General features: G+C 33.8%; 1 pseudogene; it reads right to left on the bottom strand.

Annotated features, from left to right (window-relative positions):
- Positions 1-34,120: 34,120 nt before the first annotated feature.
- On the bottom strand, positions 34,121-50,107 carry LOC149555748 (uncharacterized; annotated as a pseudogene).
- Between the last annotated feature and the right edge of the window lie 21,982 nt (positions 50,108-72,089).

Genomic DNA, 72,089 nt, shown 5'->3' with positions numbered 1-72,089 from the left:
AAAATCAATAAACATTACAAGGGATATCCATATAAATGTAAAATATTGAGCAAGTTGCTAGTCATATGCGTTAATAAGCAAATAAATATGTGAACCTGATTCCCAATTACAAATTGTGCATTAAGTCATAATTTCTATGCCCTTTATAGATAATTTTACCTAGTCTCTTACTTTCATTTGGCTGCCATTTATGGCCTCTTTTCACGGCCTTGGAAGGCACATTTGTTTTGGATACCTCATGAATCAAAACTCCTTGAACGTATTCTCTCTTGACAACAGATTGCACAGAAAAAATTTTGGGATCACAAGTTCTGACAACCATGTCATTATCATCAAATTCCTCACTACTTGAGCTTCTTATCCCATCAAAGGAAAAGGTTCTTACTATTCTAGATTCAAGGGTTTTTGAGGATGTTGTTTCGGAGCTAGGGGCATAAGAAGTATTCAAATAAACCTCAAAATTAGACATAGAAGAGCTTCTCTCCTTCCAACAAGATTGCTCATCAATGGAGAGATCATCATGCTGATCCACATTGGAAGGAGAGGATTCCAAAAGGTGGCATAGCCTAGTCTGATTGCCACATGTAGGATAAAATTTACCTTTCCCATCTATGGGCCCCTTACTCTAGGTCTGCATATAACAACTCCCATCTGCCCATTTGTAGACTCCATGGCCATGCTTCAACCCATCAAGCCATTGCCCATCATATTTATCCCCATTGGTCTAACTCATAATCCCCATTTGATCATGGGTTTCCACCATATCTTCTAACTTATCATAAAAGGCAACAAGGTTAAGCCTGCTAAGGTTGGAATGAAAATCTAGCTTCTCTTTTTCTTCCTTGAAAATCACTTCTTTGAAGGCATCATAGTATACAATCTTCATCCTCACACATCTGTTTCTATAATCTCTTAGTCTTGCCATGTGTCCCTCTTCCTCCAATTTCACCATTTCTACCTTTAGCTTATTGATGTTCTCCATGAGCTTTTCCTCCACCTCCCCTGTTGCTCTCAAGCAAAGATTGGCCTGGTAAGAAATAAAAAGAGCAATTCTTAGTACATATTAATTTAACAAACAAATTGTGCATCACAAAGCTTTTCATAGTTAAACTCAGTTTCATATGTACCAATTTACTATGGACTGATGTTTTCTACTTATGTATAAATATATTCAAACTATAAGACAATTATTAGGATTCAATTATATAATTTTTGAATCCAATCTATTGATTCATTTACATGAATAAATGATTGGCTGTATATAAAAATCTATGACTTTTTAGTTGAATTTATGAACAAATTTCTCATGAGTAGCTGTATACAAGAATCTCTCTCATGAGAATGATGGTAGTAGATGGATGCAATAAAAAGACAAATAAAGAGGAAGGTAATAAATGGACAAGTTATTATTGATCACTTAAGTGGGTTCTTATCATTGATTACTTATGACAAATAGACCAACAAATTTAACTAAAAAACTACACAATTAAATTCTAGTTCTAGAAGTATCATAATTTAACTTGCTGTGAAAAAATTTCAAAACTTTACATACTAAACAAATAAAAGTAGTTTTCATTTTAGAAATTATAAAAAATAAATTAAAATATAGATCAAAGTCTAAATGCTAAATCTGCCATTCACTCTTGCAGGTTACATCATGGATCCAATTATAGGCTTCCAAACCTGATTGCTAAGTAATCTGCAGTTCTCTTCAGCTGGCTGAATTAACAATTTAACACTAAATTCTATTCTTCTAGACCCAATTCTGCTCTTCTATCGAATCAAGCAAGTGAAAACTAAAATCTATTTAGGAAATTACATTATGAGTACAATGAAGGATAACAAAGTTCTTAAAAAACCAAGCAAGATGACAAATTAGACGACATTTTGAAACTGGCCTCCATCTTTGCTTTTTTGGCTTACAAATAATTAAAAAGTAAGATGAATAATGTCAAGAAGCTTAATTGAATTCCAAGCCCAAGAGCATCTAGTTGGACTTCCATGGCAGAAGAAGGTGCACCTTGTGATAAGGGAAGCATAGAAAGCCCTTCCAAGTTAACACTACTTGTGTCAGCATGGAAGACTACATCATACCCAGTGCGATTTGAAATATTAGCCTGATCTTGGGTAGTAAACAGGGAATTCAATAAGAATGGTTGCAAACACAGAATTCAAGAAATGAATTTCATTGATATGTGTAGCATTTTAACTAATGATAAAAAACTCTATAAAATTACCAGGAGTAAAGGAACTTCCTCGATAAGAAGCTCTACTCCAAGATCCCCTTGAGCCACCATAGCCTAAAGAAGAGGAAGGAAGAGACAACTGTTAGAATCCTAAACAACATACAAATACCATAAAAAAATCAATACATGCATAACTTGAATGAGTGTGGCTAAAAATGAAGGTGGCTATGACCATTCGCATGCAAGCAGTGTGTAAATGCTTGTCATAAATAAACTAAATGAAAGAAATCATTCAATAATGTCCAAGGGACCACGAGTATATAAATATAAAAAAACCTCCAAGGAAGTACTTTCATAAAACTGTAAGCTTATACAACTGCATATTGCAGGTAGTAGCAGATAGAAGAAAAGGGAATAGAAACACAGGAACAAGGATCCAAGAAATTTTTTATTTTGGAGAATCAAATGGAGCACTAGCATTCAAGATGGATGCTTTTGTAGGACATAGATTAGGACAAAGAAATACAACTTATATTCACCACTATAGGTCACTTGCACAATATTTGGGTGCTCCAACCTTGTATGGCCATAAAAAATGGACACTTGCATTAAAGAATGGTGCCCTTCCCTCTGCAAATCTCAAAACTAGACACATGTACTAAAGAATGGAGATCCTACAGACCGAGAACACAAACTATTTTGCAGTAACACTACTCCATGACAATTCTACACTCTGACACTGGTGTCTGGACAAATAGTGGAGCCCTGAATACTAAGAGATGCATGATCGTTCACAGTTTAATTAGATTGACATATAAACTACTATATGGACTCTAGACATCTAGAAAGCTAAATATTTACCTAAACAGGGACAAAAGACAAGGGTGTTGTTGTTTGGGAGACTGTCTTGGTCAATCCTCTAGGTGTTATCTTTCAACCTCAATTGAGCTGATTGAATATTTGGGTGTGTGAGATATGCTAGAGACTAGCCAAATACTGTTAAGTGGTGTTTATGAGAGATAAAACAACAAATCTTGGATACCAAGTTCAAAAGAAGGTAAAAATTAACAAAACAATAAGATCATTGTTTCTTAGCTGTTGAAATCTAACTTGTAAGACAATGTTTCTTAGCTTTTAAAACCCAGCTTGTATCCTATGTATTCAAAATCTGGCATCTCATACCCAAAAAAAAGGTGACAAGATGGAATCAAAGCTAGAATGAACCTAAAGCTAACCCTAAATTCTTCTCAAAGTAGCATTGGCAAAAATTATGGCAAATAGAAGATCTTTTCCCATGCATGGTATGACAGTTGCACAAAAATACCCATAGCCCTTGCATGCCACAACATCTCTATTAGGAATTGGAAAAGCGCATTTCCTCTCGTAGAAAAATGTTTCTTGACAGTTCACAACTTCTAAGACCTTTTTTGTGAAGCTAAAAGATGGAGAGGACAAAGATAAAAAAGGCATAATTTATGAGATTGAACTAATGTCAAATTTATGAATTACAACAGTAGAATCTGAAGAGAATGTCATGTTTAAATACATACACTAAAATTTCATAAGCATAAGATATGAACAAGTCTTGCATGGGAATGTACCTAGTACAATCAATTATGAGAAGTTGTGATGACATAAAAATGCCCATTAAAAGCAAATAGTCTCAGAATGAGGAAGATGTCAAGATTTTCACAGTTGAGAGTTATGCCATTTTAACCAACTTATGTCGCATTTAGAAAAATCTCCGAAGGCTATATGGCCTCACAGATTTTACTCACACAGGAAAAAAATCACATTAATTTATTTCATGTGAAAATTATAGCATAAAGAATATATCTATCCCTCCTTTCAAAGTGTCAATTTAGATATTACTATCCATGTTTAAGTTTTGCTCTCTCGTTTCTTTATAGAACCATCTTGAGCTCTATGAGGAAACTACAATCTGAAAACTCAATTGATATGAATCAGTCAGGTAGCTAAATGATGGTCTCATTCTAGTTAACTTCACTGAATGATAGAGAATCAAAAAAATTGATTTAAAAACATCTTTACTGAAGCTCATAGTCCTTGCCAACAATTTAAATAAGATTATAACATATTCACAAGTAAAGCTTTTATATTTTGTATTTTACATCAAAGGCATACAAAAACCATCAAAAACCAACAATGGAAAAGCACCGACATCCAAACAAATACATGCATGACTAAATAGTAAACAAAGCAGCATGTGCATTTAACTTTCTATATAATGCTTGACAAGCATGACTTCACATAATTTATTAACCCCATTCAAAGCAATATCACCAATCATAAAATAAAAACTTATCCAACTAAAACAGGAAGACTATACTTACCCGATCCGATGCAGAAAGAATTGAATGAAGATTTGGTATTGAATCATCACTTTCAATCTTCACAGTCACATGGATATCCACACCAAAACATTCACATAATTACAAATACAAATGCATTGATATTTTATCACATTTTAAATTCTGATTTAAAATATAAATTAAGGGAACATGCTATATCAAGCCCAATACTGTATGCAAAGGATTATATTACATTGGAAAGTTAAAATTTTGCTTCAAAGGTTTACTTTTAAGGTAATCTTTCAACTCATGCACCACCTTAGCATCTTTAACAAAGGAAACAACATAATAGCTTATGCCATTCTCAACTCCAAATTTAATATCATCCGAATCTTTATCTGTGAAAAAAAAATACAAGAAATAGATTTTATCAAATACCAAATTAAGCTATCTCAGATGCTGTGTTGGTCAAAACAACTCATCACATATACAAGTAACAACAAAATACAAATATTACACATATTTCAAGATTGATAAACATATCATTCAATTATATTCAATGTAACTTCAATCAATCAATATTAGGTACAAAAAAGGGAAATCACAATGAAATCAAAGTCCTTAAGAAAGAAGCAGATTGAGATGTACATGTCAATAAGCAACAAAAATCTAATCTGCTATGCATGCCTGAGAGTTGATAAAATGGTCTTAACCTGTAATGGAAGGTAGGGTAGCACTTTTTCCATGCACATTTAAGTGTCATCATGATTTAAGCTCTCCTCCATCAATTACTTCACAAATTGTAGAATTTTATGTTTTTGACTTCACTTGTAGTGACATCATCCTGCCCAGAGAAATTCGAATAATGATAAGAAATAGAAAGCTATGAAAATGTTGCGAATGACATTAGTAACTCTATTATTTTCAGCTAATAAATGAATTTTCAAGCTAGCACAAGAGAATGTACCATCAACAAGTAGTGTGTCTCCTTTCTCCATGGCATTCATAAAATCATCATAATTCATGCTTACACAATCTTCAGAGCCCACTCGTCTTTTGATTGTGAAAGTAAACTCTTGGCCCTTTGTGAGCATGATAGGTTGTGGTAGATCTCCACTTTTGACTTCAGGGCCCTACAATAAAATGATCTTTTAATTTATTGTTTGAGCAAAGGACTAACTCAAAAGACATATCAAAAAGGGGGTTATCTGATAAATTGCACCTAAAACACAAAAAATGACTATTAATAATGTAGATGTATTTTAATTTAGGATGAAAAAAAAGTGAAACAGATTTCAAATCTACATCTTTTCTGATTGGCTAACAGTGTTGCAATATGAAAATAACCCACATTATGATGTTTTCAAACTGTTAGTTCCAGCAACAACCTATATATAATAAAGGAGTTTCAACACCTATGCAACTCTAGATGAAAGCAAATCTTGTATGATCTTAAAGATTTCATGCATATTGATAATAATAAGCTTAGATATCATTTATAAAATAAACTCTCAGACATTAGTAGTAGAAAATGCTTCCTATTTAAATTACCTGCCAACAAAATAAGCATCTCACATTGCAGATTAAAGCCCATAAATAGTTATAGCAAATGCATAGAAATAGATATGAGCCTAGATCAAGATAGCTCAAGTCCATACAAAATGTCTCAATGATTGAGTTTATATATATAGTTATCTTATTTTAGGGCACCAAAATGGGTTTTATCCCATCACACAAGTAAATGATCTATTAAAATATCCTAGATTTGTAATTAGAAAGCTTTTCTTTGAACAAAATGCCACAATCAAATTGTGAACTAGATAATTGTGGAAGGACACACAGGCAATTACTTCCCACAAATACTATGATAAGAAAAGATAATGCTCATGTTGGTCTGATTTTTTGTGTATCAAATTTTCTTTGAATCATAAAAAAAATTAGATGAGAATCCTCTGGTAAGTCATAGGATTTTAGGTTTTTGTTGAGTGTATTTGGATACCTTTGAAAGTATATGAAAAACCCTAGGTTTGGCTTTTAAAATTTACCCTGGCGCGAATTCTTTTTGAAAAAAGGGGCGAAGAATGGATATTCTTCTCCCGCCTATTTGGAAGTCGTGGTTGAGTCTTATGAAAAAGGTTTTTAGTCCTACCGTCAGATCCGATTTGAATCCATGGTTGTTGCATACTCGCTATGACAAGATGCTCATATGTTACGCATAGTGAGATAGCGATCAACGAAAAATTACCTGTGATATTGAAAAGTGGAATCCGATGCCGTAAAATGTGTTCACGGGATGATCTTATGACCATGTGATACATCCCAGACCTGTCAGTTTCAAGAAGGAATGCATGTGGGAAAAAACTTGCAAGTGGTGTCACTAGAGTTCAAAAATATCCGATGATTCGCCAAGTCGCTAATGGGAAATACTTGCGATTTTCCGATGTTGATATAGTGAATGCCCATATACTGGCTAAATAGCCTGTGACGTTACCTCCCTTACTTCCATCAGCTCCTACAAAATGTACTGCCCTGTACGATTTTGGGTTGTGTCCTTTTAAATAGGTCTGGGGCAGTATAAGGGTGGGGAAAAATATTTATGGGGCCCTAAGCCCACGTGGTTGGAAGTTGGAAGTTTGTGGTCGTGGGCAGTTAGTGTTAAGGGTTTGGGGTTATAGTGTAAGTTCTAGTTTTAGTATAAGTTAGTTTATATATATATATATATATATATATATATATATATATATATATATATATATATATATATATATATATATATATATATATATATATATATATATATATATATATATATATATTTATATTTATATTTATATATATGTATTTTTTTGTTAGTTTTGATTATGTTTTTATTTATATATATATAATTTAATTAATATGTGTCTTTTAAAAAATAGTTTAGAATTAAGTTAGTTTGTTTTTATTTAAAATTATTTAAATTAATATTAAATTAAGATTAGTTTTAAATTTAAATTAGTATTAGGTTAGTTTAATTTTAAGTTAGTATAAATTTAATTCAATTTTTAGTTCTTAATTAAATTTATTGTTTGTGATAATTAATTTAGTTTTAGTTTAAAGATAGATTAGTTATTTAAAATAAGTTTAAAATTTAGATTTTAATTGTTAGGTAGTTTAATTTAAATGTTTTAAAACATTGAAAATTTATTGTTTGAAAGTTAAGTTGGAAGTGTTAATGTCTTAATTTTTATTTTTACTTTTTATTAATTTTAGTATTATGAGTTGTTAATGAGTAGTATCAAATTTTTTAGGATTGTATCTTATAGACCAAATTCAACATATAATTATCTCTTCTTACACAATAATAATTTTACTTATCTATTTACCTTTATAATATATTTTGACAATTATATAAATATTATTAATTCTTATTTTCAATTAAATTTTATCAAGAAAAACTAATAATTAATATAGTGAAGTTGTAAACTTGTAATAAATTAAATTTTAAATAGGAAATTTTTGAAATAAATTTTCTAAAATTTAATTGATATAAACTCTTGGAGAACTACTATGCTAAATCTATGTGAATAATTTTTTTAATAAAAAATGATATCATATTTAGCTGAAACTTTAATAAACTTATTTTATACTCTAATTATTAAATTTAATTATTTTTTATTATTTTAAAAATAAATTTATATAATAAACTTTCCTATCTAAAATCTGATACTACTCATTAACAACTTATAATACTAAAATTGTTGCCAAATATCCTAATTTCCTATTTAAAATTTAATTTATTACAAGTTTACTACTAATGTTTGCAAGAGAAAGACTGCAAATTAGAATCCTAAGCAAAAGTTCATGGGTCACTACCACAAATGCAACAAACAAGGACATCAGGCATATGAATGCAAAACTAAGACCTTGAGCACACAAAGCTTTGAAGGATACTCCTATAACTATCAGAAGTATGGAGATAGAGCATATGAGTGCAGATCCAAGCCTAAGTGGTCATCAAACAAATAGACAAAGGTAAATCACAATGGAAAATCTTATAATTAGGATTACAATACTAGGTATAGTTGTCACTACTATCAAGAGTATGGACATGTTCCTAAGAATTGCATAAGAACTCACTTTAGAAGTGACTACAAAAAATAGTTGAGTCAAATACATGTTTTAGTTGGTTGAAGACTGGTCATATAAGTAAGAATTGCCCAACAAGGTCAAAAGTGCCAAGCAGTGATTCAACAAAGGCAAAGAAAAGGCAAATGTTGAGAATGTCAAAAATGAAATGAAAAATACATGGAAGAGAAAGGAAGATTACAACACATCAAGTTCTGATGGGATCTCTTCACCCAATGGGTTAGTTGATGACACTACCTCCAACTAAGAAATCAAGAGGTATGCATGGGACTGATATTTAAATAATATATCATAATTATTTCCAAGGACTTAGTTTTGAAAAGATTATATTTTCATGAAGAAAGATGAAAAGTTTTCTTTAGAATCTTGAAGAAATCTTCTAGTTTTTCAATTTTCATGTTACTGTCAAGCATGAAAATTTTCACTTAAGTTGTCGAGTGGAATCTAGTTGATACTGAGCTATGATGAAAACCAAGAGTGCACAATGCAAGTTTGGATCAATACTTGTATGTATATTTTTCTATGAGTAGACCACATTTCCTTCCTTTGGAAAAGTTTCATGGAAGACAAACAAATCCATTGTAGTACAAATAGGAGAATTCATTGAGAAAATGTGAGAGAGCTTTGAGTCTATTATGACTATCTATTTTGAGGACTTTAAGTAATCAATGAAACAAAGACACAAGATACCAGTGTCATTTCAATGAGGTTTGCTTTCTAGTTGATACTAATTTCACAAATGTACAAGTTGTAGCTCTAAGGGTTAATGGTTGAGATCACTAGGATATGAAGTCAATGTGGATGAGGCATCTATAGTAATTGCATCCTTTCTTGCAAAAGAAGAAGTAGATAATAAGGCTACTAACTTTGTAAATTGTGATGTTGCCAAATCAAAGATAACTATGGATCTAAAGACAACATTAGTGATAAGGAAGAAGAACAAGATTGTCAAGAAATTGAAAGAAAAATATGGTGAAGGGGCAAAGGAAGATGATGAAGATGATAATGATGATGAAGAAGAAGATGTACCAGCCCAAGCACCATTGGCCCTAACACAAGGTCAGGGAGAAGATCAAGGAGAAGAGGAAGTCGAGCTTGAAGAAGGTGTCAAAGGAGAAGTTAGTGAAGAACCTATAGCCATAGAGAAGAAAAGAAAAGATAAAGCCTTAGTAGTCAATAGTTAAAGAAGGTTGTAAAACCTAAGCATGTAGTTCTAGCTACACAAACTAGCACAAGACCTACTACTAAGAAAGCTCAAGAAGTAGCCAAGAAAAAACAAAACAAAGCTAGGAAAGCTATACAAGTTGATGTGTCTGAGAAGAGACAACGGAGAAAGTAAATTGCTCCAACTAAATAATATGAAGAGAGGATAGAATTTGATTGTAATAGCCAATTTAAATTGGTAAGTCACAGTCCTTCTGATTTAGATTATCTATGTGAAAATATAAAGAATAATGTAGATTTGAGTGGATTTTCACATATTAGATTTGATAGACTTGGAAAGCTAGAAATGGATAAAGTAGAAGAGTCAGTATATGCCATGATGGTAACATTTAAGATGACTCTAATTGAGATTTCAAACTCTCTACCAAATACTTTATATGATAGAGTTGAGAAAAGATGGAAATATAGTCTTACAATAGAAAGGAATATTAGAGAGACTACACTAGTAAGAGTGATGCCAGATTTAGGTACAGCTAAGATGATTAAAGCCATAAAGAAGTATGCAGGGAGATTTTCTCCTAAGTATCATGAATTTTATATTCTCCAAACTAAAATTGAAGACGATGTTCAGAAATGTACCCAAATTTGGAAGGTAATATATGGGTTGACAACATCTAAGGTAATTGAGGAGAAACCTATTAAGGTAGGTGAAGATAAATACGAGCAAGAATTAATTGAGGTTACTAAAGTTGATACTAAGAATGATGAACATATGGAAGGCACTGAAGAATGGGAACAAAAATAGGCAATAACTGAAGATGAGTAGCAACTAGAATAGAGTATATCGGTTATACAAATGTTGAGTGCCAATCCACTACATGTGACAAAAATAGACACTAAAATCATATAGATCAAGGATGTTTCTAACACTATGACTCAATACATTAATTCACTAATAGAGGAGGACATGAAGAAGATACTACTAGACACCACCACCAAGGAAAACTTATGTAGTCACCCTATATTGGTGAGCGTAGATGAACTTAAGGAGGCAGAGAAGACATTTATAGAGGTGGAAACTCGAGACATCAAAAACCCCTCAATTTACTATGATGCAACCTACATTACCCATTGTAGTGTATCAAAGGAAAGAAACAACCACCATGGCTAACATCAACAAATTGGTACAAAATTTGTTAGTACCAAAAGTTTCTACTCAAGCATGGGATGGAACACACGTTCAAACAAGACAGGTAGATACTCATCTACCTACAACACAAGTTCAAGATGCAATTGAAATTGAAAAGAAAGAAGAGGAAAGATGGAAGATTCAAACTTGACTACATAGCCTTGTTGGAAGATTGGAAAGATTTTTGGAATATTGGTTTGATGATAATATGTAACACTCATGACTGAGTTTGTCATTGATGTCAATATAGCATGTTTGATGTCTTATGTGGTATCTGACACAAGAACAATGGAAAGATCAATTTGATATGCTTGACTAGTTGAATATAAAAACCACTCATGGTTATGAGAGATACATTTGAGTATCTAGCATATTTAGTTAACATCGGAAGTAGAAAGGCTAAGTTATGTAAGCTTTGGTAATGTTTGTTCTTAGATAGAGTTTACAGAGGCATGTTTGGGTAAACTTGTTATATCTCTTAGCAGATTTGATATATTGAGGATCAAGGTTGAGGACTTGGAGAAGACATGTTAAGGATGGCATGGCTAAGGTCACTTGTAATAATATTATGTGTTCAAAAAGTTATTCAAGTTGCAAGGTGGAAGATTTGTGTTATCGCTAAGTGTAACATGCTCTTAATGTGGTCCTATAATAATTAATTGAGAAGGATTAACAACCAACTCAAGGAATTTTTTAATGGACGTGGTATAAAGGAAGGATATTTTCCTTTATCATGGCATGGATATATGTGAATTATGAATGTTTGGAAAGTAGCAGAGAGTATGAAATGTGAAGTTGAGCAAAGCAGTGATGAAGTAAAGGAAACTTCATTGCCAAGGTTTTTCTGAGTGATCCAAGGTTTGGTATTTGGATTTGAGATTTATGACCTGGTCTACAAGGTCTAATAGTAATTGGTCTTGTTGATAGGATAGAGGAAAGAACAAGCAGGGAAGATAAATAATAGTAAATTACTTGTTTGAGCAATGAGCTCTTCTCATAGTTGAAATTGCATGTTTTGGCAATGGGATCTTCTTGTATACATTGTACCACAACTCCTGACATGGTTATCACAACTCCTAATAGGGTTGGAATCTCCTAACAAGGATTCAAAGTCTCCTAACAGGGATTGATTTTACTAAATGTTGTAACAGACTCCTAACAGGGTCTATAATCTAACAAGGAATATTTATATTAGTACATCATCTTGTGGGCATCATTCCCACTGGGGTTTTCCCTCTAATCAAGGGTTTCCCTAGTCAACATATCTACTGTATTTTTTTATGTGAATCTTTCTATCGTTGCTATTTACTTTGGTTGAATGGTTAAGTTTTTTTAAAGAAGATAAGTGTTTTAATTATTGGATAACTAATTCACCACCCCCACCCCCCCCCCCCCCCCCCCCCCCCTCAATTATCTTGGTGGACTATTGTTTCTAATAAGCCTTAGGAGAAATTGTCAATAAAAACACTGGTTACCTTACCAGCAACTACTACTCTTCCAAGTCAAGCACTTCATAAGTCGAGTATAGAAGCGACACCATTATAATCACCAAGGTCTAGTACATCCAAGGTAGGTGAGGTTACATCATTTATTGATGTCAACTTGGATGAAGTGATTGTCCTACCAAAGATTGACTTTGCAACAATCACAATTGAACACATGGGCATACTACAAGATGCACTTGCAAGGAAAATGCATTAAGAGCTACTCAGAAGGGAGCATAGGTAGAAGCAACATTGCAAGACATCAAGAATATATTTATTGATGTATTCAGCCTGCCAGCACCTGAAGAAGACAAGCCTATCATGGAATAGTTGGTATTCATTGTAGAAAACATCAATGATGCAGACCTAGATTCAAATGTCAAACTACTTGAATGGTCTAAGAGAAAATTTCAAGGAAAGGTAAATGATAAGGTATCAAGTTCTATTACACTTTTAGTCTTGATTGAGTTAGCAACCAAGACTAAAAGTGTAAATAAAATCTTAGAGAATATTTTCGTACTTTACACCAATTTGTGTGATACAAATTTGTTCACACAAGAAGTATAGTGTCATATTGACAATTTGGAGGCAAAAATGAAGCTAATAGGTATTACTCTACCCAATTCTCTAGCTCAGAGTTAGAAGCACTTCAAGAATTTGATGAATTCCAAAGGTCAATTGGTTGACCTACATGCTCAAGAAGAAAATATTTGGGCCACACTGATTAGCATCCAATTTATGTTGACCTCACACATGGAAATACTTCATAAGGAGCTAGCCTTTGTAGAGACACTAATGCAAAAAGATCCCCATCTTTCTATACTAGAAGGCTTAGTTTATCTTGTTGCCAATTTGGCCATCCAAATCAAATCATTGGAGGTAGGTTGTGATAATTGGGATGTAGCTTTGAAGCTAATACTTGAGATCCATAAATATTTTTTGGATAAACACACTATTTAGGTATAACCCTTTGACATAAGTGTCAAAAAGGGGGAGTAATAAGATAGGAGGAGAAATAAGAAAGGGGAGCATAATAAGTTTTTTAGTGACATTGACTCCAAGTGATGAATAGATACAGTTTTGGGGGAGACAAAATAAAGGGGGAGTCAAAGACAAAAAAAAGGTATAGCATATGCATATTTACTTAGCAATAGTATCGATTCAAGATTCAAGATACAATAATCAACTCAAGGGGATTTATAAGATTTTGAGGTATGATAGTAAAGTCAAGTTTTGCAAAATTTTGAAATTTTGAAATTTTGTATTATACCGAGTAAAGATGGTGATTATCTAAGTTATGCTTATAAGTTAAAGATATTCATGCATGAAAAAGTGTTTTTTCCACTCATGTCAAAGGGGGAGATTGTTAATCTCAAATTGGTTTTGACATATGAGTGTTTATACACTTAAGTCGTTTACAAGATTAGTTCATGTCGAACAAGTAATACATTTGGAGGATAACATGTCAGATAGTGCATATCAAGTGAGATTCTTAGTGTAAGTGAGATTCTTATTGTATGTTGAGTAAACAGTTGGTGCCAATCCATTCAAGTGTTGAGTAGATTGATGATGTCAAGTGATTCAAGAGTTGAGTAATCAAGGGATGTTGAGTATTCAGATGTTGAGTTCTGGCATTGAAGTTGTAGTTGATGTTGAGCATCAGGGACTTCTAGTGTCGAGTTATATAGTTTTGAAATAGTTGTTTCTAATGGCACAAACTCCTATGTAAATTATTTTGGAACCAACTTAAGGATATATTTTGAGATCCTAGATGATAACAATGAATCTTGATTGATTATCCCAATGCAATACACACAACCAATTAGAAAAAAGAGAAGATTAAGCAATAGGTGAATCACAATCGTTGATTCATACCTAACCCTAAGTCACCAAGATCTTCATAAGGAGGATAAACCCTAATATAGAATGTAACTAAGGAGATGAGTAGAGAGAGAATTTTGTGCATGCAAAGAGAGAATCAAGGTGTGACTAAGGAATTGTGATCTAGAGACATGAATTATAGAATATGTTAGAGGAGAACATAGTAAAGGAGCTAGAGGATAGAAGAGATACATCTAATCAAAGAAGGATCAAGAATACATGCAAAGAGGTGATCTAACATCAAGTAGTAGAGTGCTAACAAAGGATCATTGTTGAGACATTTTAATAGGTGAATCATTTAAATCTCTTAATAGAGTAGTCCTAAAATATTGAGATAAATACTTGAATAGGGTGCTTACTTCATTTTAAGTTGAAGTCCTCTTAGTAGGCACACTTCTAATAAGGTTGTGAAATCCTTTAATAGGATAAGACATAATAGGCTTTGTAAGCCTTTAACAAGGCATACCTTTAACAAGGTAGATCATATTTCATTATCTAAAATTGTAACATTCATTGGATATACTTTATAAATGTAGTAGTGAAGATGTATGGGTGTCATCCCCACCCCAGTTTTACTTTCTCATTAGAGGGTTTTTGGGTAATCATATCTTCTATCATATGTGTGAATGTTTATTTACTTTCAAGCTATGAATAGTTATGCTTAATTTGGTATTTTAGTTTACATGCATAGATTGTGAGATGGATGTGTAGTGAATGATTTTAAGGATGAAGTTTTCAAATATTTTATGGGACTTAGTATTATCATATATTTATTGACAAACTTTCCTGTAGTAAGTCAATTTCATCAAACACAAAATAAAAAAAGTAATGATTCACTTGACCCTGTGTCACATGAATTCTGGGAAGGTTGGCATCAGGTTGGGATTGTAGGGACGTTAACTGGATTAATGTTATTTGTATGGGAGATGCATAAGTAAAGTAAAATGTAGTAAATAAAAGATTTGGCTTAAATATTGTTATTTTTTAAAGGATATAAGGGTTAATGGCTAGTGGATAGGGAATTAGTGGTAACATTAGATAAGGGGTGGTAGGAAGTAAAGCAAGATGTAAGGGATAGTTATAGTATAGTTTAGGAATGGTTAGTAGAAAATGTTAGGAGTAAGGAACCGTATATCAGATTGCTAATAGAGATTATTTTAATTGATTTAATATTCAAATACTATAACAAAATAAATTAAACTAAGATAATATACATGTTTATATATATAATAAATATATATAATTAATCAATTTACAAAAAAAATAAAACATGCAAATTATAGCATTTATAACTATTCACATAAAAAAAAATGAGTAGCTCAAATTAATATAAAGATTAATTAAAAATCATTTTTATCATTACAATACTAATTATTGCATATTCTCATTATTTAATTGAATTAATTTGATCATAGATGCTAAATATTTATTATAATTTATAAAAAAATTGAAACTAAAACATGCAACATTACAAAGAGAATGGACTAAATTAATACACAAATCTGCACACTTATTTTGATTCATCAAAACTCGCCATATCGCTAGCCGGATTGTTGGTTTTTATGCTGGTAGCGATATAGCAACCCACCTAAAAGTCATAGACACAACAAGGCCTAAGACATGTGATGTCATGTAGAGATTAGAATATATATATATATATGTGCTAGCATGTTGAGCCAGCTTAGTGGCATCAATATCATGGACCCACTTCCTATGTACTAGGTACGAAGATTTTTTATCATGAGATCGATCCAGGATCAAAGGGTGGCATTGACTCGCTATGAAGAAGTGCTCAAAAGTTAAGTATAGCGAGTTAGTGAGTGTGACCCACCACTATTGAAGTAAAACTGATGTCCACAAGATCAAGTCTGGATCGACGATGCTTGTTGACTCGCTATAAAGAGATATGTGAAAATTAGGTATAGCGAGTTAACAAGCAATGGACCCACCATCATGTTCTTAAAGGTTGTTTCAATTGTCTACCACACAATTTATAGTAAGATCAGTGATCATCGCTAGCTTGCTGTGGAAAGGTGCTCGAGAATTATGTATAACGAGTTAGCGAGTTGATGACATGTGTTCGTAGTCATCCATGGGCCCAATTTGAAGTGCTATCCTTGAAGGAAAGGTACAGGTGGAGGTGTTTTATTGGCTTCATTGACAATGTGTTAAGAAGAAAGCTGAGTCAGCTTAGTTGTCATACCTAGATCGTAGGATTTTTCAAGGATCAACGGCACAAGTTTAAAAAAGAAAGTACGGTGACACTCTATTTTTCTATTCGGTGCATTTATGATAAGTAAAACCTTCACATGTGGAAGAAATAGAGTATAACATAGAGATTTTCATTAATTCCAGTCCCACGTGAATAGAGATTGCAAATTTTTTGAGCACAAGAGCTTGATTGATTGTGTTGTGTTAAGCTTGGTAAAGACGTGAAACTATTCTTCTGTCGTTCAAGAGAAATTTTAGAAGTTCAGAGAAGAACAAGTTCAGCAAGTCAAGTAAGTACTCATATTATAACTTCTATGGCATTCCAATTCTCTCAATACTATCAAAATGCCTCCTAAGAAAACATTCTCTGGGAAAATTAATTATATGGATAGGAATGTCCACGATGATTTATTAGAATTACTCCAGAATCTGTTGTACAACCTACACAAGTTAAAAAGTTAATTTCGTTAAACCCTAGGCTTAAAATTGGTGATGGCCTATATGACAAGGGGAACTGGGTTAGGGATGCAACAACTACTCAAACTGGCCTTATCTTGTTTAAAAAGTGGTTTTCAAAAAGAAAGTTGTTTGCCCCGCATGCTAATGTTTGGAATTTTGATTTGGGAAAGTTAGTAGTCCCAAGTGTTTTCATGGATTATGATTTGCTTGAAGCCATTGCTAATAATTATGATCAAGCCATTAGGGTTGTAAGAAGAAAGGATGGTGTGCCTCTAGTCTCGATTACTCCTAAAGAAATTAGAGAGGTTTTTTACTTGGAACCATTATCAGACTACAATATGCAAATCAAACTGCTAAAATTAGAGAATGAATATAAAGAAAAGAAGGATGTAATTAGGGGAGGTGCACTAAGGGAACATATTGGTACAATAGGAACTTTTCCAGTAATTACTGCAGCCTCTAGAGAGCCTTTTAAGAAGAGTCTTTTCACTTCCCGGGCTCTAGAGATATACAAGACCTTATGCCGAGTTTTCGGTGAAGATGAGCAAGAATTTATGCCCATTGGTTTCATGTACATGATGGCTTAGATTGCTTCCTTTGGTGTAGATGTTATTTTTGATTTTTCTTCCTTTTTGGCTGAAGAAATTCACATTGGTTTAGTTGGGATTGTGAAGGGTAAGGTGGAAAAACTTTTGGTAACTACTCTCTATTAATGCATATATTTTTGTTCAAAGGAGTGACATATTTTGGTAATGAGATGGAACTAAATAGAGAGGAGAATGCGGAAATACTGCCAGTCCAGTTGTGGAGTGTAGATATAACCTGGGATGCAAGTAATGCTAGTTTTGTTAGATTTGATAGATATTTTGCTACTAAATTGAGATGCCTCATATTGAGTGACAATCCCAGAATTCATAGGGTACTAATGAGTTTCATCAGGCCTATGGATAACCCCCATGACTTGAAAGTTTCACATAATTGGGGAGATATCATCCCTTACTCTGTTTCTACTGTTTTCAGAATATATGGTTTTAAAGGGAGTCCTCATGTTTTTTTCTTACCAAGTACCTTTGAAGGTCGGAGTGGTTGAAGTTTTTTGACAATTAGGGGGAGTGGAAGAAATGTTTTTGTTGAAAAGGAAATTAGGGTCAATTTTCCCTACCTGCACAGTGGCTCATCAGTTTGTGATTACAAAAGGGGGATGGATCTTTTTGCATAAAATTTTGGATCAGTATATGATGGCTGTCTCTCATCCCCATTTTTGTAATTCTGAGGGATTTTTCAATCAGATGTTGAGGCATAGAATCAAGTTGGGACCGGTCAAGCACAATTCTTATTATCTAGAGGATATTATAAGGAATGAATTCTCATTGCAGGAGCAGTAAACTAAAAAGGAATAATGGAGAGTTTATTCTTGGGTTTTAGAATTCATTCATTATTTTGATAATAAATATGATCCTTTGGATAATGCTATTACAGAGGCTGAGAAAATAATTAAGCTCATGAATACCTTCCCTGAAATAATGGAGGTCATGAATGAAAAGAAATAATTTATTATTGATTCATATCCTGATAAGGCCAGAGAGGTCATGAGGAGGTTGGCTTTCACTCCAAATGTGAGAACTGATCAAATAATTGTACAAAAGAGGCATGGATATACTATAATTTAGAATAAAAGGGTTCCTATAGACAAGGGCAAACAAATAATAGGATCTACCAGTATAGCCCAAGAGGAGAGACTTGAAGAGCCTAGTCCTAAGAGGAAAAATGTAATGACAGAAGAAAGGCCTCAAGATGAGGAATATTCACCCACCCAGTCCCCTTTGAGGATTGGGGAAGAGCAGCTCACTGGTGAACAGGTTGAACAAATGGGATCACAGGGAGATATTTTTATTACTCAAGCAGAATTAGATGAGGGTAACCCTCCAGAACTTCCTCTCCCAAGTTTGGATCTAACAATAGCTGATTATAGAGGCAGGGAGTTGGACCCTATATTAGAGTAGGCAAGTCATCAATTTTTGATTGATGACAGTTTTGTGAAATCAAGGGTTTTTCAGTAGTTTGCATGGTGGACAAACATGAACGTTTTTGAGGAGAAATGTAAAAAGATGAATACAGAGCATCCAAAAATGGATGAAACTTCCATGCAAAACCAAATTAAAGAAGAAATGATGAAGGAATTGCAAAATATAAGCCCTAAGGAGGGGAGGAAAATGATAAAAGAATCTAACATTTTATTATTGTCCAATTGGGATATTGCAAATGCATTAATTTTTAATTTTGTTTCAAGTAGATTGGAGTTGCAAGACCCAAATAGAAGAGAATTCCAAGGCACTTCATTCATTGAAGATCAAGCTGCATTGGTCAGATGGTCGTTGAGAAAGGGATCTAGAGCGACACCATCACAATCAGATGAGTCTGGGTAGATGGGAAATATACTTGTAAGAAGGGTTGCTGACACTTCACATGTACAGGCAGCATATTAGAATGTGGATTCTTCTAAGTTTGTGTTGGCCATTGCTAAGAAGGAGGAACGGGTTATGTATGAGTTAAAAAATAAATACGAAACACTTCTTGAGGCCTATAATAGGGAGGTAGAAAGGAGAATTGAACCTGAAAACAAGGCAATGGGGAAATCCACAAGGCCAAGAATAACATACCCCGTCCACCAGTGGAAACTTTTAAATCCACCCCCCTTGTAGAGATACCAGACACACCTCAAAGGCTTGAATATTATACAGCTGAGGAATTTGAATTAGAGAAGAGAAAACGATGGGCCTTACATGTAGAGTTAAATATGCAGTATGAGGATAAGCTTAGAAAGGCTCTAATGTATTTAGTGGACAAAATTGAGTGGCCCTTATTCTTTGATCATTGGTAAAAGTAATAGATATATGGGAGGAATTGAAAACTCATGATGATACCCTGAACCCTATTGTTAATAAATGGGGAAGAAGGGAAGAGGAAATCACCCTTCTATGTTATTCAGTTATAAAGTCTTCCAATTACCATGTTGAAAAATTGTATGATATTGCTAATGACCTGTTAGATTTTGATAATAGGAGAGTTGCTCTACAACTGAAAATTGTTTCTTATTTAAATAAATACAAGAATAAAAAATTTGATCTATTTCCTTGTGCCTTGGATAGAAAGAAGAAATTGAAAAATAAGGAAGAGTGGAGTAAAGAATTGGATGACCTTTTCTGCACAAGGATAAATAAAGTTATTAATGAAAAGGGGCATGCCTGGTGGGCCACCACGACAGAGGAATTGGTTAAAGTCCAATTATTTTTTTATTCTTTGAAGCAAGAATTTGTTGATTTTGAAAAGGAGGCTGGTTATATTTAAAAAAAGAAAAATGATATCCTACAGTTTAGCTAGCCAGATGATATACAATTTGACACTTGGATGGAAAATCTTATGTTGGACAAGCAGTTAGAGGAGGACAGTTCAGATGATGATGAGAAACAAGAAGGCGAGGTGCAAGTTATTGACACCTCTGCACTAGAACTAAAAGAAGAAGAAGGGGAAAAGGTAATAATGCCTGCTCAGGGTGAAAGCAGTGAGAACCCATAGGAGAAAACTAATTTGGAGGTATCACAAGATCATCCTTCTTTGGCCAGCTTGGTAGCCACGTATTCTAAGGAGCCTGAATAATGAGAGACAAATCAAAAGTTGATGATTCACAACAGAAACTAGAATGCGCCTACCTGAATGAATATTTGATATGTCAGGTATTTTGTTGTGATTTTTTTTGTCTTTTTTATGATGCTTTGTTCCTTAGACACTTGTCAGATCATAATTGCCCTTTTCTTGTTGCAATTCATGCTATATAAATGAGTTTTCAAGGCATTGTGATGGTCTAAGACTTGTGCAATTTTTTATTTCTTTCAAGAAGAGTACATATTTAGTCGGTCTAATAGTATGCAGAGGTTTTGAGTTTTCTTCCATTGTACTTTCTCATAAGCAAATTGAAATGATAGAAATGGCAATCTATTCTGGGCATTCAATTGGTTTTCTATCAGTTATTGTATTAGTCATTTGAAAAGGATAATACAAAGGGGTATTTACACTATATCTGTGTCATCAATTTCTATCTCACGTTTATGGTTTTGTTTACTTTGAAGTCATTTAAATAAGGTTTATTTGGCTGAATGCAGTCTGGATGGGTTGTATGCTGGTTTTATTGTTGCTTTTAATTCAAGCAATTATATAAATGCTTCAATAAATTAGTAGGGTTTATGAATTCATAAAAGGGATATTGCATAAGAATGGAGATGGGTGATTGCAGTTGATTGATTCTTATACAAGTTATTTGAATTAGATCTCTCACCAATAGTTAATTTCTTGCCCAATGGATAAGGCACTGGTCCTATAAATCAAAAGTAAACAAGGATGAATTCTGCTGCTACATATCATATCATCTTACAAAATCAGAATTATTTTCAATCCTATTCAACACTTATAAATGCTGGTCTCAACTCATTTATATCTAATTCCTAAGTCTTAGGTAGCTGCTATTTCCAGGAATATTTGTAAATTTTAGGAGAATTATGACCAGATCTACTGATAAGGGATGTGTATAAGTTTGAGAGCATTGAAGAATTGAAGTGAGCTATTTATGTATGTGAGGGTAACAGATGAGAATCAGAATGAAACTAAGATAATTTCATACACAGTTGCATTAGAATTATCCCTAGGTATACCCGCCTTGGTTTAGCAGAGCCAGAAGAGTAGGAAACCATCATTTGGTTTTGTTGAAGTTGGGTTATAGTGATTCATTCATATAGTTGATATTGAGAATTGGCTAATATCTAGATTGTGTGAGTCATTTCGTTGTGATATTAAGCATTTTGTTGCTTGATAGTTTCAGCAGTTTGAAACACCAACAGCTCACACACTACTTGAGATCTGAAATAGAACGAGCTTTAGCAATACATATATATGTATGTATGTATGTATGTATGTATGTATGTATGTATGTATGGATCTTTTGGCACTGTTACTAAACCCGTTTACCTTCTAGGTAAGAACATAAGTTTGTTTCAATATACAAACCTTCAAAAGGAATTTCATATCAGAAAAAAAAAGTAACAAGAAATAAATTAAATTGTAGTGAACTAGGAATAATATAACACATAATGAATACTAAACCTCAATTGAACAAAAGACTATACAGTGGCTTCAATAAAACTAATGCTACACCTAAACCATCACTTGTAGCAAGCTACTTGAAGATATGTAGTACAAACCATCCCAGAGAACAACCTCTAATTTTAAAAAACTTTTGCTTTTACTGGGTGAAGTTTTACTTTTTGCCTTGGCAAAGTCAACCAGGTCTTCAAACAGCTTATCTTCAGGTCTAACTTGTTTGCTAGAAGTTAAAGATTGTTGTGGATATGCATCATTGTAAGTTCCATCATGAATGGAGATGAAAGCCAATTTGCCTGACTAGATTCTTATAATGAATATATGAGAGCACTTCAATTTCATTTTTGAATTCTACTACACCGTGCACTTGTAGAGATCCTTTCTTGTTCCTCTTTGTGCCCACCACTTAGCCCACATTATTGAGTGTCCTATACAAGAAAGTCTTATAGAAAGCAATTTACCCAAGATTCTTGGAGTTGTTCCACTATAAGATATGATAAAATCACAAACTAATTGCCTATTATTTAAGAAAATGAGAAACACTATAAGACACTTTGTAGTGTTGTAATAATAGCCAAATCACCAAAGTAGGCATGCTTTTTGGATCATATTCTCTCTCAGACACAGATGTAACATGCATTTTGGTTGTAGGTGATTTCTAGGAGTTTGGGATTCACTATCAATTCCAACACCTTCGACTAAATTTTTTGAACAAGTCGAAAGTTGTTCCACTATAATGATTAATAATAAACTTTATCATTGTTCCAGTCAAAAGTTTATCATTAGCAAAAATGGTAGATAATTTTGTTCATGGTCTCAAGGAAAACAAAGACTGCTTGACAATAACAAGAAACAACATAGATGACTTAGAAATAGTCTATCACAATGAAAGACATATTTTTCCCATCATAACACTAGCAGTGCTCTACTGTCTCATTTTTGGTAATAGAGACACCCCCCAAACATGAAGGATTCACCCCCCAAACATCTTCAAACATGAAATGATCCACTGTCTATTAGACTGGTGTCTAATCCAGGCTAAACCTCCATAAGCAATTACAATCCAACACTGCACTTACACCAAGTTTTCCCACTCTCCTGCATTTGGTTAATATAGTAAAAATAAATTATCACAACCTCATTGTCTCTCACCAATAATAGTGACTACAGGTGGTAGGAGAGAATCTACATTGGAAACTTCAAAATAGGTATAGTTGACTATGCCTAACCAGTCACTGGTTTGAATGCACCAATCTATTATTACTTACTCAACCCACAATGAAAATTAAAAGAATGCGTGGACAAGATAACAAAAATAATGAAATTTTTTCACATTAAATATTAGTCAAAATGCATTTGATACATCATAGGAACTCACTGTTCCACGGGATAGATACTGAATTGCGGAGAACATGATTATTTTATTGATTAAATTTTTTTCACAGTGCCTTGTCTCACCACCCCAACTCTACTTATCCCCCAAACACTTAATAAATCCCTTCTAAATAACCAAACAATAGTAAACAACCACTACTGTCTAACTATCTAACTGTTACCAGTTAGTTATAAACTAAAATTTGTTGTCTAAGTTGACACAAAGTGTCAACTTCGACAACTTACAATCATATATGCCTTTAATATATTTCACTAACCTTTTCAAAGGTTTTATAACTTCACTAACCCTTCCAAAGACACCTAAAACCCTTACGAGATGTACTAGGCCTAAAGACACCTAAAACCCTTACAAGCTTTTCTTTGCAATTTTTCTACATTTGATACTTTTCTTATAGATGGACATGTCTATCACAAACATCCGACATGTCTATCCTTAGACTTCATGGCAAAAACCCTACAAACAACACCAAAAAAATAAGGACATGAACCATCCAAACATCTCTAATAGCTTGTGGATATCCCAAAGATGCATAAGTGCATGACTTGTGAAAACCAAAAAGATAAGACTAACTTGTATAACAAGCGAATAACCAAAATGATTTTATGTCTGTGTTATCTTTGACAATGATAATGATATTTGGATTCAAGTATGAGGAAATTTGTGACAATCAATTCATTAAATATCATTTGAATACAAAGAAGATTTTAAGAGATTCAAGAGCATAATTATAAGCCAAATTTGTGGAAGACCTAAATCAGACCTAAGTGAACAAATATGTGAAGGATTATTTTGAATATGATGAGCAGATCTAAGGAAGAATTTTTATGGAGGTATATTCCAAGTTTAGAGCATTTATTGAAAAACACTATTTCAAATCTTGGTGGATTATTCATAAGTACAAGGCAGATTTGTTGAAGACCTTGAAGGAGATCTAAGGAAAATCTACCTACATTATAAACACTTTGCATTTCAAAGGTCAGTTCCTTCTGCATTGCAAAATTTGAGGTTGGTGTCTGTTGCTAATTGAGTCTACACATTTGTTTGAAGTTATATACATACATACATATATGTGTGTGTGTGTGTGTACATACACACACAATTCACCTAAAGGATTTCCATGCTAAATAGTATATGCATCTTATATTCTTTTGTTAGATATCAACTATGTGAATGCTTTCTACATTTCTTTTAGTTGACTAAGTATATATAATAAAATATGTAAGTTTCTATGCCAAAATAACTCCAATGTGGACAAATATCTAATAATTGGGATTTAAACCAAGCAAGAACTATATGTTTGAGGAACCAAAAGATGACTAAAATGAGACTATTACAAGCAAAAAAACTTCAATCTCATTAAAGAGAATTGGGTTATGTGTTTGAAGACTTAACAAATTTGAGCTTCACTTGGTTTCAAGAATACTATAATATTCTCTACTTAACAGGGCCAACCACGTGAAGGTGGAAGCTCATTTGGCCTCACCCCCCTCCCCCTGACACCAATCTAAAGTACCCATTATCATTTAATTACATACTTCATTCATTCATTCATCCATTTATGAACTATAACATTCAATCAATACAATCACATAACATTCATTAATATGATATAAAATTCATTAATACACAATACTAATCAAAACTTCATTAACACATAACAATATTCACTAACATAAAACAAAGTTCTTTCATTATCCAACAAGGTTTATCAAAGAAGATTTTTAAAACATCATTTCTTTTTTTTGTTTTTCTGAGCTCTCTTAAGAAAAGCACTCGTAGGAGCATCCATATCTGTTTCATTCTCCTCCTCTTCTGGCATGTGTAATGTCAAATTATGATGGATCCTTCTTTTTGGAGGAGCAGGAGGTTGTTGCACTAAAGGGGACTCTATTGCAAGAACAAGTGAATGCGATAAATTGGCATACTCTTTTTCTTTTTCTAACTGTTACAAGTTTGTAATTAAGTACAAGTACAAAATAAAATGCATTTTTCTTACCTGACAATGCCACATCATCTACATGAACATTTTGATCTGCCACCACATCAACATGTTGAACACTTGGAACATGGTCCATTGCTTCAGCATGATGTTCAACATGCTCTGAAATATTCAAAAAAAGGATACACGTCAAATTCCAATTGAAGATGTCAAATTGTATTTATAATTGCATAATTAATTTCCAATAGAAAATTAATACCTCCACCAATATATTGCACATCATGACCTTCGTCAGGAGTAGGTTCTGTGGTAGGATATGAAGGCTACAGTAAATTGTTATGCACATTGTTATGTAGTTAATTTACGTTTAAAACTAATACCAAAAAAATCTTCTCAACTATTTAATTTCATTTAATTTTTATCTGACCAATTTACCTGTGAGATATCATTTGGTGCACTGGATTGTTGGGCAAGGCTTACAGATTATTCACGTAGGTGTGCAACCACAACTTTATAGCCTTCCTTCAAGGCAATTTTTCTATCTTCATCTGTGACCTCCACATTGAAATCACTGCCCTATATTTTTTGCTTGATAACATCAGTTTTCCATGTATGGTTTCATTAAACAAAACTGTTTGCAACATTATATTAAAAAAAATATACAAAATTCATTGCTCTACTTACAACTTGAGATTGCAAATTCATATAGCCACCAGAGCCAAGTTTGTGTTGGCCAACCTTTTCTATTCTCAGTTTTGTAGCCACGGATGTGTTCTACAATCTATGAACAATTTCAAACATCATAGATTATATATTTACAAATATCAATAATTAGTGCATGATTACAATATACTTAATACTATAATGACATACCTCTTTTTGCCCTGTGCTGCTTCATTATCTCTATCTTCACATAGCCTTTTCTCCTTTGCATCTTTTATTATTTCATTCCACTCCATCGATGGAATCATAGGAGGACAGTCGTACTTTGGGTTACCCTTAAGAGCCCTTCTATATTTATCCCTCACAGTCTTTATATGCTTTGCTGCTCTTTTCAGAAGTAGGCCAGTGTCAAATATGTTTTTCCCAAATTTCTCCTCAATGGATGCAATCAGCTGATTTTTTAATTCCACCTTTCTAAAAAAAAATAGATTGTTAGATTAATAACTTTAATATATTACAATAAATACAAGAAAACAAAAATTATGTAGCAATGATATGAAGCTACATACCTTTTACGTATGGTGGGTCCAAATGGTCTCAATGTCATATGAAAAAGATGTTCAAAGAAAGCACTATTACCTACAAAAGCATAAAGGATTTATCAGTCCAAAATGAGTAATGTAAAAGTAAATTAAATTTACACTTTAAATAATATCAATTTTAAAGCACTTGGAAGCTTTCGTTCTCTTAATGGAAACATAGTTTTCTTATTTAGCAACAATGTCCCTCCATACGAACCAGTACTGATCACACAAATTGCTCCAAGAAATGGATCAGCTTTAGTAGTACTGCTCTTTGTTGCTCTATCAACTAAAACATCATACAATTAAATGAAAATTTTAGTACTACTCTCTATTGGTCTACCTCCCTACCTATGTCCATGTCTCTCTATGTGTGGTTCTATATATATGTATGTATGTCTGTATGCATGGTGTGTGTATGCATGTGTTTGTGTGTATGCAAGCTTCTGTAGACATCATTTAAGCACTAATATGCTACTTCATTGTTAATCAACTTGTAGAAATACATTACAAAATATAACACATTACAAAATATAGCAAAACAAGGTTTTACCAATTCTACTGGGCATAGACGATGATGTTTGCATAGTCCTTGTTGCCGACAATGCAACAGACAATAGTGGACCACCAACTGAAGGAGGAGTCCGCACTTCATCATGAGCTCAAGAATAGAATATTGTTAGCAAAGACATTTTCAATAGATAAATATCAAATGGGATACTAGCCAGAAACATCCACACAAAAAAAGGTAAGTGTTATAATGTTCATCAAAACAAACAAAGTGTTACTTACACGGAGGTACTGTACAACAATCTTGACCATGTTCACCATGTGACCTTGCAACTGGCACATATGTGTATACAAGAACACATAAAATCAGATATCATGATCCATAAGATATTATAAAAGATTAATATCTATTGAACTTCTATTATTGCTTACTTTCAAAGATTGGATTCTGCGGTCCAATTCTATTCTCAGTGCCTCTTTCTCCTCACTTCCGTCACCCTTGATGATAATTCTAAAAATCTCATTAGTGTATCTTTGTGTAATTTGTTGGGTGATGAATACAAGGTTAGTACTAAGGCCAATTTCATGTAGATATGATGCTCGTATTTCAGATTGCATTTGATCAGCGATCATTGTAGCTTTTTCCTATCATTTGTGACATCAAATATTCATATACTTTTATCAAAATAACTCCAAAGCCATAAAGAAAAGAATATAATAATATCACATTTATTTCTATATCAACATTAAAATTTAAAATAATTAATGTTTACCTCTATTGAAGGTGTCTGAGATGTTGCATCCATATCGCCCTATGAAAAAAATTAGTAAGTCTTAGAAATCAATGGCAAAATTAAAGTAATAGACTTACGCAAATAAATATTAATAATAAAGTACATTGTATATGTAAATCATTTGTCTTAAGTTAAAAATTTAGCGTAACTAATGTTTATATTTAAAAAAATATTTGACATGTTCTACTTAATGTTTATACGTGCACATATGGTTTGGAAAGAAATATTTGGTCATGCAAGACCCTATCATAGTTGACATTGATCGTATCTGAAGAGTTCATTGATCATCATGATCTTCATCCATGTCATCATCATCATCATCATCATCATCATCATCGAACTTGTCACTTTGATCGTCGTCATCACCACCACCATCTTCATCACCATCATCATCCTCTTGATCACTATCATCATCATGACCATCATCTCCATGATCATCACCATCTTCATCACCATGATCATGATTTTCATCAACATCATCATCATCATTATCACCATTATTGTTAGCATGACCAAAATCATCACCATCTTCCTCTTCTTCATCACTAGGTAATTGTCGTTCCTGATAATCATCTACTTCCTCTTGTGCTTCTTCAATATCTTCTTCTTCGATCACATTATACTTTCCTGGCCTTCCTCTTGGGTCATGTCTAATAAAAAATGACCAACTTGGTTTTTCTGGAACACCAAAGTAAAACACTTGCTCGCATTGACTTGGAAGAACATAGGGCTCATCTCTGACTGGCTCAAATGACCTTGTATTAATCATATTAAATCCACTGTCATGTTCAATAACAGTCCTATTGGGATCATTTCAATTTAGTCGTAACCTAAACCATTTGAGGACAAATAGAACTATTTTGAATGAATCAAAGTCACACTCAAGTATATCATCCAAAATGCCATAGTATCAATTTTCAGATTGTTGAGGATGTATGTCAGTTCTAGATGAAATATTGGTGACTACAAAGACAACACTTATCCCGGAATCACATGTTTTCTTCGGTTCGTCTAAATTTTTTGTGCAAAATTTATAGCCATGGTAGTACATAGCTTTGTGGTGTTTGACCTGAAATTATTCAAACATGTCAACAATCTTCTCATTGATCTGTGCATTGATATTAAACTTATGTCTCATGATTAGTAATCTTATGCATACCTTTGTATCTCTTAAGACATATATTAGATCAAGTACCGTTGGCATAACATTGGGATCTCCATTACAATGAGCTTCTTTAACCAACAATGCAACACCATCCCATCTTAATGAGTGACCATTTTCTTGAGACTATTCAATCCACACTGTCATCCAATCAAGATTGTTTGCAATGTACAAGTGTAGTGCATCCCACTCACGACCAACTATAAAGAAGACAATTATACAAGTTAGAAACAACTTATATATATTGATGATGGATAAGAATTGTTAAATTACAAAAAAAACTTATAATTACTTGTCACCCTCCTCAATTTACCTTTCCCCATCAGGTACTCCCTTTTGAATTTGTCATTACATTTGGGATCCCAAATGCAATGAATACCTGCTATAAATTTTGGAAGATATTCACTGATATACACCATGGTCTGGTATATCATATATCCCTCTATCATAGAACCCTCATGATGTGCTCTTTGTCGAACCAAGTCCTTCATATATTTCAAGTGCCTCTCAACCATCCACATTGATCTAGCTTGTACAGGTCCACACAATTCAATCTCCTCAACTTGATGTATGAGGTAGTGTTCTTGAGCATTGAAAAACGTTGGAGGTAAACACTTTTTCATTTCACACATAAGCTATGGAATTTTTCTCTTTCAATATTATATATATTTTTTTTTATCAATTTCTTTAGATGATAACCACCTAAACGAGATTCAACACACAAAAACACATAGAGGAGATTTCAAATAAAATTATACAATAGATTTCAAATAAAAAGCTACAAATCTAAGAAAAAACACTCTTCTAACCTCATGTATTTTCCAAGATCATATATAACTTGTTTAATACTGTTGTCAAACTGTTATGGAAGGGATAGAGGTAGGACGAACTACAATCATTAAAAAATGATCATTTCAATATATTATTAAATAATGCAACTGGTACTACATTCAATCTTACAAATATACTGTAAATAGAAAATATGACTTATCTTGAGGAAGGTATGCCAATCATGTGTCTTCAACCCTAGCCCAAAATCACCTTTCTTTGATAGAAGAGTGCTTATATTTGCAGCAAATCCTGTTGGATTTTTTTTTATTTTTTTATGACTTCTTTTAATCCATCACTTTGTTGCTTCGTTAATAACCAAGGAAAGACACATGTATTTATGCAGTCTTCATTCCTATTTGATTCAATGAAAACTTTTAGTGCATGATTAGATTCATGAATGTCAGTACAAATTTTAGAAATTTGTTCTCTATCATGCCTTCCATCCAACATTTTCCATAGTGTCTCTGTTACATTCTTTCTAATATGCATAGCATCAAACAAATGCACGATTGAAAAATCCTTGTATTATGGTAACCTACTAAATTGAGTAGGATAAATTTTCATTCCTCTAGGAAGTTGGTCATTGATGCCTTGATGACCTTCACAAGCATCTGTTATAGCATTAATAAATATAAGACAATATCAAAATATAAATTCTAAACTTCGGACAACCAATTGGACATTACCTCGATGATTTAGTCGATCGTATTCTAACTTCCATAAATGAGGTGTCATTCTTTGTGGCCTTGATGATGTCTCTTCTTTCCCATTGAAAAGATGTTTTTTGGCAATTCGATACTTATGATTATGGTAGAGAAAGTGTCTAAACTCATCAAACACCTACTTTCCTAAACTTCTCGAATGACAACATTTCATCTTCGGACCACAAACTAGACATGCAAATTTTTCTTCTGTCTGAAGACCTAAAAGATCATGTATAATTGGATCACGTACAATGATCATGTGCAACTTAAGCATTCGATATTAATGCATAACCACTATAACATACCAAAAATATGTAATCTTAACAATATAACATACCGCAAAAATGAGTTAGCCCAGGGGCATCATGTATTGTCCATACAAGTATTGCATGGAATTGAAATTGTCGATGTCCTATTGGTCTAGAGATGTCATACATAGTGATTCCATTCCATAACTTCAATAACTCATCAATTAGGGGCTCAATATACACGTTCATATCTTTAACTTGGTATTTACCTAGCAATTGAATGAACATAAACATTACGTAATTATTATAACCATTTTCATGCACTATTTAAAAATTAATTTAGATAACTATAAAATAAAAAAATACCTGGCACAATCATTGACAACATTATGTGCTCCCTCTTTATGGACATCCAAGGAGGAATGTTATTGTTAATAACAAAAATAGGCCATACTGAGTAAACAGATCTCATATCTCCATATGGATTGACACCGTCTGCCGCCAATGAAAGTTTCAAATTACGAGGTTCTTCTTTAAAGTGTGACCATGTTTCTTCTATCTCTTTAAATGTAGAACCATCGGCAGGCATTCGCATAATGTCATCCTGACTTCTATTGCGTGCATGGTAATCCATAAATTGTGCCAGGCTAGTGCACCTGAATAACCGTTCAAGACGTGGAATAATTGGAATGTACCAAAGAACCTTGCGAGACACTTTTTTTATTTATTTGATCTGACCGATATCTACTAACATGGCAATCAGGGCATTCTGTTGCAAATTCATGTTGTTTATGATATAGAATGTGATCATTGGGACAAGCATGTATTGTCTAATACTTCATTCCAATCTGATCCATAATGTTAGATAATTCTCGCTATGAACAAGGCAAAATGTTTGATGGTGGTAACAAAAACTCACTAATCAATCTATAACAACAAATATGCATTATTAATATAATGAATAGTAATTGTATGCTAACATTGAAGGTGACAAAAATGACATACCTTAGCATATGTGACATTGCTACAGTGGATATACTATTCATAACCTTTAAGTTCACCAACAACACTATAGCTGACAATAGAGTTGTTTGGGAGCCTTCATATAAGGGCTCGTGTGCCTTCTCAAGTAAAGGTATATCAAGACCATCTTTATCATTATTTTTGGATTCGCTAGTACCATCATTGTGAGCCTCTTCATCACTTGCCTCAATACGATCTTCTTCAATCATGTCCTCTGGCACATTATCATCTTCTTCCATGGGAGTGTTATCCTCAGCTTGGATATTCACACCTCCATGTTCCTCCAGTAGGAAATCCACATTCAGCAATGGATGAAAATCGTGGCCCCTTTCAACATGACCATATTGCCTACAATGACTCTAGGTTTTTGTGATTAGAATTCTTCAATTCTTTAAGCCCTTACACTTTTTGCAAGGACAATAACATTTATCAGGTTTTCTTTGAAACTAAGCCCACAATGCAGCCATTGTCTCATTATTTTGTTATGGGTTCATATTGTCAGGCATGGTCTTTCTTCACAGAAAAATATACCTAAAAATAAATTGGACATGTTGTGATTAATGTTTATATCTGCACATATGGTTTTTGTTAATTAATGTTTTCAAATGTAACTAAAATGATTTCAAACATATCAAAAAGAACTTTCACAGGCTCTTATTACATCAACTATTCTAACATGGTCATGTTGGTTATCTTGAGACCTTAATGTCTTCTCATACCTTCAACCTCGACCTTAATGCTCCTGCATCATTCTCCCAAGGATCAAGGAAAGTTGGATCATCATGGAATTGAGTAGGCAAACCTTCTAGGAAGTTGCAATACTTCAACCTTGTAAGTGTCACATCAATGCAATGGGTACTAAACAAACAATTTAAGTTGATGAGAAATAGTTGTTATGAATTCAAATTGTAAGCATCAGCTCAATGCATTGGGTATTAAACAAACAATTCAAGTTGATGAGTATGGGTTTTTATGAACCACAACTCATGAAATATGCATTAAGTCCATACCTGTTGTTTACAATGAGTATGGGTTTTTTTTTTTAAGAACATACCTATTGTTTACAGTCAGGAAGTTTCTATATCCTCTAAGAAATTTATTATGTCAAATCAACGTACCCAACATCTAGCAAATAAATGTGCAGTACAATTTGTGTGCTATTCACATTAAATTTTACAAAAATGATCCCTCAATTGAGGAAAAAGTATCTTTTAATGAGTACATCAGATATGTTGGTTTGAATTTTTGCGAATCAAATTTTCTTAGGATCATAAAAAAAATCAAATGAGATGTTTTTGATAAGTCATAGGGCTTTAGGTTTTCGCATAGTATATTTCGATACCTTTGAAAAATCTGTGAAAAGCCTTAGGTTTGTCCTTTTAAGTTTTTCCTGGCGCAAAATTTTTTTAAAAAAAAGAAAAAACAAACAACAAGGAGCGAATATTCTTTTTTGCCTGCTTGATTGCCATTGTTAAGTCTTTTGAAAAGGTGGTTTTAATCTTGCCGTCTGACCTGATTTGAATCTAGGGTTGTCGCATGTTGGCTATGGCAAGATGCTCGTATGTTATGCATAGCAGGGTAGCGACCATCAGAGAATTATGTGTGATACTAAAAAGTGGAGTCTGGTGCCATGAAATGTGTTGGTGGCAAGATCTATTGACCATGTACTATGTCCCAGACTAGTTAGTTTCAAGAAGAAAGGCACGTGGAAATATTTGCAAGTGGTTTCATCAGAGTTTAATTTTATCTGGCAATTTGCCAAGTCGCTAACTAAAAACAATTACGACTTGCTGGTGACAATATAGCGAATGCCCAAATTTTCCAAAGATAGTGTCTTTTTGAGATTAGAAGTAATTTTGAGGATCCCGAGGAAGATATGCTACACGTTTCACTTTTGTCCCTTTGCAGGTTATTGTCTTTTGTAGTTTCTTTTTTCGAGCATTGTTTTTAAAGTGCTTGCCAGAACTCACCATATTGCTAGCCAAATTTGTGGTTTTTACGCCGATAGTGATGTAACGATTGCTCAAAAAATGGTAATGTAACTGAAAAATCCTTAAAGGTGGGCCCCGAATGAGTGATGTGATAAGGCTGAGTTGTGCAGATCAAATTACATGGTGACGTCCTGTTGAAATATCTTTGAGCTGAAAAACTTTGATTCGTCGGAGCTTGCCATGTTGCTAGCTAGATTGTTGTTTTTTTTGCTGGTAGCGACATAGCGACCCACCTGAAAGTCATAAACACAGCAAGGCTCAAGAAATGTGATTTCATCAAGAGATTTAAATATATATATATATATATATATATATATGTACCAGTGTGTTGAGCCATCTCAACGATAGTGGTATCATGGACCCACTTCTCGTGTATAAAGTACAAATATTTTTTATCATGAGATCGAGCTAGGATCAAAGGCCATCGTTAGCTCCCTATGAAGAAGTGCTAGGAAGTTATGTATAGTGAGTTGGCTAGTAAATTGCTGACCACAAGATCAAATCTAGATCAACGACACTCATTAACTCGCTATGAGGAGATGTGCAATAAATAAGTATAGCAAGTTAATGAGCAAGGGACCCACCATTGTGTTCTTAAAGGCTGTTTCAATTATCTGCCACATGATTAAAGTAAGATCAGTGGTTATCACTAGCTTGCTGTGGAAAGGTGCTCAAGAGTTATGTATAACAAGTTAGTGAGTTGATGACACATGTTCGTGGTCATCTATGGGCCTAGTTTCAAGCACTAGTCTTGAAAGAAAGGTATAGATGGAGGTATTTCATTGGTTTGAATGCCAATGTGTTAAGAAGAAAGCTGAGTCAGCCTAGTTGTCATTCCCAGGTAGTAGGATTTTTCATGAATCAACGGTGCATGTTTAAAAAGGAAATGCGACACAAATTTGTTTTTCTATCCTACGCATTTATTATAAATGAAAGCTTTGCGTGTGGAAAAAATAGAGTCTAATACATGAGATTTTCATTAATTCCAATCCCACGCGAACAAAGATTGCAAATTTTTTCAACACAAGAGCCTATTGATTTTGTCGTGTTAAGCTTGGTAAGAGCGTGAAAACTATTCCTTAGTTGTTCAAGATCAATTACAAAGGTTCAGAGAAGAAAACATTTAGCAAATCAAGTAAGTACTCATACTATAATCTCTGTGGCATTCCAGTTCTCTCAATACTGTCAAAATGCCTCTAAAGAAACCATTTTCTGGGCAAATTAACTATATGGATAGGAATGTCCATGATGATTTATTAGAATTACTCCCAGAGTCTTCCGTAGAGCCTACACAAGTTAAAAATTTGATTTCCTTAAACCCTAGGCTTAAAATTGTGGATAGCCTATATGACAAGGGGAATTGGGTAAGGGATGCAAGAACTACTCAAACTAGTCTTATCCTGTTTAAAAAGTGGTTTTCAAAAAGGAAGTTGTTTGCCCCACATGCTAATGTCTTGAATTTTGATTTGGGAAAGTTAGTAGTCCCAAGTGTTTTCATGGATTATGATTTGCTTGAAGCCATTTCTAAGAATTATGACCAAGCCACTAGGGTTGTAAGAAGAAAGGATGGTGTGCCTCTGGTCTCGATTACTCCTAAAAAAATTAGAGAGGTTTTTCACCTGGAACCCTTATCAGATTACCATGTGCAAATAAATCTACTAGAATTAGAGAATGAATATAAAGCAAAGAAGGATGTAATCAGGGGAGGTGCATTGAGGGAACATATTGGTACAATAGGAACTTTGCTAGTAATTACTGCAGCCTCTAGAGAGCCTTTTAAGAAGAGTCTTTTTACTTCTCGAGCTGTAGAGATATACAAGATCTTATGCCAAGTTTTTGGTGAAGATGAGCAAGAACTTATGCCCATTGGTTTCATGTACATGATGGTTTAGATTGCTTCCTTCGGTGTAGATGTTATTTTTGATTTTGCTACCTTTTTGGCTGAAGAAATTCACATTGGTTTAGTTGGGATTGCGAAGGGCAAGGTGGAAAAAACTTTCGGTCACTACTCTCTATTAATGCATATGTTTTTGTTAAAAGGAGTGACATATTTTGGTAATGAGATGGAACTAAATAGAGAGGAGAATGGGGAAATACTACCAGTCTAGTTGTGTAGTGCAGATATGACTTGGGATGCAAGTAATTCTAGTTTTGTCAGATTTGATAGATATTTTGCTTCTAGGTTGAGGTGCCTTATATTGAGTGACAATCCCAGAATCCCTAAAGCACTAATGAGTCTCATTAGGCCTATGGATAACCCCCATGACTTGAAAATTTCACATAATTGAGGAGATATCATCCCTTACTCTGTTTCTACTATTTTTAGAATATATGGTTTTAAAGGGAGTCCTCATGTTTTTCCTTACCAAGTACCTTTGAAGGTAGGAGTGGTTGAAGTTTTGTGGCAATTAGGGGGAGTTGAAGAAATGTTTTTTTTGAAAAGGCAATTAGGGTCAATTTTCCCTACCTGCACAGTGGCCCATCAGTTTGTGATTACAAAAGGGGGATGGCTCTTTTTGCATAAAATTTTGGAGCAGTATATGATGGCTGTCTCTCATCCCTATTTTTGTGATTCTGAGAGATTTTTCAATCAGATGTTGAGGCATAGAATCAAGTTGGGACTGGTCAAGCATGATTCTTATTAACCAGAGGACATTATAAGGAATGAATTCTCATTGTAGGAGAAAGAAATTAAAAAGGAAAAGTGGAGAGTTTATTCTCGGGTCTTAGAATTCATTCATTGTTTTGATAATAAATATGATCCTTTAGATAATGTTGTTACAGAGGCTGATAAAATAAGTAAATTCATGAATACCTTCCCTGAAATAATGGAAGTCATGAATGAAAAGAAACAAATTTTTATTGATTCCTATCTTGATAAGGACAGAGAAGTCATAAGGAGATTGGCTTTCACCCAAAATGTGGGAGCTGGTAAAATAATTGTACAAAAGAGGCCTGGGTATACTATAATTTAGAATAAAAGGGTTCCTATAGATAAGGGCAAAAAAATAAAAGGATTCACTAGTATAGCCCAAGAGGAGAGACTTGATGAGCCTAGTCCTAAGAGGCAGAAGGTAATAATAGAAGAAAGGCCTCAAGTTGAGGAGTATTCACCCACTCAGTCCCCTCTGAGGATTGGAGAAGAACATCTCGCTACTGAATAGATCGAACAAATGGGATCACAGGGAGGTATTTTTTTTACTCAAGTAGAATTAGATGAGGGTAACCCTCCAGAACATTCCCTCGCAAGTTTGGATCTAACTATAGTAGATTATAGTGGCAAGGAATTGGACCTTGTGTTAGAGTAGACAAGTCATAAATTTTTGACTGATGATAGTTTTGTTAAATCTAGGACTTTTCAGCAGTTTGCATGGAGGGAAAACATGAACATTTTTTAGGAGAAATGTAAAAAGATGAAAACAGAGCATCCAAAAATGGAAGAAACTTCCATTCAGAACCAAACTAAAGAAGAAATGATAAAAGAATTGCAAAATATAAGCCCTGAGGAAGGGAGGGAAATGGTCAAGGCATTTAACATTTTATTGTTGCCAAATTGGGATATTGCTAATGCTTTAGTTTTTAGTTCTATTTCAAATAAATTGACTTTGCAAGACTAGAATAAAGACAACTTTCAAGGCACTGCATTCATTGAAGATCAAGCTGCATTGGTTAGTTGGTCACTGAGAAGAGGATCCAAAGCCACATCATTGTAGTCAGATGACTCTGACTTGATGGGAAGCTTAATTGTGAGAAGAGTTGATGATACCTCACATGTGCAGGCAGCATCTTGGAATGTAGAATCTTCCAAGTTTCTTTTGGATACTGCAAAGAAGGAGGAGCATGCCATGTCTGAGTTATAGGGTAAATATGAAACACTTCTTGAGGCCTATAATAGGGAGGTAAAAAGGAGAATTGAACTTGAAAAAAAGCTAATGGGGAAGTCCACAAGGCTAAGAATAACATACCCTCATCCTCTAGTAGAACCTTTTAAATCCACCCCCCTTGTAGAACTACTAGACACACCTCAAAGGCTAGAATATTATACAGCTGAGGATTTTGAAGAAGAAAAAAATAAGCTATGGGCTTTAGATGTAGAGTTAAATACACAATATGAGGATAAGCTTAGAAAGGCCCTAACGTATTTGGTAGATAAGATTGAATGGCCCTTGTTTTTTGATCAGTTGGCAAGAGTAATAAGTATATGGGAGCAACTAAAAACCAATGATAAAATCCTCAAGCCTATTGTCAACAAGTGGGGAAAAAGGGAAAAGGAAATCACCCTTTTATGTTATTCAGTTATAAGGTCTTCAAATGACCATATTGAAAAATTATATGATATTGCTAATGACTTGACAGATTTTGATAACAAGAGAGTTGCTTTGCAATTGAAAATTGTTTCTTATTTGAATAAATACAAGAATAAAAAATTTGATCTATTTCCTTGTGCTTTGGATAGAAAGAACCAATTGAAAAAGAAGGATGAATGGAGTAAAGAATTGGATGACCTTTTCTGCATAAGGATAAATAAAGTTGTTAATGAAAAGGGGCATGCCTGGTGGGCCACCACAACAAAGGAATTGGTTAAAGTTCAGTTATTTTTTGATTCTTTCAAGAAAGAATTTGTTGGTTTTGAAAAGGAGGCTGATTATATATTAAAGAAACAAGATGATATCTTGCGGTTCAGCAGGCCCGATGACATACAGTTTAACACATGAATGGTAGATATTCCTTCGGACCAGCAGTTGGAGGAAGGCAGTTCAGATAATGATAGGGAACATGAAGATGAGGTGCAGGTCATTGACACATCAGCACTAGAATTGAAGGAAGAAGAAAGTAAAAAGGAAATAGTGCCTGCTCAAGGTGAAAGCACTGAAAACCCATAGGAACAAATTGATCTACAGGCATCACAAGAACACCCCTCATTGGCTAGCCTGGTAGCCATGTATTCTGAGGATCGAGAACAATGAGAGACAAAACAAAAGTTGATAAGTACAACAGTAACAGGAACGGGCCTACGTAAAAGAATATTTGATACACCTAGCATTCTGTTGTGACCTTTTTGTCTTTTGTGTAATGTTTTGTTCCTTGGACACCTCTCAATCACATTTTCCCTTTTCTTGTTGCAACTCATATCTATATAAATGAGTTTTCAAGGCATTGTGATGGTCTGAGACTTGTGTAATTTTTTGTTTTCTTTCAAGAAGAGTACATATACAGTTGGTCCAATAGTATGCAGGGGTTTTGAATTTGCTCCCATTGTACTTTCTGATAAGAAAATCGAAATGATAGAAATGGAAATCTATTCTTGGCATTCAACAGGTTTTCTATTGGTTATTGTATTAGTCATATGAAAAGGATAATACAACATGGTATTTACACGACATCAGTGTGCTAAAAGGAAGTATTATGTGTATGATCAAGATTTGTATGCTATTGTTAAAGCCTTGAAGAAGTGGAGACATTATTTGATTCCTAAGGAGTTTATGGGGTAGATTGATCATAAAGATTTATAGTATTTGGGAAGTTAATATAAGTTGAATCAAAGACATCTGAAGTGGGTTGAATACTTGCAGTTTTTTACACTTGTGATCAAGCATAGGAGTGGAGTTACTAATCGAGTTGCTAATGCATTGAGCATAAGATGTTCTTTGATGATTGAGATGAAGGTTGAAGTTATTGGTTTTGATGAAATGAAGGAATTTTTTGATACTACCCCTATTTTTCTAAGGTGTGGAGAGAGTGCAGAGCACCAAATCTATCAAATCAAATAAGTAAGTATGGTGAGTATTTCATTCAAGAAAGTATATTGTTCAAAGATAATTAGTTGTGTATACCAAGAAGTCCTATGAGAGTTAATTTGATTAACAAAAAACATTGTGTTGGTTTGGATGGACATTTTGGAATTGATAAGACATTGAGTTTTCTTTTACTTAAGGATAAGTTATATCAACAAAATATGTATAATGATGTTTAGAATTTTGTAAGGATTTGTGGAATTTATCAAATTGCAAAAGGAGTAAGTTAGAATACTATTTTTTATATACCTATTTTTCTTCTTGAGAAAGCTTGGAGTGACATTAGTATGAATTTTGTTCTTATATTACTGAAGATAGCAAGAGGGTATGATTCCATATTTGTTGTTTTGGATAGATTTTCTAAGATGGAAAATTTCATACCATGTAAGAAGACATGAGATGTTGTGCATATTGCTAAGATTTTCTTCAAAGATATTGTTAGATTGCATGGATTCCCAAAAAGTGTTATTTCTAATAGAGACTGTAAGTTTGTTAGTTACTTTTGGAGGACTTTGTGGAAGAAGATGGGTACTAAGTTGAGATTTAGTTCTACATTCCATCTATAGATAGATGGAAAGAAAAAGGTTGTAAATAGAAGCTTGGGCAATTTTTTGAGATTTTTATTTGGAGATAAGCCAAGTGATTGGGATATTGTATTGGCACAAGATGAGTTTGCATATAATAATTTTGTGAATAGGAGTACAGAAGAAACATGTTTTGAGATTGTTATTAGAATGTAACCTAGAGGTATATTAGATTTGAGGGATGTTGCTAGTGAAGAGAAGAGGAAAGGAGAAGAATTTTCTGATTTTATGAAGTCTTTTCATGAAGAAGTGAAGTTGAACTTGGAAAAAAGTAATCAAAAGTATATAGTGAATGTTGATAAGTCTAAGAGATATCATGTTTTTGAAGTTGGTGATGAGGTGATGATTCATTTTGTTAAGGTTGTAGCTTCTATCAGATTGATTTGATGGTAAAACATCTTTAAGATAAATATCCTATATATTTTATATGTAATGTAATATATTTTTTATATAATATACATTATATATTATTATATAATAATATAATAACATATTAAATATATTCTTAAAGATGAGTTATACATATAGTTATTTATATTATTAATATAATGATGATTAACTATAGAGACATGTCTCCTCCTCTCATATTTATATGAGATCTAAATCTGCATTTTGAAATCATTAATAACATTGGCAATGTTATTACATTTATAGAAAATGATCCATGTTACTCAACATGGTATCAAAGCCTAACTATAAATGCAAGAAAATAAAATAATACCTTGAATGTTCTAAGCATCCTTTCTAGACTTCCCATCGAACTCACAAGTGTGTGAACTCAAGGATGCTTAGGAGTGCTTCACTACAAACTACCTTAAAGGATGTTTAGTGCAATATTATATATGAAGAACAAACCCATTTTTTTCAATACAGAGCTCTAGTAAATGGATGGACAATGAACCACTTTCTTGTTCCTCTAAGAAGAGGGTTCCTTTAATACATTTTTTAATGAATGATATTGGATCTCTAAAATTGAGGTCCACAAAGGTCTATCTCCAACATTTACAAAGAGTATTGTGGTAGCATTGGTGTGTTGCAACTTGACATTATGTATCATAATGTGGGTTAGAAATAAATGAATACTCATACCAAATGAATCCCAATGGAAGATTGACACCAAATGGATTGTAGTGAAAGACTCTCACCTAATGATCGTGATGGGCTGTGAAATGAATAAGGGTTTAACATATATATATATATATATATATATATATATATATATATATATATATATATATATATATATATATTGGTTCTCTGCTAATCACACACACTGGTAGCAAATGTAGATTAACAATATGTAGAGTGGAAAGCAATAAGAATCACTTTAAAAACTCTACAAATTTTCTCTATTCTATATAAACCAAGATGATGCCTCTACATAAAGATTATCATGCTCTCTGATTGAATACGATGCAGAAAATCTTTATTTCATGCACTCCTATCACTCATTTAGATGATGTATTAGTTCCTCCTATATTATGAGAGACATATAAGGATGAATCACTTTACTCTCTGGCTAGTTATAAAATAAGTGACATGTCATCATTAATCTTTTTAGTAAAGACAAGGGGAGGCCTTCTAACTATAATAATTGATATTGATGGTGAAAATCAAGGCACATTAAGGCACTTGGATTGGACCCATTTAAGGGTTTGGTGTTATATTCACATCATGTACATCATTCAAGTTTGCATGTTTGACTAGTCCTTATCACCTAGAATATAAGCATTCGGGCATATAAATTAAAAAAAGGTAGACCATTCTAAAAGTGACCTAAGTGTATATATGTTAGTAGAAAAGTACACTAGGCGTTTAACCAGGTGGTGTGGCCATACATGAGAAGGAAATAAGTTAGATACATTAAAGGTAGGTTGGTATAAATGCATAATTTATTGCTAATGATCATTCCCATTCCTTATTTCTATTTAAATTTTTGCTAATGTCACGTGTGGGAGTATATATATTAACATATATATCTTGTGTTTAATATATTCTATATATTAATGAAAATGGAATATATGCATGTATATATTCAAAGTATATATTCTTATTTAAGTTTTTGGAAAGATCTTTATTATGGTAGAAATAGATAATAGTGAGAGGTGGGGTGGTGAATCAATATTTTACAAACTTTTGCGCACTACGAGATATTGTTAATTACTTTCTAACTTGAATATGGAAGTAAACCATTAATTTTTGAATAGTAAATATAAACATGCACATAGAGAACTCATAACACCATTATTTGTTAACTAGGGAAACCCTGGCCAAGGGAAAACCCTAGTGGGGACGGTACCCACTAGATGATTCACTAAAAAATAGGATCCTATTAAGGGTATTGACCCTATTAGGAGTCTATGAAGTACATATATTATTTCAAGTCCTTGATAGAGGACTAGGCCTTGTTAGAAGCCTCAACCCTATTAGGAGTTGCTACAACCTTTTTAGGAGTTGGTATAGCTATTACACAGAAGAATATCTCACTGCCCTAGTTAACATGCAATTATACAATTCAATTCCTTCACAAAATAGGTATACATACAATACCTTCTTGGCTAATATAACTCAAAATTGCTCTGATCTTACATCAGATTTCACATCACATAAAACTTGCAAATATTTCTCATAATAGTTTGCATGTCACATCTAATCACACAAGTTCCTCCTTCTCTGCGCAAGATAAGATCTTTACTTATACCTTTCACATTAACAAAACTCTACATTGGCAACCTTCATGTCTTCACATGTTTGATGTAATATAAAATAACTTATGGAATAATATCCACATAGTCAGCTCAACATAACTTAGTAATTATTTTGTAACCAAAATAATTCCTTAAGTCATACAACTTTGTTTACTGCTATGCTATGTTTTGCACTATTAAATACCCACACTTTTAATCTTACTATAACTTGTGTCGTATTGTTCATACACATCTATGCAATGGAACACATCATCATGATAGTTTCATGAACCTTTCCTCAACTACACATAAGATAACTCTCAATGCACCATCCATACTCTTAAGATCTATTCTTTGAATTGCTGCAAACTATTTAATACTTAAACAATTTCTATCTTTAAATACATAAATGAAATGTTGAATGTATGTTTCCATAAATGAAAACCATCAAGACATATAGCTGACCATATTTTCAATAATCTCCTCCTTTGGCATCGATGGAAACATTTGGGAAAAATTTTCTAAGTCCCAAAATGATATCATAAATAACAAAAACAAATAAAAGTAACTATACAAAAATTGCCTTCAGAACATAACAATTTTAGCTCTCTCTCTCTCTCTCTCTCTCTCTCTCTCTCTCTCTCTCTCTCTCTCTCTCTCTCTCTCTCTCTCTCTCTCTCTCTCTCTCCTATAATAAAAAACATTGGTTAGATAGTCCTGTGGCTACTTATTTGGCTTTCTCCTCCTATTCAGTTTATAAATCTACCAATCATATTCATCCTACGTCTATGGATAAATGTTAGAAAACTTTAGTAGCTTTGGATTAAAGGTATATCCTATCGTTAAATTCATTGAAAATATATAAATGATGGAGCTATACCTCTTAATTTAGAGGATAGTTATCAATCAATGATAACTGATCCAACTATTAGTGTATTTTGTCTTTCGTAGTTGGTCATGTTGAGTTCTCTTTTATTTTTTTATCCAAAGGACAAATCTGTTTACTAACAGGATGCAAGCATGAAGCTCAAAGAATGATAAATGTAAGTGGATGCTATGCAAAGGTGTAATCTAAGTCATGCCAAGCACTCCTAAGGTTATAAGTCTCTATATTTTCAAGGTTTCAAGTATTTTGGACCAAAGTTTACAATGTTTTGACAATGTTGAAATTTTTTGACAAGTGTTTGAATAGTATCCAAGGCGTAAATTTGCAAGTTTTTCTTTATCTTGATTAATATTTTACACACACACAAGGCACAATAAGACAAGAATAGTTTTACATCACAACCTAGGATTTAAGACTGTATATTCCATTGAATTTCCACTTGAACCGAAGTTCATCCATGCTTATCTAGAGTGGACAACTTAGAATCTTGGCACCATAGGCTCTCCCTTATAGTGAACTCACTTCTTGGGGCTACCAAGATTTGGTTCCTAAGGGGCATTACTTCCCTAGGGATTATTGTCTCTACTAAGGATGTGAGAATATGGGATGTCTTCATGGGCATTAGTGACCCCTTGAGCTAGTGGGTAGAAAGGATTTTGGTCTCTAAAACAAGGTATTTAGTGTGGTCATTTCATTTGAAAAGTGAATGATAAACTTCCTCAGAAGGTCTCTAAGCCCTAAGAACTAGGGTTTGATACACCACACAGATATTGGAGGAGAGCTATCACACAACAATACCATTGACATGAAATTAATTGTATCAAGTCTATTATAGTGGTTGGAATGTTGAAACCTAGTTTTGGCCCATCACCACTTCAAGGTCACTCCCTGGGGCTCACCAAGTGATGAGTCTTGTGTCCAAGATAGGCCTCTCTATAGAAATTGCACAAATTTCTCTTGCACCCAAGATCTATGAATAACGAGGGGAGATGATATGTCCATGCAACTCCTAGGGTTCTAAACAATGCATAAACACCAAGTAGTATAGAAAGTTAATTTTGGTGAACCAAATAAAGTGTTATCTAATCTACAAAAACCATGCATAGAGTTTGAACAAGCACACAAGTCTTCAACAACACCCTACAAACAAGCATTAGTAGTTTTTCAATGAATGTGTTCTCCCAATGATTGCCACATATTGTAAATAGACCATCAGTAACAAAAAGTCATCTACTCTAGGTTCTAACATGAAATTGAAACCCTAGATGTGAATTTTGATCAAAATAGGTGCTTTCTGTGAACCAAATGAGCTCTGATAGAGAAGATTACACCCCAAAAGACCAAAATGACTCAAGATGCCCCCAATTATGCTTAGATAATGAATATTACATCCATGGTGTAGTTGGGGTCCTAAAGTGTGCAGTTGGTAGTTTTTAGGCATAGTTGGGAGAGTGGAAGTAGACTATGGGGAAATGGTGTCAAATAAATACCTAGAAACTTAAATCTTGAAGCCTACCTAATTCATCAATTTTTTTCTCCAGTTTATGGGTTTTTTTTACTTTGAAGTCATTTAAGTAAGGTTTATTTGGCTAAATGCAGTCTGGATGGGTTGTATGTTGGTTTTATTGTTGCTTTTAATTCAAGCAATTATATAAATGCTTCAGTAAATCAGTAGGGTTTATGAGTTCATAAAAGGGATATTGCATAAGAATGGAGATGGGTGATTGTAGTTGATTAATTCTTATACAAGTCATATGAATTAGATCTCCCACCAATAGTCAATTTCTTGCCCAATGGATAAGGCACTGGTCCTGTAAATTAGAAGTAAACAAGGATGAATTCTACTGCTGCATATCAAGTCATCTTGTAAAATCAAAATTATTTCAATCTTGTTCAAGAATTATAAATGCTGGCCTCAACTCATTTATATCTAATTCCTCACTCTTAGGTAGCTGTTATTTCTAGGAATATTTGTAAATTTTAGGAGAATTATGACCAGATCTGCTGATAAGGGATGTGTATAAGTTTGAGAGCATTGAAGAATTGAAGTGATCTGTGTATGTATGTGAAGGTAACATATGAGAATCAGAATGAAACTAAGATAATTTCAGACACATTTGCATTAGAATTATCCCTAGGTATACCTGCCTTGGTTTAGTAGAGCCAAAAGAGTAGGAAACCATCATTTGGTTTTGTTGAAGTTGGGTTAATGTGATTCATTCATATAGTTGATATTGGGAATCGGCTAATCCCTAGATTGTGTGAGTCATTTCACTATGATATTAAACATTTTTTTCGCTTGATAGTTTCAGCAGTTTGAAACACCAACAAGATACACACTACTCCTAATCATTCAAAGAACAAGCATGAGGGAAAAAATGAATAATTATTTATAGCAGGACTATCTATGAGAGAATATAACACAACTTCAAGAGTATGAGCTATGTCTTTAGCTAGAGATGATAAAGAAAATTACTTCTTTTCTTCTTCTTTTTTCTCCCACACAAGCATGCCCATCTACACGTCATCTACTAGAATCACTACATTACATTTTCTATTTTGGAGAAACAGTTCCTTAAAATGGTACTTCTAGATTGCACCAGGAAAGCTTGTATAACTTATAACAATGCATCTCGTATAGTTTCCTCATAGTATTTACATTGCTAGGGCTCCAAACTCTACAATGAAGTTCTTTTGAAAACTTGCAAGCTAAGCTTCCTTTCTTCTTTAAATAAAGTAGTGAAAAAGACTCCTAACTCAACAAGGTCATATTGTGGATGCAAGCCATACAAAAAGATGAAAATAAACTATTGGAATGAAGAGGAAAGGTATACAGATACAGATGTTCTACAATATATCAATCCTCCCAAAGATTGAGTTCTTGTTTAATGTCTTGCAAAGGAATCTACAGTAAAATGGCCACAAACCTGTGTGAATGGGTCTAGATCAAATTTTGTCAGAGGTAATGTTGCTAATTTGAGTGGAAAAGCAAATGGGAGCAGCTATGGCATATTACATTCTTTGTTTCTGATCCACAATTTTCCAGCACTAAGACATCGCAAGATTCCCTGCATGCAAAAAAATACAAAAAATGAATAGTGCATTATATTAGAAATATAAATTTTCCACAGCTTTATCCTTGCACTTAAATATATGCTAACCTTGAACCTAAACATCATCTATAAAACAACTTTGTGACCTGAAAGAATTAATAGTGGCTCTATTTTTTAAATTGCGATGAGTAGAAGAGAAAGATAAAATGTAAAAGTATTGAATAGCTTTGGAATCCACCTCTGCAACTTTCTGATAGATAACAAACTTGGAATGATATCTAATGACCAGATTCTTACCTCCTTTCTCCTCTCCTATTGACCCTGCACCAAACTCCCACCCATTGCACTCACAATGTGCCCCAAAACAAAATTAACACTGCCGTGACCTTTTTTCTTATGTTTTGAATGTCAAAATTTAAACAATTTTACCATAGTCAAAATTTGGTCAAAATTTTGACCATATCGAGCCCATTTTTTCAAAAAAAATGAATTTAACAACCCAAATAGGCCTTTGGTCGAAAATTTTGGTCGAAAATGGGGGCCTAATGTACTAGTGAATTGTCCTCCTATTGGTATAATCCCTGATAGGTTATTATAGGAAACATCAAAGTCACTTAAGGATGTGAGAAGTTGCAACTCAGTAGGAATAGGTCCTGATAGTTTATTTTGTGAAAGATCAAGTGATTCTAATAATACCATACCTCCAATAGATTTAGGAATCTCCCCACTAAAATAATTTCTGGAAATGTTGAGGATAACCAAACCTTTGAGACTTCCAATATGCTGAGGAATGTTGCCTAATAGATTATTGTTGGAGAGGTCGAGACATTTTACCAGTCTCAAAAAGGTCACAAACTCCATATCTTGACCTTTATTCTTAATTGTCACTTCATCAATATAAGAAAAATCACCATCATAGATAGATCTTGAATCTTCAAATCCTTGTTCAAGGATTTCTATGTTTTCTGTCTAATTTTCCATTGCGTCTAATTTCAAAAATTCATCTTGGATAGCCCTTGAAAAGTTATTGCTTGACAAGTCCAAGATTTGAAGATTTTGTAATTTTGTCAATTCTAATGGAATTTCACCCTTAAAATTATTATTTTTTAAAATCAAGATCTAAAGATTATGCAACCTTTCAACCCAATTTGAAATGTTCCCTTGCAAACGATTGTTTCTCAAATCAAGAATTCTAAGACTTTGACATTCTCCAAGTGATGGTGGAACCTTCCCTTCAAATGCATTATCCCCTAATTTCAATACCACAAGATTATTCATTATGTGACATATATCTGGTATTGTCCCTTTTAAATTATTCTTCTCTAGATTTAATATTGACAAGGCACAGTAGTTTAGACTTTGGGGAATCTTACCACTTACGGAATCTTACCACTTAACCTATTGCTTGACAAGTCTAAAATAGTCAAACTCTTATATTCAAAAATTGTATTTGAAATAGAGCCACTAAGGTTATTTTTGGCAAGTAAAAGAAAAGAAACATATACATACAAAGGGATTGATCCATCAAGTAAGTTATTGGACAGATCTATATAGAGAAGACTTGATATGTCCCAAAGCCAATTTGGAATAAAACCTCTTAAGAAAGTTGTTTGACAAATCTAAATGTGTAATGTCGTATTGAGTTGAAATAAACTCAGGGAAATTTCCTCTGATATTACATTGGCCTAGAGCTAAATTGGAAAGCTGAAATTTGGGGATGATGGATGGGTCGACTTTGATAGTCAGCTTATTGTTTGAGAATAATTCGGGGCAATTATTCAAAATAAAAAACGAGGAAGTTCCTTGTTGTTGGACAAATAAAGGTACGACAATTTGGATAACTTAGCAAAGGAAGTGGGGATTGGACCACTAAAACTGTTGCTCCATAGAGAGAGCATGGTCAGGGCTGAGAGATTGCCTAAATCAGATGGAATGCTGCCGTTTATTTTATTTGAATAAGATCGAGAAGCTGCAACTTGAAGAGGCCACACAAAGAGGCCCGTGGCTATACAGCCATGAAAATGCACTTCCTTTACATTGCTTTTTCTAACTTTTTAAAAAATTAACTAAGTCCTCTCCTTCGTATGGAAGTGCATTTTCATGGCTGTATAGACATTGCCCACAAAGAGGAGGAAAGGGAACCATCCAAATTGTTGAAGGAAAGATCGAGATACTGCAACTTGGAGAGACCACACAAAGAGGAGCTAAGGGAACCATCCAAATTGTTGAAGGAAAGATCAAGATGCAACGAAGGAAGAGGTCCAGCAAAGGCAGGGATGTTACCTCTTAATGAGTTGCTTGAAAGGTCCAACCGTTGAAGCCGTGAGAGATTCGCAAAGGAGGGAGGAATTTCTCCCGATATTCCACAGCGGGACATTTGAATAGTGGTGAGATTAGTGAGAGAGGCGATGCTCTGCAAAAAGGTATCCCTCGCCATAGTGAGATTAGTGTAGGAGAGGGCCAAGTGCTCCAACCCTCTCAAATGTGTAATCTAGTCACTGGAATTGCTGCTTTGGAAATCTTGATTCCCGGAGAGGTCGAGGAATCTCAGAGATGTTACTGAGCAGTGAGCTCTCTTGGAATGACATCGAGATCATTCTCACCCAGGTCCAAGTGTTCCAATCGCTGCAATTCACTCAATTCTGTCAGAATTTAGCTGATAAATCCACAATCAAACAAACTCAGATACTTGATTCTCCTCAGCTGTCCAAGCTGTGGAGGGATGGAAAGAGTGTAGAAGCCATTGCGAGAGAGGTCCAGGTACTCCAAATGCAGCAGTTGGAATAGACCCCTTCGAATCTCACTCCAAAAATAGCCGTGTCCATTGTTCAGATCCAAGGTGATGATGTGTCCAGTGCGTGGGTGGCAGCCGACTCCTTCCCAGGCGCAGCAGTTCAACCCTCTCCACGATTCCAGCGGAGCAGCTTCTCCAATTTCTTTAGAAGGAGTAAGATTAAGTCCTGGCTTGAAATCCAAGAGATGTTGAAATAAATTAATTATGTCAGGCTTGGTCGGCACAGACCAAAGAACTCTTCAAAAACACGCATGCAAAATGTGCAGCCGCCTACCACCGTCCATAGCCACCTACAGCCATTCATGTTGACTACACATTAATATATGCAAATCCAGAAACATCTGTACATTTATTATTTGGCTATAAATATAATGAGTTGGGCCTGTGATCAGCAGAGCCCATTTTCTGGGTTTCTCCTTTGGTTTCTTTCCTCTGGTTTCTTTTTCTTCTGTGTTCTGTTTTTAATATATTTTCATGGTATCAGAGCTGATGGTTGACGAGCCAAAGAAATGATTGCTGTTTACTGGAGTTTTGAACAATCTATTCTGATGAAATGTGAAGTGTTTTATGATTTGTTGTACATCTAATTCCAGGCACTTATGCTGTTTGCAGAGTAGAAATGAGAATACTATTAGAATGCTGCCCAAAACATTGGTACATTGACACTCAAAGGAGAATGCAAATCAAATCTCTTATGTAAGGGAGCGCTGGTGGAGAATTTTAAAGACTCTTGCCGCCAATCACGAGGGTGGCTGGAAAAGAAAGGTTTGTGTTGCTGCAAGATAAATATGAGGAAGCTAAAGAAGTGTTAAAGACAAGCATTTTCTATGAAAAGATTACAAGCATTTTCTATGAAAAGATTATTGTGGCTAGTGTATTGTTAAGTGTTGCAAGAAGATCATATCTATGAAAGATGTATTCATATGAGCTAAGATTGCTAAAGAGTGCAAAGGTGAAAAGAATAAAATGAAAATGAGAGAAGCCATGAAAAGAAGGAAGCCAAAGTTGAAGTGTGTTTGAGTTAGTGCTGTGTGACGCTATCATTCATAGATTAGAAGCATGTGGAGCATCTCTGTGCAAGCGGGAGTGCCAGAGAATGCATACACAAGGCATGGAAGATATTGATCATGGAAATGTTTTTTATGTCTTTGTGTTTAAGTACGTGTGTTTGATGTTATAGAATAGTTATTGAACTTAGTTGTGGTTGCAGTAAGTGAAAGTAGGTTGGATTGGTGGTGAGCTAGTTGTCATGATTCAAAAAAATTCTAAGGTTTGTGTGTGTGCTGATTGGATAAAAGTATTGGGATTGGAAGTGAGGATTTGTTTGTCTAATTGTGAAGGATATGATGTTCTTGATAGTGGTCATATAATAGAAGTTGATTGCATTGATATCCCCCAATCAAGTGATGAAAATTGAATTAGTAATGATTGTTAATGGGCTATGTGAATGTATGGGGTGCATTATCGGTTGTGCCCGACACCCTAAAGGTTTTTGGTTTGACATATTGATGAACCATGTATGTGAAAAGGATTCCTATAGAACTGGCGAGTACAGCGGTTGGGTACCCATGTATCTCGGTAGATGGATTTCTTTTTATATGGACTCAATAATTAGTTTGATGCAAAAGAGAAAGGCCCAGAGTGATGATAGTTTCCCCATAGTTATGATTCATGGTCATTAAAACCAGTGAGTGCTTGGTTTGTGGTAATCCAAAACCACTTGAGTGTTTGAAGTTTGTGGTGATCTTAAAACCACTTGTGTGATGTTTGAGAAGTTTGTGGTGAACTTAAAACCACTTTGATATTGCATCGGTTATGGGTAATCTGTACAAAACCTAGAGTGATTATGATGGGAGAAACAAGAAGAGTGAAAGCATTTGATAATTGATTGTAAATGGGTACCTAACAAGGCTTAAGGCCAGGACCCATCGTTTCTAGATTATGGGGGGATACTTGAAATCTTTTGATAATTAATTTAGGGAGGATGTTGAAATAAATAAATTATGTCAGGCTTGGTTGGCACAGACCAAAGAACTCTCCAAAAACACGCATGCAAAATGTGCAACTGCCTACCACCATCCATAGCCACCTACAGCCATTCATGTTGACTACACATTAATATATGCAAATTCAGAAAAATTTGTACATTTATTATTTGGCTATAAATATAATGAGTTGGGCCTGTGATCAGCAGAGCCCATTTTTTGGGTTTCTCCTTTGGTTTCTTTCCTCTGGTTTCTTTTCCTTCTGTATTCTATTTTTAATATATTTTCAAGAGAGAGATTCTCTCCTCTTCCAAACAGGCAGAGTAGGTGATAATGGGGAACAACAGGAACACCGCCCAAATGCCCAAAGCCATTTTCATCCCTCACTTTGTGAATCTCGAATGCTTCTGTGAGATGAGATTGGAAGGCGAGGCAGATTTAAAGGGAGAAGTGCACTGGAAAATTCAACGGAGAGTAGTTAGAGAAGATGTTAAGGAGTTAAATCTATTTGAAGCCACGTGCACGACATCAAGTGAGGTCAAGCACGACAATGGCCCACTGGTAGAAGAAATCTGTGGAAGAGATATAAAGATTTGTAGAAAACAGCGAACGGAGAAGGAGAGATGAAATTAATATTTGTCCAATCAAGCATAGCAATGGCCCATTATGGTACAAATCTGTGGAAGAGAGAAAAAGATTGGTAGAAAAAAGTGAACGTAGAAAAATTAATATCTGGTCAGTCAAGCTTTAAGAAAGGAAGCATCATAGAGATTTCTATGTATTTTTAAATTTACATATTACTAGGAGAGAAGCTTCATGAGGTAAGTAGAAAGTTCTAGAGTATGCATTAAATGTATTCTTATCATTGAATAAAAAAACATTATTCTAGCATCCTCCCTTAATTTCTACCACTAATGGATCTACATGTTGGAGAAATTAATCAAATAAGACATGGGTCTCGACATTAAGTCTTCTTAGGTACCCATTTACAACATAATATTTTGGTTCCCCTTATCACTATCACTTTGTTCCTTTTGTCATTATACTTTGGGTTTTTTAACTGGTTCACCCATAACCATTTGGGATTTTCCAAATAATACAATATCTTTTTTATTTAAGTTTTTCACCCAAGCAAGTAGTTTTGGATTACCACAAACCATTCAAAGGCTTGGCACAAATATCATCTCAATAATGGGGAAACTATCTTTAGGATTTTCTCCTTTACGAAATCTCATTCTTCGTGGATTTCTTACTAAACAATGATTCTGATTTGTTCAAACCATTTGTACTCTTTGAGAATTCACACTTTGATGGATTTTTATTATTTCTCACACTTGAACATTTGTACTTAAACAAATCTTTGATTATATCAACCATCTTTTGCTAACTTGATCCATAACTCCATCCAAAGTCCATTTTAAAGCACTTCTCCATAGAAATATTTTTACACTCTCTATTCCAACACATCTTTTCACTATGACTCTTTAAGTCACAAACATTACATGGATGAAGATCCCAACACTTGTCTTTTGTGCGTCCTTTCCTACTACAATTTGAACATTGCATGTATTTTTTACTTTGAACAAGTTTGCTTAAACTAATGACATCATTTCTTTCAACTGTCGCATATCCTATTCCTTCATATTTTGGTCTCATTGTTGGTAGAATAGGTTCTATGATTCCTTGTTCAATTTTTTCCAATCCTTTCCCTTTGTAATCCATTTTCTTCATGATATTCCAACCAAAATTCTTATCATCAAAACTGTTAGTATTTGATGCCACATTTTCATACTGCTTACATTCTTTATCACAATTAATTTCAATAGAATTATACTTTTCTAATGGTGAATTCAAGTCATATGTACTACATGAAACATCATATAATAATTTTGTCTTCACATGTGTATTTCTTTCAATAACTGATTGTCATGTCCCTTGTGTCAAACCTTTAGAATTTTCAACTTCACTCCTCAATTATGTTGTTGAACTATGATGGAGTGAAAATTTCATCTTTTGTCTGTAATGTGTGCTTGTGAGGGATATTGATGTTTGACCCGTCTCCACCCACCATCTGAATTAATGCAACTTGCACCTGTCTTTGGTTCAATTACTACCTTGTTCACTTGTTCCACTCTCGTTACACATTAATAGCTTAGTAAAACTGATGCAGAGATGTTTAACTGGACATTGACGTCGGTCCTTTGGTGATGTACATAGCTTGATGCTCTTAGATATACCACTGATTATCCATCTGTAATAGGATTGGCCTTTTGTACAGGCTATTTTCTTGACCTATTCTTCTAATCTCCACTTCCTCCTTTCCCTCCATCTTGTTGCCCTTCCATTTATTTATTTCCTTCTTTTACCCCTGTTGAAGGGTCATGATTATTCATTTAGGTGCTTTATATTAGATCTATTCTAATATTAATTGAATTTAGAATTATATTTTAACTATAACATATAAATATTTATATTATTATATTTAGGATAAATTTTGTAGATGTATTCCTAAATATACATATACTTCACTTTATTGTCCAATGATAGCTCATTATATTATATTATTATTTTTATATATATTTCAATTTTATATAAGAAAAAATACATCATATTTTAAATAATTATGGTTTATAATAATGATTTTACATTAGAAATCTTCATGGACTAATTTTCGATTTACATATTGGATATTTATATATTATTGTAAAATATATATTTATATGATAATATTCAATATATTTTAAATTATATAAATGTGTGTGTGTGTGTGTGTGTGTGATAATATTCAATATATTTTAAATTTAAAATATATTGAATATTATCACACACACACACACACACACACACACACACACACACACACATTATTGATTTTATTATTTATTTACTTTTCATTTCATTTTTCAATGTTGTATTTTATTTAAATTTATCTTTATTATTATTAATTTAATCCCAAAAATTGGGCCATTATAGTCTGTCCTTCTCGAAATTGCTTGTCCTCAAGCAATTCAATATTTTCTCCTTATGATTTGATTATAGTCCTGCAACACGATTTCTATTTTGGAATTAGATAGTTATAAATATAAATTATAAGATTATATTTAAATTATTAAGAATGATTTTAAAGAAGGAACTTATCTTGATGTAGTAGAACACTTGTGATTCTCCTCTTGCTAAATGTTGCTTTCTTTTTGGATTAGTAAACCTTCAACGATGTAGAGTATTTTCTTAATTCCTTTCTAAGAATTACAACATTCATTAGAATGTCCTCTTAGCTTCAAAACTCCTTGTGAATGCCCTTGATCCAATCTTGTCAGAATATCCTTAATCTTAACACTTTCTAATAATGTTCATGATGCTCAATACTCCTTAAGAATGTCCTTACTTTTAACACTCATTGAAATTGTCCCCGATTCTTGGCACTCACTAAGAAATATATTCTAGAATATATGAAAATATAAAGCATGCACAAATTATATATATAATTAGTGTATGAAGACAAGATGCAGACACAAAGTATACACATTGATGCATAAAGATACAATGCAGACAGAAAGCATACGGGTATGTGCAGGATCATGGCCAACCAAACTATGGTCTTAAGTGGTAGTGAAAAACTAACAAATCAGGGTTGTGTCAACTTGACACATAATTTTAAAGTGGTTATGGACTTTATATCAAAAAGTTGTAAGAAAATAATTTGTAGGAAATCGAATGTAGTTTCTAAACTACTAGGCCTTATCTGAAGAAAATAATAATTGATTGGTCAAAAGTTTGGATTTTAATGCAGTACTATGAAAATTTCAAGGTGAAAATAAAAAGTAGGTGTATATCTGAACACCTTAATCAAAACCAAATTATAATAATTTTTAAATATAATTATAGATATAAAAAGTAGACTCATGCTTAGATGTAACGCATATTTTTGGATATTTTTATTCTAAATAAATAATTAAATATGAATTTTCTACTAAAAATTTTTCAGAAAAAAAAATCCCGTGTCTGACCATGTTAACTAATAGAAAATATTACCAGATTTTAATTATTATTATTTTCTTATACTAGGTGAAGCATAGAATGTGACACAACTTTTGGATTTAAAAAATGTTATACTGTTTGAAAGTTATAACTATTTTTCAATTAGCATATCAATCAACACTTTACGATCATCTTCATTAAAAATTAACAAATAAATACTTATCTAACTTAGAATTTGACAGAAATTATATTGATGGAATCTCGAGAGTGTTATAAAAAAACCCTTTTCATTTCATTCAATTTCGATGAAAATAACATTGTCAGATGGCTACCCGAAGTCTAAGTGTTAGTGAAACCCTTTTCAAACTTATTTTTGGTTTGACCAAATAGGTTTGGTAAATAGCAAGCCTAGTCAGATACCTGAATTTAAATCAGACATCCGATATGAAATCAGATACCTGATTTGAAATCGGATATCCAATCACTAGCAAAAATTTTCAGCAGCAATTTGGAGGGAAATTTGAGAGAAAATAAATTTAAGAGAGAAACTTTACACTGTTTTAGAGGAAAATTTATTTGGAAAAAGTGTTGACATTGATATTATTATAATTAACTATTATTATTATATATTATTATAATTATTATTATATTATAGTAATATGTATGATTATTATTATTGAATATAATATAGTTATAAATATAATAATAATTATTATAATTAAATATAATATAGTAATATATATGATAAATATCAGTATTATTAAATATATATAGTAATATTATATGACTATTATTATATATAATAATGTATGGTTATTATTATTATTAAATATATAATCTAGTAACATATATGATTATTATTGTTATATAATCTAATAATATATTATTATTATATTAAATTATACAATATTACATAATTATTAAATATAATATTGTCATAAAATGCATCATTTCAATGCATTTCATGACAACATATGTCCCTAGGGCCCCTAGTGACCCCTTTCGACACATTCCCAATGGGTCCTTAGGGGTCCTAGGGGTCCTATGGATATACATTATCATGCAATGTGTCAAAAGGGGTCATAGGTCATCTTGTGGCCCATTCGACCCATATAAATGATTCTAATATGTCTCTAAAGGTCCTAGGACCCCTCGACACATATGTCATCATGGAATGTGTTGAAAGGGGTCATAGATCATCCTATGACCCCTTTTGACCCATATAAACCATTATAATATGTCCCTAGGGGTCCTTGGACCCCTAGAGACATATGTCATCATGGAATGTGTCAAAAGGGTTCTGTAATGACCCGTACTAGTAGGCCATTAAAAAACCCTAAATTTAATACACTACTAAAATATATTGCTGAAATAAAGAAATAGCAGTGCCAATGTATTCATTCAAAGAAAATCAAATGTTTTTACAAATGATATGGCAAATTTCAGCACCAAAACATTATGACCTAGCTCATTACAAAGAAACCTTAACTGGCTGTATACAATTGAGAACTTGTTGCAACTACAGATTGAAATAAAGAACCTGGATTGATCAAATGGTGGAGACTTAATGTTGTAGATGATATGATGTAAGTGCAACTCCAATGGAAACTCCAAATCAGCAATTAAGCAGAAATAAAGGACTGAAATATCCTTCCCCCAGCTGCAATAATTTAGGTGACCTCTCACACCCTCAAAATTGCGTACCAATTGAGAGTTTTCATTCTCAATGGCCAATTGTGACTATTTGCAGAAACCTTAGGCTCCACAACACACATAAGCAAAAATCAATAATAAATCTCGATGATAGACAATGAGCCTTCAATGCCTATTTATTCTTTTTTCCTTGATAGGTCGGCCTCCCTTTTTAATTTTTTCTTCGCTTCTTCTAGCAACCTCTAGAAGCTTTTTTACTTAATTTATAAAGTTACCTTATAATATATATTTTTAAATTGATAATTTTATAATTAATTCCTCCAAAAATAAATGGGACATTACAGGTCCGCTCCTCCTAAAATTGCTTGGCCTCAAGCAATCTTAATGCTAGATGCTACAAAATCACTTCTCCTTCCCAAGTAGCATCTTCAATAGGTAAATCTTTCCACTTAACTAGATACTCTTTGATTACTCTCCTGCGAAGCTACTTCTCTCTACTATCCAGAATGAATTCTGGCACTAAGATCAATTTCCCTTCATCATCCAAGGGAGGTAATACTGCAGAAGGCATCACATTCTGACCCAATGCCTTTTTGAGGCATGATACATGAAACACATTGTGCACTCAACTATGTGTGGGAAGCTCCAACTCATAAGCCACCTCACCAACTCATTTGATGATCTTGAATGGTCCATAATAGCGTGGCTTGAGTTTTTCTGTACCACTCTTCTTAAGAGTGGACTGCTTATATGGCTACAACATGAGGTAAACCATATCATTTACCTCAAAACTATGCTCAGTCCTCTTCTTGTCTGCATACTATTTTTTCTGGTTCTGAGCTCTAGCAATGTTTTTTTTGAGAGTAGCAACTATATCCTTACTTTCTTGTAATAGTTCACCTACACGGGGTACTCGACTATCTCCCAACAACAAATCTATGAAATTAGGTGCCTCATAACCGTAAAGTGCCATGAAAGGTGTCATTTGTATAGTCATATGATATGTAGTATTATAACAATACTCGCAAAGATATATCCATCTGACCCAAGATCGCTTTTGATCTACCACATAATTCCTCAAATACCCTTCCACCCATTTGTTTACAATCTCTGTTTGACCATCAGTCTGTGGGTGATAACTAGTACTAGGTGTAGGCTTAGTGCCAGACAACCAAAATATCTCCTGCCAAAAGTGACTCATGAAGCAGCTATCCCCGTCACTCACAATGCTCTGAGGTAACCTGTGTAATCTAAAAATCTCCTTGAAGAAGACCTCTGCCACCTGATTTGTTGAGTATGTAGTAGTGATAGGGAAGAAGTGAGCATATTTTGTCAGCTTATCCACCACCACATAGATACAATCATGCCCCTGGGCCCTAGGCAAGCCCGTAATAAAATCCATAGAGATGCACTCCCACTTCCTGCTAGGAATAGGAAGTGGCTATAGGAGCCCTGTTGGATAAGTGTGCTCTTGTTTGTTCTACTGGAAAACATGACACTCATGCACATACTGCAAAACATCAGCCTTAAGTCCCTTCCAAGTGAATCATTCCCGTAGTAACTTGTAAGTCTTGAAATACCCAGGATGGCCTACTGTAGGTGAATTATGGAATACTATCAAAATCAACTGCTTCACTTTTGATCCTAGGACTAAGTAAATCCTATTCTTGTAAATGATCAAATCATCTATGGGAGTGTATCTAGTGTCGATTGTTGTCCCCTCCACTATAGAAGAGGCCCACATGTCTTTGGCATATTCTGCTACAATCAAGTGTCGCCAATCCTTTGATATCTGAATCATAGAAGTGAGGTGTGGCCTATGGGATAAAGCATCTACTACAATATTATGTGTCCCCTTAACATATGTGATATCAAAATCATATGCCTGTAACTTACTCACCCACTTTTGCTGACGATCATTCAGATCCCGCTATCCCAAAGAGTGCTTCAAACTATTATGATCAGTTTTAATACAAAATTTGCTACCCACAAGATACTGTCTGAATTTGGCCAAGGCATGCATGATGGCCAGCATCTCCTTATCATATATGCTGAATGATTTCTCAGCCCCTCTGACTTTCCTACTCTCATAAGCTATAGGATGCTTTTCCTACATGAGTACAACACCAACTCCCTCTCCAGAAGCATCACATTGAATCTCAAATGGCTTCGTGAAATCAGGCAATGCTAATACTGGGCATGTAGTCATTATTTGCTTGAACTGCATAAAACACTCCTGTGCCTCCCGAGTCCCCACAAATGCCCCTTTCTTCAGCAAGTCTGTCATGGGCACTGCATGTCGTGAGTAGCCACTAACAAACCTGCGATAGAATCCACATAGACCAAGGAACCCTCTTAACTGTGTAAGGTTCTCTGGTGGTGGCCAATCAAAAATAGCATGGATCTTTTCAAGATCCATTCACACTCCTTTTGCACTAATGATGTGTCCAAGATACAAAAATTTTGTCATCCCCAAATCACATTTGGACTCCTTGGCATACAAGAACTCACTCTGTAAAATGCTTAATATTGTCTCCAAGTGCTCTAAATGTTCCTGCCATGTCCTTCTATAGATCAAAATATCATCAAAGAACACTAAAAAAAATTTCCTTAATTGATGGTGGAAGACCTTGTTCATAGTGGACTAAAAAGTGGCAGGTGCATTAGTCAAACCAAAAGGCATGACTACAAACTCAAAATGCCCATAATGACATCTGAAAGCAGTTTTTTCAATATCCTGCTCTCGAACTCAAATCTGGTGATAGCCTGATCTCAAATCAATTTTTGTGAAATAACAAGCCCCATGTAATTCATCTATTAGCTCATTGATGCGTGGTATGGGATACTTGTTCTTTATAGTTCTCTTATTCAACACCCTATAATCAATACACATTCGTAGAGTTCCATCCTTTTTTACCAAAACAACAGAAGATGCAAAAGGTGACTTACTTGGTCTGATGTGTCCCATTGCTAGCAACTCATTGATGGTCCTCTCAATCTCATCATCGAGTCATTTTGGGTGCCAGTATGGTGTGATCATGACAGGCTTAGCACCTTCATCCAACTCAATAATGTGCTCAATACCTCTGTCTGGTGGCCTGCCTAGTGGAATCTCATTGAATACCTTCCCATACTTGATTCTCAATTTTTGAATATCTGGATGATATTCAGTCTTATGTTGCTCCCCCTGGGTAGGCATCAAGGCACATATTGCTACCCACTCTATATTATTATGCTTGGCTAATCTCTCCAACTGCCTAAATGAGATAGTCCTAACATCACCATTACGGATAGCCTTCAGCACATGAGTCCTGCCATCCACCACGAATCGTATCTCCATATCCTCCAATCTCAGGGTAACCTCGTTCAAAGAATGTAGCCATTTCATCCCAAGTACTATGTCCATGTCACCCATGTTGACCACATGATAGTCTACCTTAAACTCATAGTTGTTTAGGCGCAAAGGTAGATCTCGCACCATCCTATCACAACGAAGAGTATATCCATCAGCTACCTTAACTCTTAGTCCCTCAAACTCCTTAGTAATGAGTCCATGCCTCTCCAAAAATTGTGCATCAATGAAATTATGCGTGGCACCTGTATCCAACAGAGTAATAATCTTTCATCCTACCAAGACTCCTTGAAATCTAAAAGATCCCTCTCTTTGAATACTAGACAAACATGCCTCTTGTAAATGTATCTCTGGAGCCTCTTTTTTCTCAGCACTATCTACCTCTTGTTCACCCTCTACCTCATCATGATCCTCATCATGGTGCTCTAAGATGTCTAAATTTGAACCTTCATAATAAGACAACATCACCCAGTTAGCCTTCCCCTTAGGCTTTATAGGACAATCGTGACCAAACTCATAGGGACCTTTCCAAAAGAAGCATAGCTTCTTCCTACGCAAGTCATTAAGTGTTTTCTTATCCCAAGGTGCACCTAGCTTGTCTTTTGAGTCACTAACCTTCTCTTTACCCTTGTTGAATTCCCCTTTGTTATCTCTAAATGATGAAGAACCCTTTGAACTAAACCTGTTGGTTGGAGCTGCAAGTTCCATACTGCGGGCTTTCTTCATGGCTTCCTATAATGTAGGAGGATCAAAGGCCTTTACACACCCCTTGAGTGGTTCAATTAATTCCTCTATGAATAAAATGACTAGCCTCCTTTCTGAAATTTCAGGGACCATCACTACAAGCTTCTGGAAGTCATTGATAAATTGTTTTAAGCCTCCTGACTGTCTCAACTGGGCTAACTCTCGAAAATAAACTTTAGGATCTTTTTTATCAAACCTTTCTATCAATCTATCCACAAACTCTTGATAAGTGGTTACCTGATTGTGTTGTAATGTGATCATGCCATGTGCCCACCAATCATGTGCTGCCCCATCTAAGTGTAAAGTGGCATACTTGAGTGCTTCAATTTTTGTCATAGTCTTCAGAGATAGGAAAGTATCTACCTTATGAATCTAGGTACGAGTAGTCATTTTTCCACTGCCATCAAATGTGGGTAATACCAACTTTTTGGTGACCTGTTGCAACTCACTGTGTTTATCTACTTTCTTCTGCCTGGCAGCTCTATAGTTTAGGTACCTGTCAAATGTCCATCCATCCTGTACATATTTTGGTAATGAATCCCACTCATTACTCACTTGTCATTCCTCACTTGTCAGAGTTCATCTACAATATCTGTTACCATAGAATCAAGTGTGCATACTGGAGTTTCTTCTCTAAATGTAGGACGTGTGGGTCTATCAGCTGTTCCAGACCGTGTCCTATGTTGTGATCCTGCTATGCTTCTGTCATCCTGATCATGATTATTTCTCCTATTTTCCCCAATAAAATTTTGCATCATAAACATCATTTCCTGTGTACTTTCCTCTATTGACTATAGAAGCTTCTCCTATTGCTGTAAAGTCTCATCATCTTGCACACTTCTGGATGGGCTTGGAGTATGTCTCTCAGCCATATTCTTAGTTATGCTAGTTCCTTTGTAAACTAAATTAAATGGTGGCTAGCTAACCCTATTAGGCTACCAAGAAACCACTTTGATACCACTGTAATGACCCGTACCAGGGTGATTCCACAATAATGGGTTCTACTTTTTGACCAATTTTGACACTGAAATCAATATTTTTGCAACAAACGTCACGTTCAAGTGACTATATCTCTAAAACTATAAATAATTTCAAGATGACATAAACTAGTGATTTTGAATACTTTGTTCCTACTTTGTAACTATATTTTTTAATCTAAAAAAAAAATATTTATGTCAATATTTTTTTATCTCCTCTGAAAAGTGGTACATAATAAAATTCAATATTTTAAAGAGTGACAGTTCGTTTGACACACAACTTTTTTTCTAGAAATGATAATGAAGTAATTCTTTCGGCGTTGGATTTGTAACATCAATATCCAGTGTCTGCATTTGGTTTGATTTATTTTTGTTGAATATTGTATAGTTTATGAAGTTTTGAAGTGACACGAATCATAATTCAAACATACGTTCTGTTTGACACAGATAATTTGAAGTCAATTTATCATAAACCTAAATTTTTTTTTGAATAGTAAGGTATCTCAATAAGCTAGTGCCTACATATTTTTCAAAAAAAAATTGACCTAATTTACTAATTTTCCCGAGGTGTTGAAGTCGGTTGATGTTCAATTGGTAATGAACTTATAATGAGTTAAACTCATGTTTGAAAGTCTTAATGACTAAAATATGTATTAAAATTATAGTCATTGGAAAGCTTGCTCCGAGCAGCACATTTTGACATTTTTTGTTTTACAGTAGGAGATCATTCTCCTACAATTATGTGAGTCAAAAGAGCAAAAAATTAAAAAAATTATGAAAAATGGGTTGAAATTTTCTTAATTTTGGGTGTTTGCCTGAACATAGTGTTTGCGCGAACATATAGAGCATGTTCACACGAACACATGTTCAGGCGAACATGCCCATTGCAATTTCACGGTGGCCAAAAAATTAAGTGGGCATGTTCGCGCGAACATGCTTAAATTTTTTGTGTTCGTGCGAACAGTTGAAGAAACCAAATAAAATAAAAAATGGGACCTGCATCTACATGCATGAAACATCATTCTATTCACGAAACAAAAACCACCATGTCTCGCGTTTCAATCATTGATTGCAAATTTACAACATAGACGTCATTTTGTGCCATCAATCTCCGTATTTGGCATCAACCTGATAGTGCATTGCAGGCCTGTCTTTGCCACGAATTTTGTCCACAGATAAATCGAAGGTAGGTGAGAGATTTCTCAATATTTGCAAATTAATGTTTTTCCTATCTTTGTTCACACTTTCATCAATATTTCCTATCTTCATTCACAATTTGATTAAAAAAATTGTATATCTAAATTATTTATTTATTTCTTTCATTAATGAAGTTGTTTAACGGATGCATTGAAGTTAAATTTAAAAATTAGTAACACATTCATTGTGTTAAGAAATGTATATTCTTATTGATTTTTTCATTTTTTAAAATATTGAATTTGTTAAAAAAAATTGAACATCTAAATTATTTCTTTCTTTCTTTCATTAGTGAAGTTGTTTAAATGATACATTGAAGTTAAATAGATTCAAACTAGATACTTTTAAAGTGTGGTTACGTGTTAGGTTTACTTATCTCACTTTAATTATCTCGGCAATTACATTTAATTGAATTTTTTAATTTATAACTTGAATTAATGAAAAATATTTAATTTTATTTTCAAATCAAATTCATTCAATAAAAATAAATGTGCCATAACTCTTTATGAATTCTCAATTTCTATAAAGAAATAATCTAAGGTTTTCATTTCCTTCTGAAACATAGATTAGATGATTTTGTGTTACTAATGGTCTCCTTGCAGCATGTGGCAATTGTGGGATGAAGACATGATCATAACTATAAACTACTAATGTTTTCTTTGCAGGACGTTGTCGAAGACCATTGTGTGTTTGTCAAAACCATGTGTGTGGATTTATTAGAATAAATAACACTTCGTTTAGTTCTTAAAATGAACTTTTTATTTTTTTCCTAGCGGGTTTACAGTGTTTAAATCCCTAGGAGTTGCATTGGACGTATCCTCTCCCCTTGCCATTCGTGGATCTTGGGTGTAAGAGAAATCCATGTAACTTCTATAGGAGGCCTGCCTTGGACCAACATACTCGATATTGGGTATGCCAGGGGATGACCTCAGAGCGGTAACGGGCCAAAAACCAAGTCAACATTCCAGCTACTATATAAAACTCGATTACGGTGAAAGTCGTGTCGACGGTATTGCTGAGTGATAGCTCTCCTCCAGTACCCTTGTGGTGCATCAAACCCTGATTCTCGGGGCTGGGAGACCTTCTAAGGAAGTTTATCACTCACTTTCTGAACGGAATGCCCTTACTTAAAACCATGTTTTAGTGGCCAAAATCCTTTCTATCCACTGGCTCAAGGGGTCACCCATGCCCGTGAAGACATCCTACATTCTTGTGGTCCTTAGTAGAGACAATAGTCCCTTGGGAAGTCATGCCCCTTGGGAAGTGGATCTTGGTAGCCTCGAGAAGTGAGTGCATTGTAAGGGGGAGCCTGTGGTGCCAAGGTCCTAAGTTGTCTACTCTGGATAAGCGCGGCTGAACTTTGGTTGAAGTAGGAATTTAGTGGATACAGTCCTAAAGCCTAGGTTGTGGTGTGACTGTTCACTTTTAACAATAGCTATTCTTGTCTTAATGTGTCTTGCGTGTGTGTAAAACATAATCAAGATAAAAGCCAACATTCAAATTTACACCTTGGAAACTTGCAAAACATTGTCAAAATATCAAACATTGTCAAAACATCACAAACTTTGGTTCAATACATTCAAACCTTGGAAAACATGGCAACTTGTGCTCCTAAACATGCTTGGCAAAACATAGATTTCACTCTTGCATAGCATCCACTTGCATTCTTCATAGTTTGAGCCTCATACTTGCATCATATAGACTTCATATAGCACCTTTTTAGTATCCCTCATATTCACATTGCAATCATTAGCATTTAAGCTTGCATCCTTTGCATTTCACCTCAAAAATTATCACTTTGCATCTTCCATCTTGCATCTTTGAATACCCAACCCTCATCTTGACTACTTTAACAATCATTTCGGATGTCCTACACATCATTTTGAGCATTCATTTCAAATTATCTCCTTGAATGTGTCTCTCCCTCACTGCTCTCTCCCTCTCCCACACACACACAAACACTATTTACTTGTGTCTCATTTTTATATTCATCCCTCCATCTTTGTCTACCCCTTTCACTTCTCTCATCACCTATCCCTTTTCTTCTCCACATACACCTCTCCTCTATATCCATATTTCTTCTCCATCTCTCCCTTTATCCATCTCTATCCCTATATCTCCCTCTCTACCTTCTCTTAGTTATATATTTCATTCTCACTATCTCTCTATAGAGGCACTAGTAAAGTTTGACCCATTTTTCAACAAAAATCTAGAAAACATAGCTCTTAGAGTTGCCTTAGTTTTAGCCCGGCTTTCGAACTGCTACCTATGTCAAGGTAGATTTGGCTTTGTCATTTTGATCTTATCTTTTTTTGTCATTTTTTTGGTCAAGATCCAAAGTCTATTGTCATAACGTTAAACTCTTAGGTTAATACCTTGTAAAGATTTCACCTAAGTTCAAAAAACCTTATGTATACTAAGCTATCATTAGCATAATCATAAATTCCTAAATTTCATTTTTGACTTACCCTATTGGTATATCCCCCTCATATTGCATTTTTCAAACCCTAGCATCATTTTCACTATCAAACCCTATCAAATTGTTCATCAACCAACTTGTCTTCTTGATCACCTATCCTTATTTTGCATAGCCTAAACGTCATTATCAACCCTAGGAAACCATCCCTTGCATAGTCCACTTTGCATACACCTACATTTAACATCCTTACCAAGTCCAAAACATAACCCTAACCTTCAATTTGCACATCATAATCTTCATCTTGCATACCTTCAAAACAAACCCTTGCATTTGCACTTGCATAACATCCCTAGGACATTTGTACTTTTCATATAAAAACCCTAGGTCATTTAACATTTCCTCATATTTCATAACATCCCTAAACACTTAAAAATATCAAAAACACTCATATCTTGCATACCATGCATCTTAATTATCAAGTTTTGACCTCTTTTATCAACTGCAACCCTGTTTTACCAACTGCACACTTCATGGGCACAGTTGGTAGTTTTAGGGCACACTTGGTAGTTTTAGGGTGCACTTGGTAATTAGGTGTTTCATTCTAGGTTCCAAAACCCTAATCTGCACTTCCACACCTTGCATTGCATCCCAAGACCTTAGGAAACACTCTAAATCACTCAAAATACTCAAAATTTGCATTTTAAGAAACTTTGGAGCTACATCATTTGCAGAAGAAAGAAGGACATGGGAGATATAAATGAAAGAGGGGGTTTCTAACCTTGTGTTTGCTTCTTTTGATTAGTTTCTCTTTCATAGTAGACTAGTGGTTGCTAATGTATGTTGATTGAGTTTTGTGATTTCTCATAGTATGTTATGCATTTAACCCGTTTTTCTAGTCCTACAAGAAGAACAAAAAAATTAAAGAGACAAAACAATTATATATTTTATAAGAAAGAAAAATTTATTTTTTAGGACAAACATTGTAGTATTCATACCATGTTATTTGTTTGTGATTCAATGATGACTTAAGAAGGATTTGGTGCTTTGCTACTTGTAAAGAATGCGACTCACAGATTTTAGTCATATAATGAAGAATATTTATGCCTTGTTGTAGATGACTACATTCTATTGATTTCTGTCAAATAATTTAAAAGTACTGACAGTGATAGACAAATCCGTACAATAATTTTTTTATCTGGTTATTGCACGAAATTTATCTTGAGGCAAGGGATAAATTAATTTTTTTTTAAATTTTATAGTGGGAAACAAGAGAGGAAGGCAAAAAAAAAATGCAAAGAAAAGATCTGATGAAGTAGAACAAAGAAATATTCAGAAGACTGTGGCATGTTATCATCAAAATAAACAAGGTGAAGGAAATGTTGAAGAAGGCTCAACAGAAGTAGAAGTGGTGCCTATGGGAGAGATCAGGAAAACTCCCTACAGAATCTCAAACAATGAATGTTGAAGAAGGTTCAAGATCAGTCCCTACAGAGGTTCGAATAACAGAAGTCAGGGAAGGGTCAAAATCTTTCCCTGTTGAATCTCAAATAATGGATGTTGGAGAAGGCTCAAGATCGGTCCCTGTAGAAATTCCAGTAACAGAAATCAGAGAAGGGTCGAGATCAAGTGTAGGAACTGGTATGAATGAACTCTTAAATATTGTCCAATCTATAAAGTATGGTATTTCTCATAAGAATTTAGATCATTTACTTAAAATGGATGTAGATAAATTGAGAAAACTTGCAGCTAGTGGTCAACCATTAAGTTTGTCTAAGAGAAGGTCAATGAAGAAGAAGATAAGAGAAATTATGACTCAATTTGATAATACTGAAACACTTGAACAAGCTGAGTTGCTTTCACTTTTGCTTACACAAAAAAAGTTGCAAGAGGCATTGAAATTGTTAGGTGTAAACACAACATCAAAGAAGAGAAGATTTTATAACATGCAAACTAATTTGAATGAAAATGTTAAACAAGGTTTGAGAAACATAGGAAAACACTCTCGAACTAAAGATAAGTCTGTGGAAAGAAAAGTGATGTTGATGTCTATTGTAAGTAAGAATATGACCCAAAATAGACAAATATCTTCAATTTCATCTGAAATGGGTTTTAGTAGGAAAACAATGAGAGAATATGTTAAGAGAAGATTAATTGTGGATGACAGTACTATGGAGGGAAATTGGGCAATCATGTGTAGAGCACCTTGTTCTAATAGGATTGAAGAGTTATTAAAAAAATTAATCATATCATTTTGGATTGATAACACTCATCCTTCATCAAATAGTAGAGATGTTATTAGGCATAGGATTGCACCTGGTCAATATGAACATCATACAAAACATTGGTTGGACGCAACACAACATGAGTTATATGTGTCGTTTTGTAATCAACATCCTAATGTAAAAGTTGGGCAAACATTGTTTGAAAAATTGAAGCCATACTTTGTGAGGTCAAACAATGTGTTTGAAACGTGTTGTTGTCGTCATCATATTGATTTTGATCTCCACTATCAGGTATTTTGAAAGTTTGTAGAAGACACATATGGTTTCATGTTGCTCCTCCTAGTAGGAGAAGTGAGTTTATATCATCCATTTTGTGTGACAACATAGATGATCCAGCTGGTCAAATAAATTGCATCAAAGGATTATGTGAAACATGTGGTGAATTGGCTCTATTTCCTTTGAAAACTGAAAATATTAATGTAACAAAAATATTGAATTGCAAAAGTTACAAGTATGTCAAGAATGAAACAAAGTTGGGGAAAGAAACAAAAAGGTTGGAATATGTTGAAGAGGAGTTGCCTATTCTAACATTTATGGACAGATTTAAGAAATTGATTCAACCTTATATTTGTCATGCATTTTTTTGCAAAGTGGCAAGCACAATAGTTTCAAACTCTGAGAGATAATTTTCCACTTGGAACAATTGTATTAGTTGTTGATTTTGCATAAAACTATTCATTTGTTCATCAGAAAGCAATTCAATCAGATTGTTACTTTAATAAGCAGGTCACTATTATGGTACATATTTTTTATAGACATGCACAGTTAGATTTGGATGGTGTTCAGAGTACAGTTCAAGCACGAGTAATTATAAAGGAATATCATTTTTATATAAGTGATGATAAAGAACATGACATTCACTATGTATAACATTGCTTCCATACGTTCTTTTCTTATTTGAAAGAAAGAAACATAAACGTTGACAAACATTATGTTTGGTCTAATGGATGTGCCGTGCAATTTAAATCGTCTAGACCATTTTATGCATTGTTTAGATATCATTGCAATGAGAATATAAAACACATATGGAATTTCTTTAAGAGTGGCCATGGAAAAGGTGAACATGGTGGTGCTGGAGCTTGCATCAAACATGCTTTGTGAAAGTATCAAATGAATTATCAGGGAGTTTGTGTAAATGATGCACATGATGTTGTTGAATGGTGTAAGACTCATTTTGCATTAGATGAGGTCGAGACATCATCAACAATGAGTTGACAGACACCATATAGAGTCTTCTGGGAGATAACAAGTATGGATGTGTAGGTCTATTTAACTTTTATGCACAGTTAAATTATAAAATTTTATTGCTAAGTTTTATTTTTGAATTTGTTGAAGTTTAAATTTAATTTTTCTATATTTTCAATTTAACAAACTTTTAGGTGTCAATAGAAAAAACATGCATGGTTGCAAGAGGATAGAAAAGACACGTTCCTTACATTTAGTCACGAGTACAGATAATTGCAATTGGACATTGAAGATAAGAGAATACTCATGTTTTTGTGACAATTGCATTTATGAAAACTATGAAGAATGCATCAATCAGACACATGGATATACAGGTGCATGGATTTCTGTACCACTTGATGTTAACGATACATTTGATAAAGAAGATGAAAATTTTGATGATATTCCATTGATTTCTGATGATTATAATCATATCTCTGGATATTTTAAAAGTGGGTGATTATCATAAAAATTAATCTCAACTTTTTATTTAATTATTGATTTCAACTGTCTTATATATATTGTACACATGCATTCATGTATACTTGTTATGCAGGAGATGTCTTTGCAGTGATTGTTGAGCCTAGAAATCATGAATGTGTTAGTTATTATTTATTGCGATGTACTACAGAGAGGACAAAGTTATATGACCATAAAGAAAGTGATGGAATGTTGTTCCCCATAGGTAAATTATACATATACATGTACATGCACATATATATTTAAATAAATATATATATTTAGGTAACTTCATATTTGTCAAATTTTAAAACACTTAAATTTGTGGTACAAGTTCTGTTGTGATAGAGGGAACATATTTGAAGCAAGAGAAAATAGTCCAACATGGAATACACTTTGTTGATTATCAACCTGACAATAAAGTTTTACAATATAGCCACTTGGTCATTGCTACAGGGCTTTGTCTGCATCCAATCAAACTTAAGCACGTACGTCGCAAGTGGAGACTAGACAGTGAAGATCATGAAAAAATATTGGATGTTATAAGTGTACATCATAGTTGATTAGACCTTTGAGATTTATTTTATAATAATCTAAATATCAACTTTGGTGAAATGTGTTTTCAATTGTACTATGGTAAAATTGTGAATATCAACTTTGGTGAAATTGTGTTTTTAATCTGAATATTTGAGTTTCAGTTATCATTAGTTTATTTAAAAACTATAATATTAATTGTACTATGGATGAATTTAATAATTTAACAACTTGATATAAATAGGCTAGAATTTAGTTCGAACTTACATAATTTCATTATCTATGTTACAATTTTTAAATATCAACTTCTTTTCAAACTATTGAATTTCATCTTGAATTAAATGTGTTTAGATTAATTGTACGATCATAAATTCTTAATTTTCATTAATTTATTAAAAAATTATATAATTTAATAATTTAAATTAATTCTACCATGGATGAATTTAATAATACTCCACCTTAAAAAGTTCCAAGGAAATTCAAGTAGTTGCAAACAATAAATATGGTGATTTTGTATCATTGTAAAACAAAACGCATACTTTCTAAGCCCACGGAGGTCCTCCAAAAGTTATAATTAAAAGCCATCTGTTAAAGAAGATCAAAAACATTATTATTACGATAAGCTTCCACGAAAAACCACTTTAGAGTCGGTTCAAAAAAATTCGTTGGACGACTAAAAATTGAACTCTCATTAAAAAAAAGTATTTTATGATTGTAGACCTTTATAAAATTAATTTGAAAATGAAAAAAATTACTATTCTTAGTTAGGGTATGTAATCTTTTGATTTGACAATTTAAAATTAGTAGAGAACATTATGTTCTAGTTAAAATCATTTTCTATTTTTCAGGTAGTCTATTAACGTTGAGTTATTTACAAAAAAAATGAGCCTACACATTGATTAGGAAAAATTACTAGCTGAGGCTTTTGAGTGCATTATTTCTCTCACTTCCATCACAATGCAAGGAAACTCATAATTTAAAATAGATACAACACAACTTAAATGTATTCCAAATCGATGAAGAGCAACTTTTGCTCCACCAATACTAGAAAATAGAGAAAGTACTCTAACGCCATCAGGATATAATGCTTTCAAGACTGATAAATGATATGCAACTGTATTTGTTTGGAATGAATTACCCAAGCAACACAAGCAGTTAGTCGGATAAGAAGTTCTACGATTGTGATCTCTATCAAATTTTAATATAAGCTCTATCTCATGGAGCTCTAGAGGGACAAGGTCACCTAGCCCCACCCATACGAAATTCCACTCTTCACACTTTTGAAGTATATATTTTTGCACACTATCTTGCAGTTGCCCTCGTGCATTCTGAATCATAACTCTCAGTTGATCAATAAGGATAGTGCCACATCGTCTTGAGTCTATGGAATTTTTTTTTGTCATCTAATCCCATGAAGGCCAATACTATTTTATTTGCGGAAGTGCTTCCTGAATAGTCATGGGGGGAGAGGTTCTGCTTGAAATC

The sequence above is a fragment of the Cupressus sempervirens genome, chromosome 5, assembly GCF_028749045.1.
Source record: "Cupressus sempervirens isolate cs-2001-9-10 chromosome 5, ASM2874904v1, whole genome shotgun sequence".
In the NCBI taxonomy this organism is placed as follows: domain Eukaryota; kingdom Viridiplantae; phylum Streptophyta; class Pinopsida; order Cupressales; family Cupressaceae; genus Cupressus; species Cupressus sempervirens.
The sequence above is the reverse complement of the archived record's forward strand: the minus strand, read 5'-3'. Positions and strand labels throughout refer to the sequence as shown.